A 72,089-nucleotide genomic window follows, 5' to 3' on the forward strand; every position below is an offset into this window, starting at 1 on the left:
CTCGGTGGAGTCCAGGAAGTGAACACGGTGTTGGAGTAATGCTTGCGCAGGTTGTCCCTAGTTTTCTCGCTCGCGCTTTGCCTCCTCTTCTCGCTCTCTTTTGCGAACAGGTTAGCCACCATATATGCTAGTCGCTTGCTGCAGCTCCACATATTTATCCTTGCCTTTTCCTATTAAGCTTAAATAGTCTTGATCGCGAGGGTGCCAGATTGCTGAGTCCCTGTGGCTCACAGATTACTATTAAACCAGATGCAGGGCCTGATGATTCCGCTCCAGGTGACGCGCTCGAGCTCAAGTGGGAGTTTGACGACGACTCTCAACGATGATCAGTAGTGGTGCCCTGTTGGGGACGATCGGGACCGTGTCGCATGTTGGGTTTTCTTTTATTTTTGCGCCGTAGTCGGGCCATGAGTGTTTGGATGATGTAATGTTATTTATGTACTTGATTGACGTGGTGAGTGTAAGCCAACTATGTTATCTCCCCTTTTATTATCTATATTACGTGGGATGTTGTGAAGATTGCCTAACTTTCGACATATGCCATCAATGCGATTATGCCTCTAAGTCTTGCCTCGACACATGGGAGATATAGTCGCATCGAGGGTGTTACATGTTGGTAATCAGAGCCTTCCCTGACCTTAGGAGCCCCATTGCTTGATCGTTTTTAGCGGCCGAGTTGTGTCTAGAAAAATGTTTTGAGTCATTTAGGAATTATATATCAGAGATTTTAGGAATTCTTTTTACTTCCCAGTCTCCTCTTCGCTCTGGTAAGGCATCCTGACGTAGAGTTTTGACTCTTCTCTTCTCAAATTTCACTAAAAAAAATTTAGGATCACGCGGGTATCTTGGAATCGTTCCGATGGTTTTATGACGAGAACATTGTCTTGGTGCCTCCTGTCAGGGGTTTTGTGGAAGTGTCCCGGGGAGTTGAGCTCTGAGGTGTTGTCATCATAATTTTATCGTTGCAGTTCTGGAATACCTGAGTTTAGTACGCCGACATCGAAAATCTCTTTTATGCAGTTCGTTGGTGAGATAACCTCGACGCCACCCAGTACTGGGGCGGGAGTTCGGGAGTATCGCCATAACTTGTATAACGTATGCTTTTCGAAGGTTGAGGTAGATGGTTTCCGAAGTTTTTCTCGGTTATGTGTTGAAGGATGGATACAGCTAGATGTAGGATTTGCTAGATTTGGGTGAGATATTATGCTTCCCCTGTATCCCCAACACCTGATTGCATAACCGGAAAGGTTCGGGACTTTCAGAGGTGGGAATTCTTGTAGCTCTAGTTCTTCTTCCACGGATAATTGGTTTGAGATTGGGATTTCTTACCAATTATTCGTTCTTGATCCGTACCTTGTTGATTTATTTCTCTACCTAAATTCTACGTGGCTTCTCAATTTATGGATATGTGACCATTTCAAGAGGAATGCATTCGTTCATTTTTGTTCGGATGTGAAGACTATATGCTGCAATTATCATTCCGTTGGATTCAGCTTCATTTATCTGTCTATGTGCTAACGGTGGTCAACCTCTTCAGGATGGCTCCCGCTAAGAGCACCAATCAGAATCAGAATCAAGATCCGCCACCACCTCCCCCTCCTCCGGAGGCATGGCAAGCTGTGATGGCCGCAACCAATGCAAACACATAGTTGATCATGCAAATTCTCCAAGAGCGCAATCAAGGCAACCAAGGGAACCAAGGCAACAATCAGAATCACTTTGCGGAACTCAACCAGTTCCTTGCTAATGGGCCAAAGACTTTCAGCAATTGTGTTGAGGCAACCGATGCTGACGATTGGCTCGTGGATCTGTGCAAGCATTTCGAGTGCAGTAACATTAGGCCTGAGGACTTTGTCAAGTTCGCTTCCTTCCAACTCAAAGACCAAGCTGCAGAATGGTTCCAGCAGTACAAGGATTCCAGAGGTGGACGTGCTATTACCTGGGATGAATTCCGTCAAGATTTCAAAGCTCATCATATTCCCCAGAGTGTGGTTGAAAGCAAGCGTGAGGAATTCTGCAACCTGAAGCAAGGCTCTTTGTCTCTCTATGACTACAACAAGTTGTTTTAGAAGCTCGCCCGCTTTGCCAAGCAGGACGTCCCTGATGAGAAGAGCATGATATACCAGTTCAGGGGTTGTCTCAGAGAAGAAATTCAGCTAGCTCTTGTTCTCTTTCAGCCCTTGAGGTACGATGAGTTCTACAACATGGCATTGAAGCAAGGGGCCGCTCAATTGAGGTGTGATGCTTCCAAGAAGCGAGTCAGAGATGCTACTCCTTCTTCCTCTACTCAAGTGGCCAAGCAGCAGAAGTATTGGCTTCCTCCTCCTCCCTTCCGTCAGCCGTATCAGCAGAAGAGCAAAGGTGGCAGTGGATCTTCCCAGCCACCCAACCCTGGCTTTCAGAACAAGAATTCGTCTCAAGCTCCAAGATCGAGTGCTCCGTATCACCATCCGCTTTCAGAGGTCACGTGCAACAAGTGCCAACAGAAGGGTCACTATGCCAACAAGTGCTTCAATCAGAGGCGTCTCCCTCCTCCTCCTCCTGTGAGATCGGCAAGTACAGCTGTGGTCAAGCATAACCCCAAGCACGCCAAGGTCAACTTGCTGAATGCATCCCAGGCAGAGGACTCATCAGATGTCATCATGGGTAACTTTCCAGTTAACTCTTTTCCCGCAAAAGTTCTTTTTGACACTGGTGCATCGCATTGTTGCATGTCAAGATCATTTGTTTCCAAGCATGACTTCGTTTCAAAAATGTTGGGTAAACCTATGGGAGTGGTTTCTCCGGCTAAGTCTATGAGGGCTACTTCAATAGTCCCGGATATTTCTATCATGATGGGTGATTTCAAGTTTCTGGCTTCCCCAATGGTTCTTGGTAACTCGGATATTAATCTTATTCTCGGGATGGATTGGCTTTCTAAGCACAAGGCTCAGCTTGATTGTGCAGCCAGGCAGATTCAATTGACTCATTCGTCTAAGGATGTAATTGTCTTTGCCGCGAATGACGATACCATCCGTCTGTTTTCTCTCAATGAGAAGGGTGAACTGGATGCTATCTCGCAGATTCCAGTCGTTTGCGAATATCAAGACGTCTTTCCAGAAGAGCTTCCAGGAATGCCTCCGCACCGGCCAGTTGAATTCGTAATTGATCTTGAGCCTGGCACGGAACCTGTGTGCAAGTGTCCTTACAAGCTCGGACCTGAAGAGTTGAAGGAGCTGAAGAAGCAACTCGATATTCAAGAGAGAATGGGTCTCATCCGGCCTAGTTCTTCTCCGTGGGGTTGTGGTGTTCTTTTTGTGAAGAAGAAGGATGGAACGGACCGACTATGTGTCGATTACCGTCCATTGAACAAGAAGACCATCAAGAACAAATATCCACTTCCCAACATCAATGAGCTGTTCGAACAACTCAAAGGTGCCCAAGTATTCTCCAAGCTTGATCTCCGTATGGGTTATCATCAGATTTGAATCCGTGAGCAAGATATTCCCAAGACGGCTTTCAGGACAAGCTATGGTTCATATGAATACACTGTCATGTATTTTGGCCTCGTCAACGCTCCTCCGACTCTCTCTCGCATGATGAATTTCATCTTCAACGCCTACACCAATGACTTTGTTTTGGTCTATCTCGACGACATTAAGGTTTTCTCGAAGAACAAGGAAGATCATGCCAAGCACTTGCGTTTGGTACTCGACAAGCTGAGGGAACATAAGTTCTACGCCAAGTTCTCCAAGTGCGAATTTTGGCTCGATGAGGTTCTTTATCTTGGTCATATCATCTCTGCCAAGGGCATTGCGGTGAATCCTGAGAAGGTGTCTGCAATTGTGAATTGGGAACCTCCTCAGAACGTGAAGCAACTCCGTAGCTTCCTCGGTCTCGCAAGCTATTGCCGAAGATTCGTTGAAAACTTTTCTAAGATCGCGAAGCCTCTCTCAAATCTTCTCCAGAAGCACGTCAAGTACGTTTGGTCTCCGGAGTGTGACATTGCTTTCAACACTTTGAAAGAGAAATTGGTCACTGCTCCATTTCTGACTCTGCCTGATGAATCCAAACCGTATGAGGTCATTTGTGATGCCTCTCTCCAAGGTCTTGGCGCAGTGTTCATGCAAGAGAAGAAAGTTGTTGCTTATACCTCTCGCCAATTGAAGCCCAATGAGAAGAACTACCCCACTCATGATCTCGAGTTGGCGGCAGTTGTGCACGCTCTTTTGACTTGGAGACATCTATTATTGGGAAGAAAAGTGGACATTTTCACTGATCACAAAAGTCTCAAGTACATCTTCACTCAGCCTAATCTCAACCTCAGGCAAACTTGATGGGTCGAAATGATTCAAGAGTATAATCCGAGTATTGAGTATACTCCAGGCAAGGCCAATGTGATTGCTGACGCATTGAGCAGGAAGGCTTACTGCAACAGTCTAATTCTCAAGCCTTATCAACCCGAGCTTTGTGAAGCTTTCCGCAAACTTAATCTGCAAGTTGTTCCTCAAGGTTTCCTCGCCAACCTTCAAGTCTCTCCTACCTTGGAAGACCAGATTCGCCAAGCTCAGCTTCTTGATGCTATGGTGAAAAAGGTGAAGATTGGGATTGCCAAGAGTCAACCCAAGTACATGTGCTACCGCCTTGATGACAAGGACACTCTCTTCTTCGAGGATCGTATTGTTGTACCCAAAGGTGACCTTCGTAAAGTGATCATGAACGAGGCTCACAATTCTCTCCTCTCCATCCACCCTCGGAGTACGAAGATGTATCAGGACCTCAAGAAGGCTTATTGGTGGACTCGAATGAAGCGCGAGATTGCTCAATTCATGAATGAGTGTGATGTCTGCAGAAGAGTGAAGGCAGAACACCAAAGGCCAGCTGGTCTCCTCCAACCTCTTGCCATTCCAGAATGGAAGTTCGACCACATTGAGATGGACTTCGTGACTGGGTTTCCAAAGTCCAAGCGTGGCAATGATGCTATATTCGTTGTCATCGACAAACTCACTAAAGTGGCTCAATTTCTGCCTATCAAAGAGTCAATCACTGCAGCTCAATTGGCGGAACTCTATACCTCTCGAATTGTCTCTCTACACGGTATTCCTCAAGTGATCTCTTCAGACCGTGGCAGCATCTTTACCTCCAAGTTTTGGGATTCTTTTCAGAAGGCCATGGGCACCAACATCCGCTTCAGCACAGATTTCCATCCTCAAACTAGCGGTCAAGTGGAGCGTGTCAACCAGATTCTTGAAGATATGCTCAGGGCTTGTGTGATCTCCTTCGGCATGAAGTGGGAGGATTGTCTTCCTTATGCTGAATTCTCCTACAACAACAGTTTTCAAGCAAGTTCGGGCAAGGCCCCATTTGAAATTATGTATGGCAGGAAGTGCCGTACCCCTCTCAACTGGTCTGAAACTGGTGAACGTCAGCTTCTCGGAAATGACTTAATCACAGAGGCAGAGGAAATGTGCAAAGTCATTCGAGATAACCTCAAAGCAGCCCAATCCCGCCAGAAGAGCTACTATGATAGTAAGCACCGTGATTTGGCTTTCGAGATCGGAGATCATGTTTACCTCCGCGTCTCTCCTATGAAAGGTACTCGTTGCTTCGGTATCAAAGGGAAGCTTGCCCCCAGATACGTGGGACCTTTCAAGATTGTCAGCAAGAGAGGCGATCTCGCCTATCAACTCGAGCTTCCTTCAAACTTTGCAAATGTTCATGATGTGTTCCATGTCTCTCAGCTCCGGAAGTTCTTCAAGACTCCTAACCGCACCGTCAACTTCAAGGACATTGAGCTCCAAGAAGATCTCTCTTATCATGAGTACCCCGTTGCTATTCTTGAAGAGACAGAACGCAAGACTCGCAACAAGTCAATCAAATTCCTCAAAGTCAAGTGGTCACATCATTCCGACCGTGAAGCTACCTGGGAACGCGAAGATCACCTCCGTTCTGAGTACCCGGCGTTCTTTCAGTCCAAGATCTCAGGACGAGATCCTTTCGTAGTGGTGGAGTGTTGTAACACCCCGGATGTAACTTACCCAATATGTACTCCAACTCTTGCCGTTTCCGGCGTTAAGTTATTTTATTTTTCTCGGGTTCGGGTCTTTGTCTTCATGTGTTGTTATCGTTGTCATGCATGTCATATCATGTCATCTTGTGCATTGCATTTGCATACATGTTCATATCATGCATTCGAGCTTTTTCCCCGTTGTCCGTTTTGCATTCCGGCGCTTCGTTCTCCTCCGGTGGTCATTTCTACTTTTCTTTCGTGTGTTGGGATTAAACATTTCTGTATTGGACCGAGACTTGCCAAGCGGCCTTGGTTTACTACCGGTAGACTGCCTGTCAAGTTTCGTATCATTTGGACTTCGTTTGATACTCCAACGGTTAACCGAGGGACCGAAAAGGCCTCGTGTGTGTTGCAGCCCAAAACCCCTCCAAGTTGGCCCAAAACCCACCAAAACCATCTCCATCATCTAGAGCTTTCGATCACGATCGCGTGGCCGAAAACCGCACCTCATTTGGACTCTCCTAGCTCCTCCTATGCCTATTTAAAGACCCCTCCGAAATTCTTCTTCTTCCTCCCCCCGAAACCCTAAAAAAACTCCTCGCGCCGCCGCCAGACACTTCCGCCCCGGGCGGACGAAGTCGCGCCGCCGCTCCGCACCATTGGCGTGATGCCACGTGTCACCGCCGCCCGTCCCACCGCGCGGCCTGGCGAGCCCGTCGCAGGCCCTCTCGGCCCGTTCCCTCCGCGCCGCCGAGCCGCCTCTCCCTCCGCCCGCGCCACCGCGCCTCATTGCCGGCGGACGCCGCCCCGCCCCGGCAAGCGCCGCCGCACCGGGCCGGCCACCGCCCGCGCCGGCAAGCGCTGCCGTCCCGCCGCCACCGGCCGGCTCCGCCTCCCTCCGGCCTCCTCTTCCACGCCTCAAGTCCCTCTCCGGCGATCTCCTCCGTCTCCGGCGAGCTCCAAGTACCCCGGCGTCCTCGACTTCCGTGCATGAACAGTAAATCCGGCGAGGTCCCGATCTGGATCTGAGATCCGAAATCTCGGGGTTGACTTTTTGCCCCGAAACCCTAATTTTTTTTGCTATGTTCATCGCATCGTAACTTTGCATCCGTAGCTACGTTTTGGGCATATAGCATATCAAAATGTTCGTCTCAGAGAGTACATCATTTTACTCCATTGCATCATTTTCATTTGAGTTCATCTTGATGCCCGAAATGCTGTTAGAAGTGGGCTACTGGAGATAATTGTCAGATCTGCTGCTCCATTTAGATATTTGTCATTTTTGTCATGATTATTGTGTGCATGATATGCCTTGGTTCTCTACATAGTTTTGTTAAGGGTTTTGCCATCTTTCCAGAGGTGCAACCCATGTATTTTTGTGATGTGTGTGGTGACTAGCACGAGTTTGCAAAGTGAGGCACTTGGTAATGCTGATTTTCAGGGACTTAGCAATTCCACTAAGTCCTTGAGCTGTTTATCTCATGTTGCCATATGTTCATGTTGTTTGCTAGTGATCTGTGCCTCTTTTGAGGATGATCAGTAAGGATGTTTTGTTAATATTGTAGTGCTCTATCCATCCATGTCTTTGTTTGCAATTATGGAGCAACTTGAGTCAATCGAGCTCTACTTTTGCTACTTCGTGAATCTGGGCAGATTGTCTACTTGTTAGCGATTTTGCCGAGGATGTTGTAGTTGATCCGTGCATGATATGCTATTGTTCTTGCCATGTCTAGCTTGAATTTTGTGTATTCTTGATGGATGTATGCTTAGCTTGTCATGACTTGCTCTGTAGTGAGTGCATCGAGCTCGTAAACATGCCTACTTGATACCTGTTTTCAGCATGTTACAATTTTCACTAAGGGACTGATTATGTTTTTTCCATGTTCACATGCTTGCAAATGTATTTTCTGATCCCTTTTGGCTCAAGGTCACTAAGGGACTTTTGTTAAGATCTTTGAGTAGCTCCATGCCATTCTTTACTTTGCCATGTTCAGGTCCTGTAGCATGTAGTTTTGTTGCTCCGAAGTGTGCTACCTGATCTGAAATTCCAGACAAGTGTTAATTTCACTAAGTCTGAAATCTGTTTACCATATGTATTTTTGTCATGCTTATTTGAACCTGTTAATGGATGAATTGGCCGTAGCTCAGTGCTAGACTTTTGTTAAGCATCATGAATGCATCCCTGCCATATATTTTGTTGTCATGTTTGGGTGCTGTAGCTTGTTCATCTCTTTGCATTTAGATGGCTACTTGCTGTAAATCGCAGAACGTGGTCATATTTGAATTGCTTGCCATTTCCAAACCGTAACTCCGATTCTGGTGTGCTTTATATCCTTTTCAAGCGATTTCATCTCATCTTTCCAGTGGCACACTTGGATTTCCAAGTTGAGGGCAGGTTCATGCTTTCCTTGTCAAATCTTGCATATGCATCCCGCATCGCATCCCGCATAGCATACCATCTTTGCATCATATTGTTTGAGCCTTGCACGTGGTTGATTGTGTTCCGGTTGCTTGTTTGTCTTGTTTGGGTGGATCCGGGACACGAGTTCGCTAACGAGGAGCCCGTTGAGTTTGCTTTCGAGGATCTAGTCAACTCTGACAACTTTGCAGGCAAGATGATCATACCCTCGAAATCACTACTATCTTTGCTATGCTAGATGCTCGCTCTTTTGCTATGCCAATGCTACAATGCCTACCACTTGCTTTCAAGCCTCCCAAATTGCCATGTCAAACCTCTAACCCACCATGTCCTAGCAAACCGTTGATTGGCTATGTTACCGCTTTGCTCAGCCCCTCTTATAGCGTTGCTAGTTGCAGGTGAAGATTGGAGACCGTTCCTTGTTGGAACATTATTTACTTGTTGGGATATCATTTTATTGCCATGTTATCTTAATGCATCTATATACTTGGTAAAGGGTGGAAGGCTCGGTCTCTCGCCTAGTGTTTTGTTCCACTCTTGCCGCCCTAGTTTCCGTCATATCGGTGTTATGTTCCCGGATTTTGCGTTCCTTACGCGGTTGGGTTATAATGGGAACCCCTTGACAGTCCTCCTTGAATAAAACTCCTCCAGCAATGCCCAACTTTGGTTTTACCATTTGCCACCTAGCCTTTTCCCTTGGGTTTCACGGACTCAAGGGTCATCTTATTTTAAACCCACTGGGCCAGTGCTCCTCTGAGCGTTGGTCCAACCTAGAGCACCGTGCGGGGCCGTCCCTTGGCAACTTGGGTTAAGTTGGCTCCCTTACGCTTAGCTTATCCGGTGTGCCCTGAGAACGAGATATGTGCAGCTCCTATCGAGATTTGTCGGCACAGTGGGTGGTGTTGCTAGACTTGTTTTACCATTGTCCGAGTTGTCTTGAAGAACCGGGATACCGAGTCTGATCGGAGCGTCTCGGGAGGAGGTCTATTCCTTCGTTGACTATGAGAGCTTGTCATGGGCTAAGTTGGGACTCCCCTGCAGGGATTTGAACTTTCAAAAGCCGTGCCCGCGGTTATGGGCAGATGGGAATTTGTTAATGTCCGGTTGTAGATAACTTGAACCTTAACTTAATTAAAATGAATCAACAGTGTGAGTTACCGTGATGGTCTCTTCTTGGCGGAGTCCGGGATGTGAACACGGTGTTGGAGTAATGCTTGCGCAGGTTGTCCTCTAGTTTTCTCGCTCGCGCTTTGCCTCCTCTTCTCGCTCTCTTTTGCGAACAGGTTAGCCACCATATATGCTAGTCGCTTGCTGCAGCTCCACATATTTATCCTTGCCTTTTCCTATTAAGCTTAAATAGTCTTGATCGCGAGGGTGCGAGATTGCTGCGTCCCTGTGGCTCACAGATTACTATTAAACCAGATGTAGGGCCTGATGATTCCGCTCCAGGTGACGCACTCGAGCTCAAGTGGGAGTTCGACGAGGACTCTTAACAATACTATGTTTCCTTTCCTGATGATCAGTAGTGGTTCCCTATTGGGGACGATCGGGACAGTGTCGCATGTTGGGTTGTCTTTTATTTTGGCGCCGTAGTCGGGCCATGAGTGTTTGGATGATGTAATGTTATTTATGTACTTGATTGACGTGGCGAGTATAAACCAACTATGTTATCTCCAATTTTATTATCTATATTACATGGTATGTTGTGAAGATTGCCTAACTTGCGACATATGCCGTCAATGCGATTATGCCTCTAAGTCGTGCCTCGACACGTGGGAGATATAGTCGCATCGAGGGTGTTACAAGAATTCTTTGTTGTGCTTTTGAAAGTATATATATATATAAATGATTTATATAGAATGTAATTCCAATTGAAAATGGATCCCGCCCAGAAGAAATAGAATACAAACGGGGTTCGAATTGAGTTGGCACGGTAAACATGCACTCTGCAAAATTTGAACGAAGCGGGGAAAGTCGCAGTAACCACCCAAAACCAAAATCTGCGAGATGGAAATCATTACTGCCTATCCCTGCCACGCAAAGCCTATATGCTGGATTTCTATAGGTTTCAATAGGGGTAGGTTTGTAATTTCACCCAAACGTGACGTAACCGCCTCTCACCCGGATTCATACACGGTGGGCGCCAAAACACAGTGTGTCCTCGGCCGAAATCGACTCCCTCCCCGATTTATATTCATACACGGTGGGCGCCAAAAACAAACTCTCGTCGGCAAATTATTCGGTGTATGCGAGATTACCGTCCTATCCCCAACCGACTAGTGTTGCTGTGATGTAGTAGAAATTTGAAACGGTGGCTAAGTTTGTAAATTTCCTAGCATTTGAGACAAGCACGCCCTGAATACATGGTTCCCCCTTCCTCTCTACCTCCCTTTTCCCCATTCGTACTCCGTGGGCGCCAAAACACCCTCTCCACCCCACCCTCCTCCGTCCACCGCCGTCCGCCACCACATCCACCGCCGTCCTTCTCCACCATGCCCGAGCTGATACCCCGATGCCGTCGTCCATTACAAGATATTGACCTCTCTCATCCACGGCTTCGGACCAGGATCCTTGCATCACGTCCTCTCGCTTCATCCCCGCCGTCGGCCACCTTGCCGGCACCGCTCCTACGACCGCCTCGTCTACCGCACGCCGCCACCACCGTCTACCCTCCTAGATCTGCTTCCACGCCGCCAACAGCCATCGCTACCGCAGCACCATCAAATTCTTAGCAGATGCGTACACGGCGCCGCACTAGAGGCGGTACTCTTTCATATCTGCTCAACTTATTTATCGCAGCAAGAAAATAGATCGCCACTTCTTTACTCTGATTTCTTGTCTTCGTTGCGAAGTTGCCTTTGTCCGGTTTGCACCTTTAGATCCACCATGGCACGCTCAACACCATACTCGCAATGCTTATGGTTTTCCCCTTTTATATTCCACACTAGTTAAATCACACTAGACTAAATTTCAAAATTGGGTCAGTCGATTTTTCAGAGCTCGCCGGAGTTCGCCGGTGCGAGCGAAGGGGCTCAGGTGGTTATCGGGCCTCGCTGAACGAAGAAAACTCGACGCAGGTGGGGGTTGGGGTGGGGTGGGTGTGGTGGAGGAACACAGGCAGTGGGGGCCAGTGGTCCGGTCGGAGGCCCATGCGGTGTTCTGTATGGGAAGAATCGGAGACGAGGAAGAAGAAGGGTTAGGAGACGTAGGATCTTCATCCAACCGCCTGAAATGGTCGAGAGACAGCTAGGAGTTGCATTCTTAATGCACTCTGGTTCATCATGTGTGGGCACTGCGCAACCAACATTTTATTATCCAAAATCTGCTTGCTCTTCTTTACCATGTTCCTCTTCCGTTCTTCTTTAATATGTACTCTCTCTGTTCCTAAATACATGTCACACCCTAGTTAGTTCAAGCATTAGAGTGTGCATCATGTTTAAATTCCTCTTAAATTTGAAATGGGGAAGACAGAACCCCCACCCCCCTGGAAAAAACTAGGGTTTACTAAAATTATTTTTCAATGAACCTGAAATGCCCTTCTAAAAAGTTCACTCTCTTTGTCTTGGGTTAGAACCTTTGGCAAAATTGGTGCACAATTTTCTAGGTCAATAGAAGGTCATTGAATTAAATCATAAGTATTTGACTTTGGGCATTTAAATGCTATAAAATAATTTAAATTCTCAAATAATTCTGGAAATAAATGTTTGCTGTTGGAAATATTCTAAACAGAGCCCACAATTATTTTCAGGATTTTTGGAAACGTTTTAGTATTTTTAATAAAGCCCAACAGTTGTAGTTAAATAGAAAAACAGAAACAAATCAAAAAAAGAGGGAGAGGGAAGCCCACCTGGGCCTTACCTGTGCTGGCCCAGCCCACCTGGCTCGGACCAGCCGACTGGCCTTGCCAGTCGTCGTCCTCCTCCCACCAGGAGGACGAGGAGCGCGTGGCCGGCGCCCGCGGCCACACGCCGGCCACCTCCTGCTTCTACCGACGCCCTGGAGACGTCCAGGGATGCCACGCCGACCCCCACGTCCCCCTCTCATCCTCCCTCACTCTCCCCCTCGTCTCCCTCACCCTCGCCCGCGATGGCCGAGCGCGATCCTCGCTGCCGTTCGCCGTAGACGTCACCAGAGCCACCCCCTCGCCCCTCCGACAAGCCCAATAGCTCCGCCTCATCGCCTTGGACCTCTCCGCTGACCCACGCGACTCCAAACGCCGCCGAACACCGTCTTCGCCATCGTATTCAACCTCGGGCACCCGAGCCGTCTCCGGTCGATTCGCCGCCGCCAGGACCTCCCCGAGCTCGCTGACCCCCTCTCCGACCCCGCTGTGAGCTCCTCTTCCTCTTCCCCTAGCTCCCGTGCTCGTTTGGCCTCTGTAGTCGCCACTTCCACCGCACCCGAAAGCTCCCCGCCACCGGCCATGGCACCGTCGTGGCTAGAGCCACAGTGGCTCGAAGCCAAGCTCACCGTTGTGCTCAGCGCAGCACCAGGAGCCCGTAGCCACCACTAGCTCCTTCTCCCGTGCACCGTATCGTCGAAGCCAACCCCGTCCGAACTCCGGCCGCCGCTGTCGAGCTCGCCGGCGTCGTTTCTGGCGTCCCCGTGTCCAACCACTTGCACCACTGGATGCGGCAGCTCCCCAGCTACGCGTAGCACGTCTCCACCGGCGATTTGGTCACTGGAGGACCAAATCCGAAGCGCTCCGCCGTCTCGGCCTCGCCGGCGACTCAACGCTGGCAGGATTAGCCCCGCTGACCAGGGGATTGACCCCAGTTTGACTCCATCTAAGACACTGACATGTGGGGCCGGCTTCTAACTAATTTAGATTAGTTTAAATTAGAGCTAATCACTTTGTTAGAGGTTAATGACGCCGTTAACTACCCCTCTCTCACTGACATGTGGGCCCAGAGCCTAACTAACCCAGTTTAGTGCTAACTAAACACTAACCAACTCTGTTAGTTAGCTGAGAGACTGACAGAAGGGGCCCACCAGTCAGGTTTGACCTGGGCTGGCGCCTTTGACCCGCTGACATCATAGTGACACAGTGCTGACGCATTAATTCAATTTCTGGATTTATTCTTTAATAGGAAATTCCAGAAAATAATGAAAACTTCTAAAAATCATAGAAAATCAACCATAGCTCCAAATGCAAAGATTTATATATGAAAAATGATCAGAAAAATTCAATCTATCCATCTGTAATGGTTTCATGCATGACAAAACAAGTTAACCTTGCTGTTTAAGCAGAATGAGGTAATGCACTAATAAAGCCATGTTTAATAAGCTAATAACTGAATCTTTGACCCAAATGAGTTCATCCCTTTCTGTTTTAGCTTGCATTAGGCCAAGACACCTTCATCTTGCCATGTCATAGCATGCATCATATTGTTGCGTATTGCCATGTGTTGATTATGTTTCGGTGTGTCTTTCGTGGTAGGTTCTGCCTCCGAGGATAACCCCGAGTATCCGTCTGAAGGGCAGTACCCTACTACCACTACAACAGGCAAGTAACCCATTGATCATTCCGATATAAAACCATGTTCTCGCTTCTGCTCTTGTTTACTGCATTAAGACAACGCGATTCAAACTGCTGTGTGTTACGGTAGTTGAACCCTTATCCTTTGCATGACCTGTCATTTCCAAAGTAACTAGATGAAACCCACTAGCATGTGTAGGAGTTGATTGAGCCATGTATGTGATTCCTACCTTGCTATGTCTGCTATGCTTAGAGTTGTGTCAGGTCTGGTTCATCTGGGTGATGGTCTAGAGTGATATGATATGTCGGTAATGTGAGGAATGTGTTGAACATGTTTTGGTAAAGGTATCGATGAGAGGCCATGTAGGAGTACATGGTGGGTTGTTTCATTGAGACCGTCCATAAGAACTGAGATCTGTATGCGTGATTTAAGATTCAGCTACTACCACACTCTGGGCCCTGAAATATGACCCCGCTCGACTTACTGACCCCTCTCGCCCTCTGTCCAGGAGTTGCAACTAGTTTCTGGTGTTTGTAGGATATGTGTTGGCGGCCATGCATAACGCTGACCCTAGGGGTGGGCTATGATGCGGTAGATACACCATGGCCGGGTATGCCGGGCGCCCGTTTGGCGTCTCGGGACCCTGTACACATCGTTTGGGGCCGTTGAGGACACCCCGGCCGGATTTCCTTGCGGATGGAACCTGAATAGGCGATAAACCTGGACTAGAGACTTGTGAGGTTAGTCAGGTCGTGGTCTACACCCACGTCGGTTTTCGCTTGAAGTCTGCCGAGCACATGTCGTGTGCAGACGCTAAGTGGTGGAAACATGTGTGACGAAGTACACCCCTTCAGGGTATAAAACTATTTGAATAGCCGCATCCGCGGTAAAGGACTACTTGGTTTCCTATACAGTTCATAGACAAGTTAATGGATACTACTAAAAGACTCAAGATAAGTGTGAGTACCGAGGATGGCCCTCTCGTAGGATGACGAGGGAGGATCCTCGGTGGAGTATTGTGTTGGTGAGTAGTGGACTCGTGTGCGAAAACTATTTAATGGTGGAGTTCCGTAGGATAGCTTAGCCAAGAGTCAAAGCTGGCTTGCTACAATAACCCCACCTCCTTCTTGAGAATAAGCATGTATAGTAGGTTCTGTTGTAAGACTTGCTGAGTACCCTTGTACTCATGTTTGCTTAATTACTATTTTCAGACGACAACACCGCCCCCTCCGATGGGTTCTACGTAGAACTTGACGTCGACGAGTGACTAGCCACCCAGGTGGTGATCCTGGCCATGGAGGGCCCTATGTAGATAGACAGGCTTCGAGAAGCCTTCTTTCTTTCTAGTGTCTGTAGTCAGACTAGTTGCTTCCGCATGTGCTTGTATGATTTTATGACTTGAGTGCCGGGTCATGTGACCCCTATCTGTATGAACATGTTATGTATGGCTCTCTAGAGCCTTTAAATAAAGTACTTAAGTTGTAGAGTTTTGTTGTGATGCCATGTTGTATGTACTCATATCGGGCATATTGTGTGTATGATTGAAATGCTTGGTATGAGTGGGATCCGACAATCTAGTTGTTTATCCTTGGTAGCCTTTCTTATGGGGAAATATAGTCTAGTGTTCCTTGAGCCATAGTAGTCCGCTACAGCCCGGTTCACCGGAGTCCTGCTAGCCCAGCACTACTGTTCAGGACACTTGACTGGCCGGCATGTGTTTCACTTCTTTCCTATGTCCGTCCCTTCGGGGAAATGTCACGCGGTGACTTTCGGAGTCCTGCCTAGCCTGCTACAGCCCGGGTTCCCCGGAGTCCTGTTAGCCCGGTGCTACAGCCCGGAATCACTCGCTGATGACCGACATGCTCGATGTGATTCATGTATGCCTGTCTCCATAGGTCTGTGCCGCTTTGGGTTCACGACTAGCCATGTCGGCCCGGGTTCTCTATCATATGGATGCTAGCGACACTATCATATATGTGAGCCAAAAGGCGCAAACGGTCCCGGGCCATGGTAAGGCGACACCTGTGGGATACCGTGCGTGAGGCCGCAAAGTGATATGAGGTGTTACCAGCTAGATCGATGTGGCTTGGAATCGGGGTCCTGACAGCGTTGGTATCAGAGCTGGACGGCCTGTAGGTTCGTTGAGCCAAGCTGGTCGATGTCGAGTCTAGAATTGCTTTAGTTATATGTAGGGGAATTGATTATGGGAGGGAACGTAAGGCTCTTTTACTCCTTTACCCTATGCCTCTGATCTGAGTCATTCTCTTCTCATTCAACGTGGGTTAAGGACTAGGCTCTCTTCTTCTATCAGGTTCACGTGTTACTAATCCGTAGTAGCTTATAGGATTGTTGTTATAAGCCCCAGTTCAGTTTCTACTATTTTAGTATGTTGCTAATTGGATCAGAACCTTGATATGATGTTGTTGAGTGGTATTGCGAACTGTTGTGGATGTCTCAAATCTTTTTCTGAGCATTTACAGCTATTATGTTGTCCAATTTTCCCTAGAAATTCTGATGTCTTTGCATTGTGGTCGTGCTTTCAGATGGCCAACCGTGTTCAAAACCAAGTGGTTTGCCTGACCTGGTGCCTCGACGTGCCCGGTCATACTGCTATGTTAGTCCGGGTAATGATCGAGACGAGTTACCGTTGGTATCCCGAATACACCGTCGAAGAGCAATTCCGAGACTTCAATCAAAGCCAATATTTCTGCACCGTCAGGATATTTCCTTCTTATCCTGGATCTACCGAGCCCCTTCACTATTCCTATGGACTCGGGGTTACTGTTGAGATGGTTGTGCAGGATGCTGCCTTCCATGATGACCATCATGCGAGTCCGGACTGGCCTGCTTCGGAACACCGACTTCCGTTACATGCCAGCTTCACTTCCGGGAGCGCAAGGGTATCTTCAGGCTATCTATGCTGACTCCACTTAGGAGGACTCATTAACTCGTACCACTGCCGAGATGCTCGAAGATAAGGACCGAGAGAATCGGGCCTTGAGGCTGGAGCTTTTCAATACCCGTGCTGATCATTGGGCTACATTGACTCGGTTTGCACCTGCGGTGCAAGCTGGATGTATGGATACAAGGGATTTGTATCCTGTGAGATCTGCTTTGCCGGACATGGTGGATTGGCGTGATGTGGGAGGCATCACCCCACCCCGTGGTCCTCGCGGGCCACCGTTTGTTGGTCCAAGACCTCATCCTAGCCCCTATGGTCCACAGGCTCCTCAGGACCGCCTGTTCCCGGATGGTCACGTTGAACTTCCAGGCTATGGAGGTGACTTCTATGAGGACTACTACGGAGCTGTCTGAGTTAGTAGTAGTACCACTAGTATTGTAGTAGTTGTATCTCCACTGTCCTGCGTGACTGGTGGAATATGACTTTGTGTGTAATCAATTCCGGAGGTGTAGACAAATAATGTATAGGAGCTTGGGATGCCTCCGATGAGATGTAACGTCTTTCATCATAGTTGTACTGTAGCCTGGGCTTGTACTAAACTATGTATGATGTGTATGACCATTGGTATATATATGGCAGTCTTATATTACCATGACATACGGATGAACATCTCTGCATTCCGTGTTATCCATTACATTCTGCACTTCCTTGCTAAGTTTGAGCCATCCTTATCTAAACCGTTGTCTTGTTTTCTCCTAGGATGGTGAACACCCGCAGCAACCCTGCTGCCTCGGAGCAGGGGGAAGCCAGTGCAGCTAGGAGTGAAAATCTGCCTCACCCGCCTTCTCTGGCCGAAGTGATGCTGGAGGTGGAAAGAAACAAGCGTGAGACAAACCGCCTGCTAGAGCGGATTGAGCAGAACACTGCACGCCATCCACGAAATGACTTGGTGTCAATCAATGACTTTATCAAGCTGTACCCACCAAAGTTTAACCATTCCGTCGAGCCCCTCGACGCGGATGACTGGCTTCGCAGCACCACCCACAAGCTACGTTCTGCCAACGTATCCGAAGCCGACAAGGTTACTTACGCTGCCTACCATCTCGAAGGCCCTGCTAGCCTCTGGTGGGAAAATTTTGAAGCTATGTGCCCGGTCGGCCAAATTACTACTTGGGCTGAATTCAGTGAGGCTTTCCGTGAGCATCACATTTCGGAAGGTCTCATGGATCGCAAGAGGGAGGAGTTCTGCAACTTCACCCAAGGAAGACTGACTGTGGATGCTTATAGTTGTGAATTTGGGAATCTGGCACGTTATGCCCCTGAAGAGGTATCTACTGACGCTAAGAAGAAGGCAAGGTTCCGCAAGGGACTTAGCCTTGAGCTTCGCCGCGATCTTCGTCTGCACGAGTGCACCTCCTTTCAGAAGTTGGTCAATAAAGCCATCAGTGCTGAGACAAGCCAGACTGATTATGACGCTTCACGCAAGCACTCCCGTGATTTTGGCTCTTCATCCGGCTTTGTAGCTCAGAAGCGCCGGGTGTGGATCCCAAGCACGGCACTGCCACCCAGGTTCATCCCGAGGCCATCCTTTGAGGCGCCTCGTCCTAACCAGCAATTTGCACCGCCCAAGCCCTATGGTGGCCCCGCTGCTAACGCTGCTCCACGCCCCAATATGCTGACATGCTTTAAGTGTGGAGAGCCAGGTCACTATAGTCGAGAGTGTCCCCAGAACAACAACCCCAATCAAACTGGAAAGTCCGTTGGCCGTGGTAAGCCCACGGGAAAAACATTCTACGCCAAGCCGGCCACCACTGCACGTGGCCATGTCAACTATGTTTCAGCCGAGGAGGCTCATGAGGATCCTAACGTCGTCCTTGGTACGCTCCTTGTTAACTGCCATCCGGCATCTGTTCTTTTCGATATTGGAGCATCTCATTCATTCATATCCGAGAACTATGCTCGATTGCATAACACGACATTCTGTGACATGCCCTCTACCATGGAAATTCAAACCCCTAGCTCTAGATGGCAAACTTCTAGAGTAAGCCATGGGAACGAAATTCTTGTCAATAGACTTGTCTTCCTTGCATCCTTAATAGCTCTCAAGTCCTCGGACATAAACATCATCTTGGGTACGGACTGGATGTCAGCTCATTATGCTAAGATCGATTGTGCCACTAGAACCGTTCAACTTACTCACCCATCGGGCAAGACAGTCAATGTCTTAACCCGAGTGGCCAAGCGCAAACTTTACGCCCTAAATGCCAACCCCCTTCCAGACCTTGAGGATGTTCCGGTAGTCCGAGACTTTCCGGATGTCTTTCCAGAAGAACTGCCAGGTGTTCCACCTGACAGGGATGTTGAGTTTGTGATAGACCTTGTTCCAGGAACCGTTCCAATTTCTAGAAGACCCTACAAGATGGCACCCTTAGAACTAGCCGAGCTTAAGAACCAACTCGATGAGTCCTTGAAAAAGGGTTTCATCCGTCCTAGTTCCTCTCCTTGGGCTTGCCCCGTCCTCTTCGTTAAGAAGAAGGATGGAACGGATCGAATGGTTGTGGATTACTGACCTGTCAACTTGGTCACCATCAAGAACAAATACCCGCTTCCCAGGATCAACGATCTGTATGATCAGCTCGTTGGATCCTAAGTCTTTTCCAAGATGGATTTGAGGCTGGGCTACCATCAAATCAAAATCAGAAACAGGGACATTCCCAAAACTGCCTTTGTTACTCGTTATGGCCAATACGAGTACACCGTCATGTCCTTCGGTTTAACAAATGCCCCATCTACCTTCTCTCGGTTAATGAACTCGGTCTTCATGGAGTACTTGGATAAATTCGTCGTAGTATACCTCGATGGCATACTCATCTGCTCCAAGAATGAAGAGGAACATGCCGAACATCTAAGGCTGGTATTGATGAAACTTTGAGAGCATCGCCTTTATGCCAAATTCTCCAAGTGTGAATTTTGGTTGCCAGAAGTGACCTATCTAGGCCATGTAATCTCTGGCAAGGGTATTGCTGTCAATCCCGAGCGAGTTCAAGCCATCCTTGATTGGACTCCACCTGAGACGGTTAAGCAAGTTCGGAGCTTCCTTGGCTTAGCGAGCTATTGCCGCCGCTTCGTCGAGAATTTCTCCAAGGTTGCTAAACCTCTAACTGAACTCCTCAAGAAAGATAAAAAGTTCGAGTGGACTCCACAGTGTGAGTTCAGCTTTCAGGAACTGAAAAGGCGCCTGACATCTGCTCCCGTACTGGTACCACCAGACTTCTCCAAGGACTTTATTATCTATTGCGATGCCTCGCGACAAGGACTAGGTTGCATACTCATGCAAGATCGTCAGGTAATTGCCTATGCTTCACGGCAATTACACCCACATGAGGAAAATTATCCCACACATGATCTAGAGCTTGCAGTTGTAGTCCATGCACTTAAAACTTGGCGACATTACCTTCTCGGTAATCGTTGCGAGATCTTCACCGATCACCAAAGTTTGAAATATATCTTCACCCAACCAGATTTGAATCTTAGGCAAAGACGTTGGGTTGAGTTGATCTCGGATTACGACTTAGGAATAACTTACACCCCGGGCAAAGCCAATGTCATGGCTGATGCGCTAAGCCGTAAGTCCTACTGTAACAACCTAATGTTACAACAAAGTCAACCACTTCTCCATGAGGAATTTCGTAAGCTTAATCTTCACGTTGTTCCTCGAGGATTCCTATCCACCCTTGTGGCGAAACCTACCCTTATGGATCAAATCATAGCTGCCCAGAAGCGTGATAAGGGCATATCCCGGATTAGGGAAAACATTGCTAGGGGAGTTGGTAAATGTTTTACCATGGATAAGCGGGGTGTTGTCTTCTTCGAGAACCGTTTGGTGGTTCCCAAGAAACAACATCTACGCCAGTTGATCCTTAAGGAAGCTCATGAATCCCCTCTCACCATTCATCCCGGTAGTACTAAAATGTATCAAGACCTACGCCAGAGGTTTTGGTGGACTAGGATGAAGAGAGAAATCGCTCAATACATTGCTAATTGCGACGTTTGTCGTCGTGTTAAAGCAAAGCATCAACGGCCTGCTGGCACCCTTCAACCTTTGGCTATTCCTGAATGGAAATGGGATAAAATCAGTATGGATTTCATCACTGGGTTTCCCATGACCAAGAGAGGGAATAATGCCATCTTCGTCGTAATCGACCGACTTTCCAAAGTAGCCCACTTTCTACCTGTTCGTGAGAGTATCACCGCTAGCCAGCTAGCCGAATTATACATCTCCCGAATAGTGTCTCTTCATGGTGTCCCATTGGAAATTAACTCAGACCGTGGGAGTCTCTTCACCTCTCGATTTTGGGAAAGTTTCCAAAATGCTATGGGAACTCGTCTCTCTTTTAGTACCGCCTTCCATCCTCAATCAAGTGGTCAAGTAGAATGAGTTAATCAAATTCTGGAAGATATGCTCCGAGCTTCTGTTATCTCGTTCGGAATGAGTTGGGAGAAATGCCTTCCATTCGCGGAGTTTGCTTATAACAATAGTTATCAAGCCAGCTTGGGCAAGGCTCCTTTCGAAGTTCTCTATGGACGAAAATGTCGAACGCCTCTTAACTGGTCAGAAACCGGGGAAAGACAACTCTTTGGCCCGGATATGATTCAGGAAGCAGAAGAGCATGTTCGCGTTATTCGTGAGAAATTGAAAACAGCCCAATCTCGTCAAAAGAGTCAATATGATCGTAAACATAAGCCTATGACTTATGAAGTCAACGAGAAGGCTTACCTTCGGGTTACTCCGTTAAAGGGAACCCATCGTTTCGGTATCAAAGGCAAATTGGCTCCTCGTTACATTGGACCCTTTCGCATTCTTGCCAAACGAGGAGAAGTTGCCTACCAATTGGAACTACCTTTGCATCTTTCCAGAGTTCACGATGTCTTCCACGTTACTCAACTCCGGCGTTGCTTCGCGGATCCCATCCGTGGAGTGGACCACGAAACGCTTGATCTACAAGATAACCTCTCCTATCGGGAATATCCCGTTCGTATCCTTGATCAAGCCGAGCGTACCACTCGACGTCATAATATCAAGTTTCTAAAGGTTCAATGGTCACACCATTCCGAGAAAGAAGCCACTTGGGAAAGGGAGGATCATCTTCGACTCGAGTACCCCACCTTCTTCCTGGAGGATCCTAAATCTCGGGACAAGATTCTTTTGAGTGGGGGTGAGTTGTCACACTCTAGTTAGTTCAAGCATTAGAGTGTGCATCATGTTTAAATTCCTCTTAAATTTGAAATGGGGAAGACAGAACCCCCAACCCCCCCCCCCCTGGAAACAACTAGGGTTTACTAAAATTATTTTTCAATGAACCTAAAATGCCCTTCTAAAAAGTTCACTCTCTTTGTCTTGGGTTAGAACCTCCGGCAAAATTGGTGCACAATTTTCTAGGTCAATAGAAGGACATTGAATTAAATCATAAGTATTTGACTTTGGGCATTTAAATGCTATAAAATAATTTAAATGCTCAAATAATTCTGGAAATAAATGTTTGCTGTTGGAAATATTCTAAACAGAGCCCACAATTATTTTCAGGATTTTTGGAAACGTTTTAGTATTTTTAATAAAGCCCAACAGTTGTAGTTAAATAGAAAAACAGAAACAAATCAAAAAAAAGAGAGAGGGGGAAGCCCACCTGGGCCTTACCTGTGCTGGCCCAGCCCACCTGGCTCGGACCAGCCGACTAGCCTTGCCAGTCGTCGTCCTCCTCCCGCCAGGAGGACGAGGAGCGCGTGGCCGGCGCCCGCGGCCACACGCCGGCCACCTCCTGCTTCTGCCGACGCCCTAGAGACGTCCAGGGATGCCACGCCGACCCCCACGTCCCCCTCTCATCCTCCCTCACTCTCCCCCTCGTCTCCCTCACCCTCTCCCGCGATGGCCGAGCGCGATCCTCGTCGCCGTTCGCCATAGACGTCACCAGAGCCATCCCCACGCCCCTTCGACAAGCCCAATAGCTCCGCCTCGTCGCCCTGGACCTCACCACTGACCCACGTGACTCCAAACGCCGCTGAATGCCGTCTTCGCCCTCGTCTTCAACCTCAGGCACCCGAGCCGTCTTCGGTTGATTCGCCGCCGCCAGGACCTCCCCGGGCTCGCTGACCCCCTCTCCGACCCCGCTGTGAGCTACTCTTCCTCTTCCCCTAGCTCCCGTGCTCGTTTGGCCTCTGTAGTCGCCACTTCCACCGCACCCGAAAGCTCCCCGCCGCCGGCCATGGCGCCGTTGTGGCTAGAGCCACAGTGGCTCAAAGCCAAGCTCACCGTTGTGCTCAGCGCAGCACCAGGAGCCCGTAGCCACCACCAGCTCCTTCTCTCGTGCACCGTAGCGTCGAAGCCAACCCCGTCCGAACTCCGACCGCCGCTGTCGAGCTCGCCGGCGTCGTTTCCGGCGTCCCCGTGTCCAACCACTTGCACCACTGGATGCGGCAGCTCCCCAGCTACGTGTAGCACGTCTCCACTGGCAATTTGGTCACCGGAGGACCAAATCCGAAGCTCTCCGCCGTCTCGGCCTCGCCGGCGACTCAACGCCGGCGGGATTAGCCCCGCTGACCAGGGGTTTGACCCTAGTTTGACTCCATCTGAGACACTAACATGCGGGCCGGCTTCTAACTAATTTAGATTAGTTTAAATTAGAGATAATCACTCTGTTAGAGGTTAATGACACCGTTAACTACCCCTCTCTCACTGACATGTGGGCCCAGAGCCTAACTAACCCAGTTTAGTGCTAACTAAACACTAACCAACTCTGTTAGTTAGCTGAGAGACTGACAGAAGGGGCCCACCAGTCAGGTTTGACCTGGGCTGGCGCCTTTGCCCCGCTGACATCACAGTGACACAGTGCTGACGCATTAATTCAATTTCTGGATTTATTCTTTATTAGGAAATTCCAGAAAATAATCAAAACGTCTAAAAATCATAGAAAATCAACCATAGCTCCAAATGCAAAGATTTATATATGAAAAATGATCAGAAAAATTCAATATATCCATCTGTAATGGTTTCATGCATGACGAAACAAGTTAACCTTGATGGTTAAGAAGAATGAGGTAATGCACTAATAAAGCCATGTTTAATAAGCTAATAACTGAATCTTTGACTCAAATGAGTTCATCCATTTCTGTTTTAGCTTGCATTAGGCCAAGACACCTTCATCTTGCCATGTCATAGCATGCATCATATTGTTGCATATTGCCATGTGTTGATTATGTTTTGGTGTGTCTTTCGTGGTAGGTTCTGCCTCCGAGGATAACCCCGAGTATCCGTCTGAAGGGCAGTACCCTACTACCACTACAACAGGCAGGCAACCCATTGATCATTCCGATACAAAACCATGTTCTCGCTTCTGCTCTTGTTTACTGCATTAAGACAACGCGATTCAAACTGCTGTGTGTTACGGTAGTTGAACCCTTATCCTTTGCATGAACTGTCATTGCCACAGTAACTAGATGAAACCCACTAGCATGTGTAGGAGTTGATTGAGCCATTTATGTGATTCCTACCTTGCTATGCCTGCTATGCTTAGAGTTGTGTCAGGTCTGGTTCATCTAGGTGATGCGCTAGAGTGATATGATATGTCGGTAATGTGAGGAATGTGTTGAACATGTTTTGGTAAAGGTATCGATGAGAGGCCATGTAGGAGTACATGGTGGGTTGTTTCATTGAGACCGTCCATAAGAACTGAGATCTGTATGCATGATTTAAGATTTAGCTACTACCACACATTGGGCCCTGAAATATGACCCCGCTCGACTTACTGACCCCTCTCGCCCACTGTCTAGGAGTTGCAACTAGTTTCTGGTGTTTGTAGGATATGTGTTAGTGGCCGTGCGTAGCGCTGACCCTAGGGGTGGGCTATGATGCGGTAGATACACCGTGGCCGGGTATGCCGGGCGCCCGTTTGGCGTCTCGGGACCCTGTACACATCGTTTGGCGCCGTTGAGGACACCCCGGCCGGATTTCCTTGCGGATGGAACCTGAATAGGCGATAAACCTGGACTAGAAACTTGTGAGGTTAGTCAGGTGGTGGTCTATCGGTTTTGGCTTGAAGTCTGCCGAGCACATGTCGTGTGCAGACGCTAAGTGGTGGAAACATGTGTGACGAAGTACACCCCTTCAGGGTATAAAACTATTCGAATAGCCACGTCCGTGGTAAAGGACTACTTGGTTGCCTATACAGTTCATAGACAAGTTAATGGATACTACTAAAAGACTCAAGATAAGTGTGAGTACCGAGGATGGCCCTCTCGTAGGATGACGAGGGAGGATCCTCTGTGGAGTATTGTGTTGGTGAGTAGTGGACTCGTGTGCGAAAACTATTTTACTGGTGGAGTTCCGTAGGATAGCTTAGCCAAGAGTCAAAGCTGGCTTGCTGCAATAACCCCACCACCTTCTTGAGAATAAGCATGTATAGTAGGTTCTGTTGTAAGACTTGCTGAGTACCCTTGTACTCATGTTTGCTTAATTACTGTTTCCAGATGACAACACCGCCCCCTCCAATGGGTTCTACGTAGACCTTGACGTCGACGAGTGACTAGCCACCCAGGTGGTGATCCTGGCCATGGAGGGCCCTATGTAGATAGACAGGCTTCAAGAAGCCTTCTTTCTTTCTAGTGTCTGTACTCAGACTAGTTGCTTCCGCATGTGCTTGTATGATTGTATGACTTGAGTGTCGGATCATGTGACCCCTATCTGTATGAACATGTTATGTATGGCTCTCTGGAGCCTTTAAATAAAGTACTTGAGTTGTAGAGTTTTGTTGTGATGCCATGTTGTATGTACTCATATCGGGCATACTGTGTGTATGATTGAAATGCTTGGTATGAGTGGGATCCGACAATCTAGTTGTTTATCCTTGGCAGCCTTTCTTATGGGGAAATGTAGTCTAGTGTTCCTCGAGCCATAGTAGTCCGCTACAGCCCGGTTCACCGGAGTCCCGCTAGCCCAGCACTATTGTTTAGGACACTTGACTGGCCTGCATGTGTTTCACTTCGTTCCTATGTCTGTCCCTTCGGTGAAATGTCACGCGGTGACTTCCGGAGTCCTTCCTAGCCTGCTACAGCCCGGGTTCCCCGAAGTCCTGTTAGCCCGGTGCTACAGCCCGGAATCACTCGCTGATGACCGACATGCTCTATGTGATTCATGTATGCCTGTCTCCATAGGTCTATGCCGCTTTGGGTTCATGACTAGCCATGTCGGCCCGGGTTCTCTGTCATATGGATGCTAGCGACACTATCATATACGTGAGCCAAAAGGCGCAAACGGTCCCGAGCCATGGTAAGGCGACACCCGTGGGATACCATGTGTGAGGCTGCAAAGTGATATGAGGTGTTACCGGCTAGATCGATGTGGCTTGGAATCGGGGTCCTGACAATACAAGTATTTGTATAGATTCCACCATGGACTACATATGGAGCAAAATGAGTGAGTCTACACTCTAAAATGTACCTGGATACATCTGTATGTGATCCATAGTGGAAATATCTACCAAGACTTATATTTCGGAACGGAGGGAGTATGATAGTAGTACAGTATGTTCCTTGTACTGAAGATGAGCAGGGACATTTGCAGTGTAGAGGTCTATACGGTCGGTTGTGATGGACACTTTGAGCCTCTTTGATTCGTAGGATCTTGTAAAGATAGGAATAGGATTTGTAGTGGCCTGCCCACTTGAATCCTATAAGAATAGCAAGGAAATGCGGGGAGCTGTGTCGCCTTTGAGAGTTACATTGATATTAACAGTACCGCACTTTCACTTGAAGAGAGTTGGTATCCGAAGCCTTTCTAGCCGTACCAGCAATACTAGCACATATATTCCAGCAAGTTCCACTTTGCTGATTTTACTCTGATGCTTAAGATTTTCCCGTTATATCTACACTATGATCTGTGTAGCTACTTTGTGTCGCACTAGCAGCAGTCCACTCTTGAAGCTAAACACTGCAATGACTTACAAAATTGGCACCAAGGCATTGGGGGCCATTCTGGATGCAATGAAACTCATACGCTCCCCACCTATTGATTCTTGTTCAGAATATCATCCTAATGACTATTCTAACGTCGAGGAGTCAAAGGCAGATGGCCTGTCCTATTCACCCATCAAGGTGCTTGTTCTAATTTGGGAATGTTTTATTGATTGCGGGTATATTGCATATGTTGTCTTGCATTTCTTCTACTTTGTTGCACCGCCATCTGCTTAGTTTACTCATCATATATGTCGAGATGCCATGCCCATCCATTATCAATACATATTCCATCTATCATCATACCATGTTTTTCCACTCAAATGTTGTTCTTATGCATCAGACAACAAAAAGGAAGAGGGTGATTGCCGAACCTGAAGGAGCACCAGCAAAGTCCTTGAAAAATGTAGTGGTGCCGGAGAAATCAGACAGCACCCCACTTATATTGGCTGTACAACCAGTGACACAAAAGGTAGGACCGACTCCAGCAGACTATACCCATACTTCACTGGCCACACCACTAGCCCCACCACACAGGACCTGCATTCCAGCAAAAGGTATACCGATTTCATTTGCCATAGCACTAGCCGTACCATAGAAAAATCGCACTCCAGCAAAAAGTACAACAAGTCCACTGGCCGAAGACCTATCCCAACTATAGAGACGGCCAATTCCTGCAGAGTGGAACCCAATTCCATTTATTCCCAGTTTAAAAGACAATGCTTTCAACGTTCTTAGGGACTACGTGCATATATTCCCATCATGGGAAGATTATTGTGAAGACAAACACCATTTTCACATCTTCATGTCCAACTTACGTGTAAGTGCTATTATTCATGGTTATTATTTTCCTATTTTCTGCTGATTGAACACATGAATGATTTACACTACATTGTTGTAACTAGGCGAGGGTCAATCTGGATAGTCATGACGAGCAAAGCTTGCTTGTGCTTTTCAAGGAAGCATTGCAGCAGTATCGGTGTTACCTGAGGAAATCACACTTTGATGGCAAGTCTATAACGAATTTCTGGTGAAGTCTCCTGTGCTAAATTTAGAAGACATTGAATGGAAAAACCTTTTTATGCACTGGTCTCATTCCCAGGATGAGGTACTATCTATGAAATCACATGACAATTTGAACTTCTACTTTTCCGCATGAGCCTTACGGATCTTTTTGGCAGGAAATCTGCTCGAAGAAGAATACCGGTTTGACAAGAACGACAGGATATCGCAAATATGCTGCCCACTGCTTTGCTCTTGTTAGTACCTGTTGTCCTGTATCATTGTACTTGCATACATACCTGGTTCATTATGTGACAGCAGTATGCATGATAGCTTGCTTATCAATTGTTCGCTCCAAATTATCTGATCTGTATGAATGGTTACATTAGTGTAGAATATATCCAATGCCAATGTTTTTTTAGCTCTGCATTGTTCTCATAAGTACATGTTGTCCTTTATCAGTGTACTTATAATGACATGTAGTTGTTCATGTACCATCACTCTACAGCTTATTTTCCTTTGCCCTCCATTTTCTTCACATCAGATCTATATTTACTCTTACCATAAGGTTGGTACTAAAGAAGTTTAGTTGTGCGTTGCTCTTGGCTGTACCTTTTGCCTATATCGCTGCACTTACATTTATAGCTACTTGGTTATGTAGCATCACTCTTCATGTTATCTTAAATATTCTCCATTTTTCGTATATTATCACATCTACATTTACTCTTAACAAAATGTAGAATAAAGGCAATGCTTTTGAAGAAGATTCTGTGGTAAACTTCTTGAATTTCCCCCCCCCCCATCAGCATTGACAAGGCCTTTATAGAGCCTGTCTTCACCAATAATGTAAGTTTGTCCATCTCAAGCCTTCAAACTTTGATGTATATATTTGGTTAGGCATGACTGCAACAGCTGTTTATTTTTGGTGTTTGCATCAAATTGCTTGTTTAAAGTTTATTATGTAGTTCATAAACAAAAGTTTGTCCTTTCTCAATTTAAGTTTTCAGTTGTACAACCAACTTCCTTCTTCAACCATGTAAATTAAACTATACAGAGCAAGTGATCTTCTTTTGCACTACATGTATGCTTCTGTTCTTCATCCGTAATCAAGTGGTGTGGTGAACCTACCCACCAAAGCACAATGTCATATTCTGCAATGTCTTAACTATGAACAATGTCATATCATTCTACTATTATTTAAACCGTCTCTTTATTTGCCAGTCTGAAATGGTATAAATGGACAGCACACTAATCATTGATACTTATGAGTTCTTGATCTGTAATCAAGTGGTGTCGTGAAGCTGCCAACTCCTTCACAATGTCATTTCCTGCCATGTCTTGACCTGAACAATACCATATTGTGTTAATGCAAATTTAAACTGTGTCACTTTATTCGTCAGTAAGAAATGTGATGAATTGTCAGCACTGATACTTTTATGTGCAAAACTTGTCGTCTGTCTGCTTGTTTATCTTTTAGAGTGAGGAAGATATAAGTGTTGAACAAGCACATTCTCATCATCTTGCTCAGCTGCTTGCGCTGCAGCTCCCCAGCAGGGCTAACCTTTCTTGAACTCTATTGAAGTGATGTCGGTTTTGTATATTATTTTGTCGGCGTGTTTATTTCCACTGGTGGCGATCTTTAATGCCCAGTGTATGTAATCTGCTGTCTGCTTGTGCTTTATTATCATAGTGGCGAACTTTGATGCCCAGTGGATGTAATATGCCATAATTTCTTTATTGTATATTATAGTTTTTTCTTATTCACGATGCTGCAGTTATTTTACTGTATATATATCCTGTCTTCGCAGTAAACCGGCCAAACCGTAAAATTACGGTACATAATTGGGCCGTCATGCAATCACGATGTAGGTTGGGCCTGAAACATGCCGATCAGCTCACGGGCCGGCAGCAGCCCGAAATGAACCCCGGCCCATGATTGTGCGAATCAAATCACGGGCTTTTAACAGGCCGAAAAATTGTCTCGGTCCTTGTTTGGCCCAATCAGATATCGGCTGCGAGCAGGCCGGATACAAACCGGGCCGTAGTTAGGCCCAACTATATGACGGGCTTTTAACAGGCTGAAATTAATATAGGGCCGAAATGTTAAATGGACCCTTAACAGGCCAAAACTAATATCAGGCCGAATTACTAAGTGGGCCTTTAGCAAGTGGGCCCAAAAGCATAGTGTCCAGTTGACAGGCCGAATCCGATATGGGTCATAATTTGGCCCAAAACCTCTTAAAGGGCCGGACCTGATCTGGGCCGTAATTTGGCCCAGAACGTGGTAGGCTTTTAACGGGCCGGATCTCATATGGGCCACTATTAGGCCCGGAGCGTGGCAGGCCATTAATAGACCGGATCAAATATGGGCCGAAATTTGGCCCAAAACATGGCAGCCAGTTAACGGGCCGGCCTACTAGGGTCCTCAAAATCTTGTGGGCCTATAGCTGGGTCGGCCCATTAATGTCGGCGAAATCTCGTGGGCCTTTAGCTGGGCCGGCCCATTATGATCTGCAAGAATTTTGTGGGCCTTTACCTGGGCCAGCCTATTATGGCACACGAAAATCTTGTGGGCCTTTACCTGGGCCGGCCCATTATGGCCCGCAAAATCTTGTGGGCCTTTAGCTGGGCCAACCCATTATGGCCCGCAAAATCTCGTGGGCCTTTAGCTGGGCCGGCCCATTATGGTCCGCAAAATCTTGTGGGCCTTTAGGTGGGCCGGCCAATTTAAACTTGTTGGGCCGTGCCACATGTTGACGTATCATAGGCGCATTCTGTCCAGTGAGTGGATGACATCTGTCCCGACGATGAGCCGACACGTGTTTCCTCTAGTCAATGATGATTTTACACGTGGAAAATCCCCATTGGTCAGGGCTGTTAACGGGTTATCGGATCCAAAACCCGACCCGATAGTTAACGGTGTTCCGTTACGGTGGATACCACGTGTCGGTTACCCTTAATAAAAGCACTTCTGTGACGCGCGATTTATCGTCATGGAAGTGGACACTTCCGTGATGATAATTTTGGTAATGTCATGGAACACTTCTACGACAGCACAGGTATGACTATCTTGATTCTGTCATAAATTTGTCATGGATGTACATGCATGACAAAAAAAGTGACCTACTGTGAAAAACACGTATCATCACGGAAGTGTATTTTTTGTAGTGCAAATGCTCACCATTAGTAGTAGTTCATTTCTTGGTTTCGATTTTTTATTCAGTTACTATGTTGCTGCCGCCAATATTCGTGTGTGGTTGTTTCTAGAGTAAAAAAAGGAGGTACTACTACTTACTGTGGGAAACGTGAAGTGATGGTTGCGTCATCCAAGCAACTTATTACTCTGGGAATATGGGCGTACTAGTGGATTCAAGGAAAAGAGAAATGATGGTTGCTTTGTCCGAGCAACTTACTGTGGCGAAGGTGGGGCTCTGTGATTTGACTGCTCACTGGTCATTAGTACTGCGATGCACTGACCAGGGTGAATCTTTCCCTGCAGTTCTGCACTCAATATTGCTGCATGGCAGGTGGAGCCGGATGAAGGATGTCCCACATGTCGGCGAAACAAATTTGATTTGTTTCTAGCATTGCAATCAATCCTTCAGGATTTGTTTATATGTACGCATAATTTTAATGAAATTGTATTGTGATGCAATGAAGGTTTCAACTTTGGTTCGCACAGGAAAAAAAGGTTTCAACTTAGGATTCATGTGTCCTCTTGCCTCAAGATTATCTCGTTACAACATTCCATCAAATACGAATGAAACTACAAGGGTTGCTAATGCATCTCAATGGTTCGCAAATCAGCGCCAATATTCACATCACAACTGAAGGCAAAGTTGTGAGAAGGTGTAAAAATAAAGAAAAATATACAATTGATCGATGATGTTTGTAGGTATGGCTCCATTTCCTGGGCACAATGTTTGCTTGGCAGCTAGTTTCACCCAGCTCTATAGCCAAAAAAGAGGTGTATGGAGGACACCACAATCCGGTCATTTTGTGCAAATCCACTAAAATCGAGCGGACCATCCCTGTTTGGAAAGATATCCAGTCAGTGTGATTATAATAATAGTGGAACTAGATGATGAAACATAACACACACACAAATAGAAGCCGATCGCCTCTGCGATCTCTCTTTAGCACAAACTACTTGTTGGAGAAGATTAGGCACGGAGTTGGATGAGGAGGATAGCAAAACTAATCTCCCTTTTTGTAGTCCCACAGAAATATAAAACATTGCCCGTGTGACATTTTGGCGGAACTGTGCAAAGCACTCTTATGAAAAAAGTGATTTGTGCAGTTCACCAAAAGGTTGCAATAGCAACGGGGTGAAAATGGATAGCCCTGTTTGCAAAAAGAGGTAGAAAGGAAACAATTACTGCCTAATAACACAAGTTGAAGACACATACGCCGACAAAAATGAATCATATTCCATGTAATAAGGGAATGATAACAGCACAGTGGTTTATCAAAAATGGTTTGAGGACGAGATTGCAAGATGGCAAGTACGCCAACCAAGATACGTTTTAAGCTAACAACTAAAGAAGATCCACATGCAGCAGCGTGGGAAGATGGGCAGTGGAGAAAGGCCGGAAGAAGCTGTGAAGGAAATATGCCCTAGAGGCAATAATAAAGTTGTTATTTATATTTCCTTATATCATGATAAATGTTTATTATTCATGCTAGAATTGTATTAACCCGAAACTTAGTACATGTGTGAATACATAGACAAAAAGAGTGTCCCTAGTATGCCTCTATTGACTAGCTCATTAATCAAAGATGGTTAAGTTTCCTAGCCATAGACATGTGTTGCCATTTTATGAACAAGATCACATCATTATAGAATGATGTGATGGACTAGACCCATCCTTGAGCTTAGCACTTTGATCGTATAGTTTATTGCTATTGCTTTCTTTATGACTTATACATATTCCTATGACTATGAGATTATGTAACTCCCGAATACCGGAGGAACACCTTGTGTGCTCTCAAACGTTACAACATAACTCGATGATTATAAAGATGCTCTACAGGTGTCTCTGATGATGTTTGTTGAGTTGGCATAGATCAAGATTAGGATTTGTCACTCCGATTGTCGGAGAGGTATCTCTGGGCCCTCTCGGTAAAGCACATCACTATGAGCCTTGCAAGCAATATGACTAATGAGTTAGTTGCGGGATGATGCATTACAGAACGAATAAAGAGACTTGCCGGTAACGAGATTGAACTAGGTATGATGATACCAATGATCAAATCTTGGCCAAGTAACATACCGATGACAAAGGGAACAACATATGTTGTGTGACGCCCTCGATTCCATCGTACACTAATCATACACGCAAATGTGTACGATCAAGATCAAGGACTCACGGGAAGATATCACAACACAACTCTAGACACAAATCAAAATAATACAAGCTTTATATTACAAGCCAGGGGCCTTGAGGGCTCGAATACATAAGCTTGAATACACAAGAGTTAGCGGAAGCAACAATATCTTAGTACAGACATAAGTTAAACAAGATTGCCTTAAGAAGGCTAGCACAAAATCAACAACAATTGATAAAAGGCAAGGCCTCCTGCCTGGGAGCCTCCTAACTACTCCAAGTCATCAGCGGCCGTCACGTAGTAGTAGGCACCCTCAGGGTAGCAGTAGTCTTCAGTGGTGTCGTCTGGCTCCTGGGATCCGTCATCTGGTCGCAACAATCGGGTATGGGGGAAAAGGAGGTAGCAAAGCAACCGCGAGTACTCATCCAAAGTACTCGCAAGACTTACATCATATCTAAACTAAGTATGCATCTGTATCAAAGGAAATGGGTTGTATCTATGGACTAAACTGCAGAATGCCAGAAGAGAAGGGGGAAAGCCTAGCCTATCGAAGACTAGCATGTTCTGGAATCCACCATCTTGCAACAACAGGAGGGAGTAGAGTAGCATAAAGTAAAGTAGTAGTAGTGTTATCAACCTCGGCCAGAGATCCTTTCTCGACTCCCTGCGAGAAAGCAATCCCAGAGCCATACTATCCAAGTGTCATCACATTCCAACTCTCATCATAATCCAGTTCTCATCACAAGTATCTTGTTCTAGTTGTATCGATCGGGATACAACTCCAAGTGTCCGTTACCATAGGACAGGCTATCGATTGATGTTTTCTTCCCTGCAGGGGTGCACCAACTTACCCACCACGCTCGATTCACTCCGGCCGGACACACTTTCCTAGGTCATGCCCGGCCTCGGCCAAACAATACGCCGCAACCCGACCTAGGCTTAATAGAGAGGCCAGCACGTCGGACTAAACCTATGCCCCCAGGGGTCATGGGCCATCTCCCCGGGAACTCCTGCATGTTGCGAACGCGACCGGTGAGCAGACTTGGCTACCTCCTTCAACAAGGCAGGAGCTTACGCAGTCCATCCCGGCGCGCGCCGCTTAGTCGCTGACGTCTATTAAGCTTCGGCTGATGCATACGACACAAAACGCCCATACTATGCCCATGTGATGGTTAGTGCTATCAGGCCAGAGGCCCCTCAGATCAAATATCCAAATTGTAGTGGATTAGGAACGCGCGGTAACAAGCAGAGACTCACGATCGATGTGACCCCGTCGCCCCGTCTCGAGTACTTGCGGCAAGGGCTAAGAATGCCCGGCCATGCCTCCTAAGTACCTCACGGGCACCTTCCAGGTCAACCCGACTCCACATCACTCGCTATTAAGCTCGCGCGGGTACCCCTCAAGGTCGACCCATCTTTAATAACATGGCTCAGTGTAAAGTCATAGTAACCATAGTAACTGTGTGTCTAACACCAAGGGGAAACCCGAGGAATCACCCCCGTTGCATTCCACTTGATGTTATGATCAAGGTGAATGTAAGAGGATCCACCCTCGAGGTTCACACTTGAGGGGTTGCACGACAGAGCCGTAACAGAAGTGGTTAAGGAGGAAATCACCCTCGATGATCACGACCGAATAGCTACACTACAGGGATCTCCTTAGGATTGATGTATGAGGTTCACCCTCGGCACTCGATAGTAACTCTATAGTGTCGTACAACTAGGGGGTGATGTGCGGTGTCGGGGCCTAGACGTCGATCACGTTGATCGAGTCATCGAACATAAAGCGAGGCAACTGGGACAAGGTGGGGGTCACTGATGGATCACTAACCAACCTATACTTAGCATTTAGGATAAGCAGGTAAGTATGAAAGCAGGTAACAAAAACAGGCTATGCATCAGAATAGGAGCAAACAATAACAGTAGCAAAATCTAATGCAAGCATGAGAGAATGGAATTGGTGATACCGGGATGATCAAAAGGGGGGGCTTGCCTGGTAGCTCTGGCAAGGAGGGGTCATCGTCGACGTAGTCGATCATAGGGGCATCAGCAGCGGTCTCGAGGTCTACCGGAGAAGAAGAGGGGGAAGAAACAGTAAATATAAAGAAAACATAGCATCACAAAGCATAATGTGGCAATATGTTGTGCCGGTTGTGACCTAACATATGGCTACCCGATATAGGAGAAGGGGGAAACATCCGGGAATGCTTTCCCGAAGTTGGCATTTTCGGACAGATGAAACAGAGGTGGAAAGTTGCATGTTTGCTATGCTAGGGATGTGTGGCGGACGAACGGATCACGTATTCGGATTCGTCTCATCGTTCTGAGCAACTTTCATGTAGAAAACATTTTCATCCGAGCTACGGATTATTTTATATGGCTTTTCAAAGTATTAAACATTTTCTGAATTTTCTGATTTAAAATAATTCGAAATTATTAAATAGCTAAAGTGCTATGGGTACCCAGAAGTGTACCAGCAACATGCACATGCAGCTGACAATGGGGTCCAGGGCGTGCTGAGTCAGCATGGTCAACAGTCAACTTTGACTGGGTTGACTGGTCAAAAGTGACAGTAGGGCCCGTTTGTCATTGTCTCTGTTTAACTACCAGACTATTAGTGTTAACATAACGGTTTTAATTAGGTTAATTAATTCACTAATTTAATTATTATTTAATGTTTTTGTTTTTCATTTTCGTTTTAAACAAAAGGGGCGTGGGGCCCCCTGGCAGTGGCCCATCGAGCCTAGCGGGTTAGCAGGCAGGAGGGCGATGGACGCATGGGCGAGCACTTGCCTGCAGGAGGTGCGGTGGGGCGAGGCCACCGGGCGCCATCAGCGGGCGGCCGCGGCGTGGCAGGCATCGAGGGGCCCCAGCGGAGGCATCCAGCAGGGCGGTGGAGGGAGCCGGACGCGAACGGTGACAAGCGGCTCAGGTGCGGGCGAGGTCGAGGTCCAGCAGCGCGGCGCACTGGTCGTGGCCGGAGCGCGCGCGCGGCCGCGGCAGAGGTAGGCGGACGCGGCAGCGGGGACGTCCGCGCGCAGGTGTAGCAGTGCAACAGCAGCAGGGCTGCACGGCGGAGGGAGAGCGGCGGCAGGGGGCGGCCAAGGCGCGGCCATGGCAGGAGCGCACGGGAGGCGTCGGGGCATGGCCCGGGACGTGCAAGGGAAGGTGGGTGCGCGAACTGGGCGCAGGGAGTGAGGCGACGGTGCGGGGCGAGGCCATGGTGAGCGTGGGCCTCGGTGTCCAGAGCAGGGGGAGGCGCGCTGGGCGCCGTGGTGCGCGCCGGCGCACGCGCGCGCGCGAGTGGCGGGCGGTAGCCATACAGGAGGATGGAAATGAGGATAGGAGGGGGGTTCCTCACATGGGAGCTGCAGGGGGGTGGCACTGTGCTCGAGGAGGAGGACAAGGAGGCGACGACGATGGTGGGCAGCTCCGGCGAAGTAGTGGCAGGACGAGGCGGCGACGGTGGGGTCGGGTGGGCCAGGGTCGTAGCCCAGATCTGGTCGGGGAGGTGGAGGAGACGAGGAAGCAGTCCAATGGGGGCGGTCGAGGATGGGGAGGTCGACATGGAGGGCGGTGGTGGCGGCTCCGGCGACGTGGTCCTAGGCGGCAGCGTCGGGGTCGATTCCCCCGATCCAATCGGGGGCAGAGGAGGGGGAGGTGGATCGTGGTGGGGAGAGAAGTGGGGGAGTGGGTGGTTAGTGTTTGATCAGTGGGGGGTTAGTAGGGGGCGGCTGGGCCGGCCTGGTTGGCCCGATGGCCAGCTGGGCCGAAGCCCACTGAGAGGGGGGTTTGCTTTTCTATTTTTTTAGCCTTTTCCCTTTTCTTATTTTCCTCTTCTGTTTTGTAAATAGTTGGAGCACAAAAATGGATGTTGTTAAGAATGAAACTTGGCACATAATTCATGCACCAAAATGTGGTGTTGCACAAAAAGTTTTAGAGCCAACAGAATTGTTCAAGCATTTTTTTGGAAATTGAAAAGGCCAATTAATATGATGTTGGACCACTAAATAATTTCCAGGGGCACTTTCAGAATCCAAAAGAGGTTGGTTCCAACATGATAAATACCCGGGGACTATTTGCCACACTTTGAACATTTTAGTTTTCAAGTTCGGCAAATTTGAATTTTTGACTTTAAATTTGAGTTTGAATATGAACAGTGATTTGGATCAAGTGAGGATTAGCAACAGTAACATGATAACATGGCACCATTAACAGGGGGTTACTGTAGCATGACACTAGGGGTGTTACATGTTGTTATGCGGTTTGACCGATAAAGATCTTCATAGAATATGTAGGAACCAATATGAGCATCCAGGTTCCGCTATTGCTTATTGCCTGGAGATGAGTTTCGGTCATGTCTACAAAGTTCTCGAACCTGTAGGGTCCGCACGCTTAACGTTTGATGACGATATGTATTATGAGTTATGTGATTTAATGTACCGAAGGTTGTTCGGAGTCCCGGATGTGATCACGGACATGACTAGGAGTCCCGAAATGGTCGAGACATAAATATTCATATATCGGAAGGCTACATTTGGACACCGGAATGGTTTGGGTCATTTCTGATAAGTTTCGGAGTACCGAGGGTTACTGGAACCCCCCCCCCAGAAGCTATTGGGCCTCATAGGCCTTAGTGGTGAAGGAGAGGGATGGCCAGGAGGTGGTGCCCCCCTTGCCCCAATCCGAATTTGACAAGGGGAGGGGCGGTGCCCCCCTCCTTCCTTTTCTCCTCTTCCTCCTCTTTCCCCACTTCTCCTACTTGGACTAGGAAAGGGGGAAACCTACTCCTATTAGGAGTAGGAATCCCTCCTTGGGCACGCCCCTTGAGGCCGGCCCTCCTCCTCCTCCCCTCCTTTATATACGGGGGAGGGGGTACCCCATAGACACACAAGTTGATCTTTAGCCGTGTGCGGTGCCCCCCTCCATAGTTTTCCACCTCGGTCAATTGTCGTAGTGCTTAGGTGAAGCCCTGCGTCGGTAACTTCATGATCACCATCAATACGCCATCGTGTTGACGGAACTCACCATCGTCCTCAGCTGGATCAAGAGTACGAGGGACGTCACCAAGATTAACGTGTGCAGATCGCGGAGGTGCCGTGCATTCGCTACTTGATCGGTTGGATTGCAAAGACGTTCGACTACATCAACCGCGTTACTAAACGCTTCCGCTTTCGGTCTACGAGGGTACGTAGACACACTCTCCCTCTCGTTGCTATGCATCTCCTAGATATAGATCTTGCGTGATGGTAGGAAATTTTTTGAAATACTGCGTTCCCCAACAAGCTGTACCTGAGGGTCGTCGGGATGTTACTAGGAGGGCGCCGGCGGCCGGGATCTACCCATACTGCCGCAACGAGCAAGTGGTGAAGGCCCTACCGTGCCTGAGCTTGGTTAGAGAGAACGACGGGTACCACAGATTGGGACCTGCTGCCTCAACGCCATCAAATGGAGAAATGATGCACATCCGCCCTTTGCATCGGCGGACGGGATGCGGCTGGATCACTAACCAACGATGAGAGAGAGAGAGGCCACTACCGCCTTGTGTGAGATGGTGTGACGAGAGACAAACCCCGACAGGCAGGCTCCGTTCTTTATAGTGGAGTGGATTTTTCCATTTTCCCCACGGCAATCGTTTTATATACTGTACGTGCCATTGAGGAATATATAACTTTATTTAATACTAACGCATCCAGTCGAAATTTGTTCAATCTAGGCGCGGTACCCGACCCTCCTTTGAGTAAACAACCGCTACACATGTGAAATTATCACATGGGCTGCCTTTTCGTATAGAAACGAACTCCATTGTGTACCCACGCGAGTGTGGCGCGAACGAGACGTGAGTATGTGCGTCCTCCGTGCACCTCTTCTTCAGGTGCAGGTACGTACGTGGGTGGGTGTGAGAGAGATGGTTTGTGCGAAGTAGAGGCAATGTGTCGATGATATCTCAAACAAAAAAATGTAACATATGCAATGTGTGTGAAACGGAGTCATGGACATGGGATATTGATAGAATCAAAAACAGTGATGAAGTGTGTGGCTGCGCGATCGATAAAGAGTGCCATCGAATTTGTGTTTGCCCACGTCAAAGATACAGGGCGGCTGCCCTACTAGATTTTGAGAGGGCAGAGGTGCAGTTTTTCTCTGTGGCATGGATACCTACCTACAACATTCGACTATCAGTGTGTGTGGGGGGAGGGGTGAGGGCGCAGAGACCGATCGACTAGTATATGTGGGCGGAAGGAGAGAGACCTAGCTATGTATTGAAGGAGATCGGTCGGCATCCATGGATATGTGTAGCAGAGGAATAAGGTTGGGAGAAAGACAAAGGTAGAGTGTCGAAGGGTTGGTGGTGGAGTGGCGTCTCACAAATGGTGGGAGAGGCCTGCTAGACAAACGGAGGGTACGAGTGCAATATCAATAAGAGAGGGCGGGGGATGTCTGTCTGTCTATGCATGTGCATGTGAGAGACGGGTCAGGAGATATGCAAGGATGATGAGGGGAGACGATATGGTTGTGGTAAGCATATGTAACTACATAGGAAGATCAACCGTCGTGTGTCCAAGAAAGGGAGAGACATAACTAGTGAGGTAAGTCTATCGGTGTGTGGGGAAAACGAATTATAATCGACCTGGCTATATGTAGGGAGATCGGTACGTATACATGCATGCTTGTGTTAGAAGAAAATAAGGTCCGGAGAGACAGACAGTGGGAGAGGGTTGTGGCTAGGAGGTGGTGTGAGAGGCCTACCATGTCGAGGGGGAGGAGTGTGCGAGTATGAGATTGATGAAAAGAGGGGCGGGAGTGTGCACCTGCGTGGAACCGTATTGGACATAGGGGGGCATGGACGGTGAGAAGAGAAGAGGGGAAGTATGTGTTTGTGGTAGGCACAGTTGGCTAGAGAGGTATATCGACCGGTGTGTTCCGGAAAGAAGGAGCCAGGGGGCCAACACACATCATGGGTGAACGATCTAAAGAGGAATAACGAACGTGCACGATGGTGGGGACGCTGAGCGAGGGTGAGAGGGGGCGGGCGTGTGCATGCATGATAGAAAGTTAGTGTTAGCTAGCTACAAAGAGAAGAGGATCGTGAAGGTGTAAAAGACGAACAGAGATGATAATTCATTATAAAAAAGTGGATACGAATACTTGAAGATATCATAATGTAGAACATTGATTATTATTTGGGCTAATGTGTGGCTTTTGCAGCTCAGGGCTAAATACTTGTTATAATGTAGGAGGCGGGGCACTATACTTTGTGTGATAAACACGGTGTACGTATGGAACATGGTTTAGATTATGAATATATAGTTAGTAAATCAAATGTACTATTATTGGGAATCAACATCAAGTGTATTCAAAAAATAGAATTCGAGTTCATATAGTACACATAGTTCATATCTATCTCTATAGTAATTATGTGGTGTGTTGTTAAGGTAATACACAAATGATGGTTGAAGTTGGCAACAATCATGATTGTAGATTCTTATTGAAATAGAGAAATGAATTCAAATTTAGTTCGAATTGCAGCAGTAGGTTACATGCATTATACAACCAGCAAAAAAATTAATTGGACATAGCATGGATTCATAGCTTTGAATAGCATTTGTATAGTAAAACGGGACAAGACTATCTCTTTGTGTGGTGTGAATAGTTTTATTTTTTTCATTTTTTTCGTTGAGGGAAGTGCGAATTAATTTAGTACGTACAAGTAGTACAATATTACACATTAGGCTTGTCCCTAAAATTAAACCCGCGCCTGTTATATCCCGAAAATACAGATATCGTGCTCCCAAAGTTGGCGCCTTCTCAACCCATGCCTTGCTATGCCGAAATTACAATGTGTGCGAAAACTCCCTACAGCTGCGAAATCCCGACACGCGAAATCACCCTTCTAACCCTGAGCTGAAAGGGCCGTTTGTTCAAATCGGTCGGGGTACTTTTGTGACACACCCTACATTTTGGACAAGCGCGTCCCTAAGTCATGGTTCCCCCTCCGATCGCCTCCTTTCTGACATTCGAAATCCTAGGCTGCCATAACCTCTTCGCTCCAGCCGCAAAACCCCACCCTCCTCCATGTGCCACCTCACCACTGCCCAGCCGGAACCTCTTCCCCAATGATGTCGTCCACCGCAACAGCTCGACGTCCCTCGTCCACCTCCCCAAATGAGGATCCATCGTCCATCTCGTCGTCCTGCCGGTTTAGCCGCCCCGTCCTCCACCTCCAAGGAGCTGCTCTAACGATTGCCTCGTCTATCGCGGCTGCTCCATCCCCACAGTGCTGCCTTAACCTGCTCCACCGGAACCGCAACATCCTTACCGACTCCTCGTATGAAGCCGAGACCTTCTCGGCGCCACCAAAGAGGTTGTACACTCATCGCATCGCACCTTCTCCTTAACTTGACCTCCCGATGCTGACGATGCTCCATCCTGGACCCCCATGGAGTATCTATCTCAAAGCCCGCGCCATGGGCGACATCTCCACAGCGGCTCTCCCCCAGTGCGAGGCCCCTTCAGTGGTGGCATCCATACCAGTCGGATCAGCTGCTGCTGCTCCGGCTCTCGCTCGCTCACTCATGCTGCTGCTGCTACTCTCCTCCTCGCTCGTGCTGCTGCTCTGCTCCGATTTAGCTACACTTCAGTCAACTGAATCAACTTTTGGGTCAGTCCATTATCAAGGGGTTGGGGGGGGCTCGCCGGAGTTAAGGAAGAACCACCCGCAGTAGGGAGGGGGGCTCGCCGGAGTTAAGGAAGAACCACCCGCAGTAGGGATGGGGGCTCGCCGGAGAGGTATCCCACTATCTATCTTAGGGTTCAGGGTGGGGCGTTGGTCGCAGGCGGTGGGGGGCGCGGTGGTGGGGCGGTGGCGTGGGGATCACTAGAGAAAAAGCTCGGTGTGGGGGTGGGGGCTAGAGGGCTGGCCGGGGTGGCGGCGGACCGGCGATGGGGAGTTGTTTCGGGGAGGCGGGGAGTTGTTTCAGGGCGGCGAGGCGGCGCGGGGGCCGGTGGTTCAGCCAGTGGTGGCTGGCGGCTCAGGGGGGTGCAGGTTGAATATGAACTATAGGCCCTCCCTAAACTACATGTCAAGTGCTTCTGCTACCATTGCGTTCAGTTTCAATAGTAACATTCAGATTCCATAGTAAATTTCAGTCAACAATTTTTACCTGATCTGTTGTAGTCAGGTGGTTTTTGCTGATATAAATTTTACATCTATCACTTTTTGGTAATGTATTTTACATCATCTATTGGAGATGCTATTAGAATCCCACTTGAGATTAACGATGTCTGTCTTGTGCTGCTTCAGCCTTGACGTTTTACGGCTCACCGGAGTTGCTCCAACGACAGAACGATCTGTCACAATAGAGCAGTGTCATGGACGCCGTCTACAGTTTCCTCAAATCTTCCTCCACACCTCCGACAGCCACCTCTGCCTCAACTTCTTCAGCGACCAACCCAATGATGCTGAGGTCAATACGTCTACAGCAAAGAGATTGTACACTTGTTGCATCACTTATTAATCTACATTCATGTTGATCCATTAGGGCTATTTTGGTTCAACGGAAAGACATAGCAATAGGAAATTTTCCTATGGCACTCTATTGTTCAATTATTCATGCATTTTGTTAAAAGAGATGGAGCAAAACATCCACCTGGACCTACTTTTCAAAATCCTATGCATGAAAACAAGACCATGTGCATTAGTGGCAGAATAACATTCTAACTGTACACACTTTCATATGGTTTCACTTCATTTTGGCCATGTTTCTTTGCTTTCCTCTGCTCTTCCAATTCCTGTGAACCAAACTCCCAAGTTGACAGAAATCATGTGTTTACAAATGCTCTATTTACCATGTGCATTCCTATCCTATTCCGGTGTTTTTCCTATCCCTGCGTTTTTAGAATCATGCAAGCCAAATCAGCCCTTACAGAATTACTTCAGTAAGAGGTAGGTGTCGAAGGAAACATTGTGTGCTTTGTCCTGCTCCTACGGCGACGTCGTACAACTCACAAAGTTCTCCTCGATGTTCTTGGAGATCTATTCGATGTAATTCTTTTTGCGGTGTGTTTCTCGAGATCCGGTGAATTGTGGGTTTATGGTCAAGTTTTTCTATGAACAATATTTGATTCTTCTCTGAATTCTTATATGCATGATTTGATATCTTTGCAGGTATCTTCGAATTATCAGTTTGGTTTGGGCTACTAGATTGATCTTTCTTACAATGGGAGTAGTGCTTAGCTTTGGGTTTAATCTTGCGGTGTTCGATCCCAGTGACAGAAAGGGAACCGACACGTATTGTATTGTTGCCATTGATGATAAAAATATGGGGTTTATATCATATTGCTTGAGTTTATCCCTCTACATCATGTCATCTTGCCTAATGCGTAACTCTTTTCTTATGAACTTAATACTCTAGATGCAGAATCGTTTCGGTCTACTTGACACGGACGTGGTGCCTATATCCATGCTCATGCCTAGATATCATCATAACTATGCGCTTTTCTATCAATTGCTCGGCAGTAATTTGTTCACCCACCGTAATATATGCTATCTTGAGAGAAGCCACTAGTGAAACCTATGGCCCCCGGGTCTACTTTACATTATATAAGTTTCGGATCTACAATTCTAGTTTACTATTTATTTTACAATCTTTATTTTCCAATCTATACAAGAAAAATACCAAAAATATTTATCTTATTATCTTTATCAGATCTCACTTTTGCAAGTGGCCGTGAAGGGATTGACAACCACTTTATCGTGTTGGTTGCGAGGTTCTTGTTTGTTTGTGCAGGTACTAAGCGACTTGCGTGTAGTCTCCTACTGGATTGATACCTTGGTTCTCAAAAACTGAGGGAAATACTTACGCTACTTTGCTACATCACCCTTTCCTCTTAAAGGGAAAACCAACACATGCTCAAGAGCTAGCAAGAAGGATTTCTAGCGCCGTTGCCGGGGAGATCTACACTCAAGTCAAGACATACCAAGTACCCATCACAAACTTCTATCCCTCGCATTACATTATTTGCCATTTGCCTCTTGTTTTCCTCTCCCCCACTGCACCCTTGCCATTTTATTTGCCTCATTTCCGTTCGGCCGTTTCCCGTTTGCCTTCTTTCGCTTGTCTCTTGTGTTATTGTGTGTTGGATTGATTGCTTGTCAAGATGGCTCAAGACAATACTAAATTATGTGAATTTACCAATACCAACAACAATGATTTTATTAGGACTCCGATTGCTCCTCTTACCGATGCTGAATCTTGTGAAATTAATACTGCTTTGTTGAAACTTGTCATGAAAGATCAATTTGCTAGCCTTCCTAGTGAAGATGCTGCTACCCATCTAAACAACTTTGTTGATTTATGTGATATGCAAAAGAAGAAAGATGTGGATAATGATATTGTTAAATTGAAGCTATTTCCATTTTCGCTTAGAGATCGTGCTAAGACTTGGTTCTCTTCTTTGCCTAAAAATTAGTATTGATTCATGGAATAAGTGCAAAGATGCTTTTATCTCTAAGTATTTTTCTCCCGCTAAAATCATCTCTCTTAGAAACGATATTATGAATTTTAAGCAACTTGATCATGAGCATGTTGCACAAGCTTGGGAGAGGATCAAATTAATGATACGTAATTGCCCTAAACATGGTTTGAATTTATGGATGATTATACAGAATTTTTATGCTGGATTGAATTTTACTTCTAGAAATCTTTTAGATTCGGCTGCGGGAGGCACTGGAAATCACTTTAGGAGACGCTACTAAACTCCTAGATAATATTATGGTTAATTATTCTCAATGGCACACCAAAAGATCTACTAGTAAAAAAGTTCATGTGATAGAAGAGATTAATGTTTTGAGTGGAAAGATGGATGAACTTATGAAGTTGGTTGCTAATAAGAGTGTTTCTTCTGATCCTAATGACCTGCCTTTGTCCACTTTGATTGAGAATAATAATGAATCTATGGATGTGAATTTTTTTGGTAGGAACAACTTTGGTAATAACGCGTATAGAGGAAACTTTAATTTTAGTCCGTTTCCTAGTAATTCCTCTAATAATTATGGTAATTCCTACAACAACTCTTAAGGAAATTTTAATAAGATGCCCTCTAATTTTGAGACTAGTGTTAAAGAATTTATGAATTCGCAAAAGAATTTCAATGCTTTGCTTGAAGGAAAATTGCTTAAGATTGATGAGTTGGCTAGGAACGTGGATAGAATTTCTCTTAATGTTGACTCTTTGAAACTTATATTTATTCCACCTAAGCATAATATCAATGAGTCTCTCAAATCCATGCGAATTTCCATTGATGAGTGCAAAGAAAGAACCGCTAGGATGCGTGCAAAAAAGATTGCTTTCTGAAAGCATGTTCTTCTAGTTTTCACGATAATAGTGATGAAAATATGAAATTGATTGATGCATCTCCAGTTAAATCTTTGTTTGCCAACATGAGTCTTGGTAAATATGCGACTGGAGATGAGTCAACTTTAGTTAGAAGGCATCCCAATGATTCGGAGTTTTTAGATCTTGATGCAAAAATTAATAAAAGTGGGATTGAAGAGGTCAAAACTTTACATAGCAATGAACCCACTATTTTGGATTTGAAGAAATTTAATTATGATAATTTCTCTTTGATAGATTGTATTTCCTTGTTGCAATCCGTGCTAAATTCTCCTCATGCTTATGATCAAAATAAAGCTTTTACCAAACACATCGTTGATGCTTTAATGCAATCCTATAAAGAAAAGCTTGAACTAGAAGTTTCTATCCCTAGAAAAATTTATGATGAGTGGGAACCTACTATTAAAATTAAGATTAAAGATTATTAATGCTATGCTTTATGTGATTTGGGTGCTAGTGTTTCCACAATTCCAAAAACTTTGTGTGATGTGCTAGGTTTCCGTGAATTTGATGGTTGTTCTTTAAATTTGCATCATGCGGATTACACCATTAAGGAACCTATTGGAAGAATTAATTATGTTCTTATTGTTGCAAATAGGAATTACGTCCCCATAGATTTCATCCTTCTTAATATATATTGCAATCCTACATGTCCCATTAATCTTGGTAGACCTTTCCTTAGAATGATTGGTGCAATTATTGACATGAAAGAAGGAAATATTAGATTGCAATTTCTGTTAAGGAAAGGCATGGAACACTTTCCTAGAAAGAAAATTAAATTACCTTATGAATACATTATGAGATCCACATATGGATTGCATACCAAAGATGACAATACCTAGATCTATTCTTGTTTTTATGCCTAGCTAGGGGCGTTAAATGATAGCGCTTGTTGGGAGGCAACCCAATATTATTTGTATTCCATACTTTTTGTTCCTATTTAGTAATAAATAAATCATCTATACTTTGTTATTATTGTGTTCTTTATGTTTTAATTAGTGTTTGTGCCAAGTAAAGCTTTTAGGATCTTCTTGGGTGATTGTTATTTGATCTTGTTGTAAAAAACAGATAGTGTGCTCTCACGAGAATAATTTACATTTTTTACCAGAGAGAGATAAAATACCAATTCCAACTGCAGTACATCAATATACAAATTAGTTAGGACGTCCTAATTTCTCAGGATTTTTGGAGTTACAGAAGTATTCGAAACCTAGAGATTGCTATAGACTGTTTTGTTTTTGACAGATTCTGTTTTTCTTGTGTTGTTTGCTTATTTTGATGAATCTATGGCTAGTATTGGTGGGTATGAAGCATAGATAAGTTGGAATACAGTAGGTTTAACACCAATATAAATAAATAATGAGTTCATCACAGTACCTTAAAGTGGTGGTTTGTTTTCTTATACTAACGAAGCTCATGAGATTTTCTGTTGAGTTTTGTGTTGTGAAGTTTTCAAGTTTTTTGGTAAATATTTGATGGATTTTGGAATAAGGAGTGGCAAGAGCCTAATCTTGGGGAGGCCCTGGAAGGCATCATCTCTTTCGTCTTCGTCTATCGGTAACTTTACTTGAGGCTATATTTTCATTCACCACATGACATGTGTTTTGCTTGGAGTGTCTTGTATGATTTGAGTCTTTGCTTTTTAGTTTACCACAATCATCCTTGTTGTACACACCCTTTTGGAGAGACACACATGAATCGGACTTTATTAGAATACTCTATGTGCTTCACTTATATCTTTTGGGCTAGATAATTTTTCTCTAGTGCTTCACTTATATCTTTTTAGAGCACGGTGGTGGTTTTATTTTATAGAAATTATTGATCTCTCATGCTTCACTTATATTATTTTGAGAGTCTTTTAGAATAGCATGGTAATTTGCTTTGGTTAAGAAATTAGTCCTAATATGATAGGTATCCAAGATGGGTGTAATTTGCTTTGGTTTTGAGATATGAAGATGGTAATATTAGAGTCATGATAGTTGAGTAGTTGTGAATTTGAGAGATACTTGTGTTAAGGTTTGTGATTCCTGTAGCATGCATGTATGGTGAAATGTTATCTGATGAAGTCGGAGCATGATTTATTTATTGATTGTCTTTCTTATGAGTGGCGGTCAGGGATGAGCGATGGTCTTTTCCTACCAATCTATCCCCCTACGAGCATGCGCGTAGTACTTTGTTTCGATAACTATTAGATTTTGCAATAAGTATGTGAGGAAAGGATGATGTTGAGTCCATGGATTATACGCACTCTCACCCTTCCACCATTGCTAGCCTCTCTAGTACCGCGCAACTTTTGCCGGTACCATAAACCCACCATATACCTTCCTCAAAATAGCCACCATACCTACCTATTATGGCATTTCCATAGTCATTCCAATATATGTTGCCATGCAACTCTCCACCGTTTCGTTTATTATGACACGCTTCATCATTGTCATATTGCTTTGCATGATCATGTAGTTGACATCGTAGTGGCAAAGCCACTGTTCATAATTTCATACATGTCACTCTTGATTCATTGCACATCCAGGTACACCGCTGAGGCATTCACATAGAGTCATATTTTGTTCTAAGTATCGAGTTGTAATTCTTGAGTTGTAAGTAAATTAAAGTGTGATGATCTTCATTATTAGAGCATTGTCCCATGTGAGGAAAGGATGATGGAGATTATGATTCCCCCACAAGTCGGGATGAGTTTCCGGACGAAAAAAAAGAGGCCATAAAAAAGAGAAAAAAGGACCAAATAAAAAATGAGAGAAAAGAGAGAAGGGGCAATGCTACTATGCTTTTTCCACACTTTTGCTTCAAAGTAGCACCATGATCTTCATGATAGAGAGTCTCCTATTTTGTCACTTTCAGATACTAGTGGGAATTTTTCATTATAGAACTTGCCTTGTATATTCAAATGATGGGCTTCCTCAAAATGCCCTAGGTCTTCGTGAGCAAGCGAGTTGGATGCACACCCAATTAATTTATTTTGTTGAGCTTTCATACACTTATAGCTCTAGTGCATCCGTTGCATGGCAATCCCTACTCACTCACATTGATATCTATTGATGGGCATCTCCATAGCCCGTTGATATGCCTAGTTGATGTGAGCCTATCTTCTCCTTTTTGTCTTCTCCACAACCACCATTCTATTCCACCTATAGTGTTATGTCCATGGCTCACGCTCATGCATTGCGTGAAGATTGAAAAAGTTTGAGAACATCAAAAATATGAAACAGTTGATTGGCTTGTCATCATGGTTGTGCATGATTTAAATATTTTGTATGATGAAGATAGAGCATAGCTAGACTATATGGTTTTGTAGGGATAGCTTTCTTTGGCCATGTTATTTTGAGAAGACATAATTGATTGGTTAGTATGCTTGAAGTATTATTATTCTTATGTCAATATTAAACTTTTGTCTTGAATCTTTCGGATCTGAATATTCATGCGAAAATAAAGAAAATTACATTGAAAATTATGCTAGGTATCATTCCACATCAAAAAATTTGTTTTTATCATTTACCTACTCAAGGACGAGCAGGAATTAAGCTTGGGGATGTTGATACGTCTCCAACGTATCTATAATTTTTTATTGTTCCATTCTATTATATTATCTGTTTTGGATGTTTAATGGGCTTTAAAATGCACTTTTATATTATTTTTTGGGACTAACCTACTAACCGGAGGCCCTGTGCCAGTTGCTGTTTTTTGTCTATGTGAGTGTTTCGCAGTAAAGGAATATCAAACGGAATGAAACCTTCGCAAGGATCTTTTTTGGTACAAACACAATCCAGGAGACTTCGAGTGGAGGTCAAGGAAGGAACGAGGCGGCCACGAGGTAGGGCGGCACGCCCAGGGGGCAGGCGCCCCCCACCCTCATCGGCCCCTCGTAGCTCCACCGACCTACTTCCTTCGCCTATATATACTCTTATATCTTGAAAACATCCAGGAGAGCCACGAAACCACTTTTCCACCGCCGCAACCTTCTCTACTAGTGAGATCCCATCTGGGGACCTTTTCCGGTGATCTGTCGGAGGGGGATTCGATCACGGAGGGCTTTTACATCAACACCATAGCCTCTCCGGTGATCTGTGAGTAGTTTACCATAGACCTTCGGGTCCATACTTATTAGCTAGATGGCTTCTTCTCTCTCTTTGGTTCTCAATACAAAGTTCTCCTTGATGTTCTTGGAGATCTATTCGATGTAATTCTTTTTGCGGTGTGTTTGTCGAGATCTGATGAATTGTGGGTTTATGATCAAGTTTATCTATGAACAATATTTGATTCTTCTCTGAATTCTTATATGCATGATTTGATATCTTTGCAAGTCTCTTCGAATTATCAGTTTGGTTTGGCCTACTAGATTGATCTTTCTTGCAATGGGAGAAGTGCTTAGCTTTGGGTTCCATCTTGCGGTGCTCGATCCCAATGATAGAAAGGGAACCGAAACGTATTGTATTGTTTCCATCGAGGATAAAATGATGGGGTTTATATCATATTGCTTGAGTTTATCCCTCTACATCATGTCATCTTGCCTAATGTTTATATCATATTACTCTAGATGCATGCTGCATAGCGGTCGATGTGTGGAGTAATAGTAGTAGATGCAGAATCGTTTCAATCTACTTGACACGGACGTGATGCCTATATTCATGATCATGCCTAGATATCATCATAACTATGCACTTTTCTATCAATTGCTCGGCAGTAATATGTTCACCCACCGTAAGATATGCTATCTTGAATGAAGCCACTAGTGAAACCTATGGCCCCCGGGTCTACTTTACATTATATAAGTTTCCGATCTATAATTCTAGTTTACTATTTATTTTGCAATCTTTAGTTTCCAATCTATACAACAAACATACCAAAAATATTTATCTTATTATCTTTATCAAATCTCACTTTTGCAAGCGGCCGTGAAGGGATTGACAACCCCTTTATCGCATTGGTTGCGAGGTTCTTGTTTTTTTGTGCAGGTACTAGGCGACTTGCGTGTAGTATCCTACTGGATTGATACCTTGGTTTTCAAAAACGAAGGGAAATACTTACGCTACTTTGCTGCATCACCCTTTCCTCTTCAAGGGAAAACCAACACATGCTCAAGAGGTAGCAGCTCTACCTTGGCATGATGATGTTAGTCATATCATGCATATGTTGCCTTGCAGTGCCTACTTTTGACATCATATATGTCATCTGCATAGTTTAGACATGTTCTGTAATGCCACCTGTTACTTTCTATATCATATATGGGAATTATGCAGTCTCATGTCTTTTAGCCAGCCATAATATATGTGAAATGTGCAATGCCATCCTGTTTAACCAGGCATCTATTATTTGAATGATATCTTGCCCATCATTTTTTCATTACATTTCCATTTGTCGACAATGTTTTTATATTAAACTATTCTTCTTGTGAATCAGCCATTTTGGTGGCAGATGGAAAAATCTAGAGTGAAAACAAGGCCTTCAGAGCAGACAATGGTAACTATCGAAGCAGATCTCTTGTTGGGTCCCGATCGCTCCTCAGAGATGGACTTAGAGATAGATGACCAGTCCTATTCCCCCACCGAGGTGTATGCTCTAACTTGGCATGGTTATACTGCCCATATCATGCATATGGTGTATTGCATTGCATAGTTTAGACATCATATACACAATATTCAACACCATGTTCTTAGTTCAGACATCATATCGAATGCCCACTGTTTAGCATATAAATCACATATGTGAATTAAATCATGCGATCCTGATTACTTAGATAACATGTATGTGAATTATATCATGTGATCCTGTTTAGTTATTCATCATATCTTTGAATTATGTTATGCTATGCTATCCAGTTTAGATAGACATGTGAAAGTATGTCATGCTATCCGTTTTAGTTAAACAATATACATGTCAACTATTTCATGCCCTCTTTTTTCGACACTATCTATTGCATTTGTCTCTCATACAATGTCTGTACATTCAACTATGTTTCCTGTTTATCAGCCATTTGAATTGGATAGGGTGATGCCAGTATCTAGTGGAGTAAAAACACAGTCTTCAAATAAAACAGTGCTACCTCTTGGTGGAGATAGCACCCCGGTTTTACATGCACGAGAACCACCCCTACCAAACATAACCCAGACTCTCGTAGATTGTACCCCTACTGCGATGGACAGAGAACTAGCTTCACCCAATCTAACCCCAACCCCACAAGATAGTAGCCTAGTTCCTGTTGACGCATCACCATCTCCACTAGAGCTCCCAAACAAGAGCAGTTAGTAAGGCAGCTCTAGTGCCCAAAGGACCAGTACTACCATGGCGAACCCCAACTCCACCAGTTAGCATGCCTATTCCTGTGGAGGAAGCACAACCAGCCAGTCACAGTTTAGCATCTATTGCATTTGATGTTGTTAAATCCTATGTGCGTATCTTCCCATCAAGGAAATATTATACTGAAGATGAAGGAAAATGCTAGTTGCAGGTGTTTGTCTCGGAGTTATGTGTAAGTACTATTATTCATGGCAATTACTTTCCTTTGTCCCATACATTCTACCTCCATGATGGTTATAATATAGCAAATTTCCCCATTTTTCTCTATAGAGAAGGACCGATTTGGAAACTCAGGATGAGGTAACCTGTACTAATACATCTGCTATCTTCAAGAATGCTTGGTGGCAGTATCGGAATTACCTGAAGAAAACGTACTTCACTTGCAAAGAAACTCATCAACTTCCCTTACGTTCTCCTGAGACACATTTACGGGACGATGACTGGGAACGCCTTGTTCTGTACTGGTCCTGAACCAAGAATGTGGTAAGTTCTATGAGCTCATTTTCTATTTTTAAATACTATATTCTTGCATCTTACTGTACTCTATTCATTTAGAACAAGTGCTTAAACCTGAAGAACAACTATTCTAATTTAAGATTCCATTGCTATCGTGCATACTGCTTTGCTCTTGTATCACTCTCTTTACTCATACAAACTTAATTTTAAATTAAAGGATCCAATAGAAACTCCAATGGCACAATAGGTATGTTCACGCATGTTTGTTTAACAAGTTTGCTTTTATCAATAGCTCTGTTGATTTCAATTTCAATTGTGTATACAGTTGACTTGTCATATGATGCACATTACTAGCAACACAATAGATCCAATAGTGTTGTTGTACATGTAGACCCATGGTACCCATCTGAAATCTTATTGTGCCGTGTAGTTTCCCACACTTTGTATTCTTTCACTACTGCTTTGTCTTGAACTGATATGACTTGAACTGTATCTCTATTTTGAATTGGCAAGACAATGTAGTGACCATAGGACATAGATATATGTTTGTTTGATGCCTTTATTATGTACTACTTGGCAATAGAAGACTTTGTAGTTTAATCCTGTCCACCTTACTAATGAACTGGTTCACCGAAATGAGTTTCATATACTAGTACATGCTAAACATGTTATGTGTCTGCTTGTTTCTTCTTTTAGAATGCTGACAGAATATTGGGGAAGAGAGCCTTATTAAGCAATGGTAAAGGAAGTAATGTAGGTAAGGTTCAGGATAGTGAGACATCCTTGTTGGTATCCAACAAAGCTAATAAAACAACTAAGGAAGACTATCTTGAAGACAATGAGACAACCACAAAGTCCTGTCTTGGTGTAATGTTCAAGTTACTAACCACTACCACTTGCACAAGCTATACAAACTCACTGTCCGAATCAGTTCAGTTTCTTGAGTCTCAACTACAAGCTGAAAGATATCGATCAGCTGCTTTGCGACAAGAAGCGGAAGGACTGCAGAAGTCCCTGGAGCATTCAGATGCATACTTTCTGGTGCAACAACAAGTGTCGGAGGATTTTAGCGCTAAATAGGACAAAGCTAATAATATTGCTAAGCTTATTGCCAGCATGCTGGATACCTAGGATAACGTTTCCTGAGCTCTTCTGAAGTTGTTTTAGTTATGGACTTGTTTTGCTGCCGTGTTCATTTGCACTGGTGACCAATTTAGACGGCCAGTGTATGCAATATGCTTCTTTGTTCCCTATATTTGCACTGGTGGTGGACTTTGATGCCCAGTGGATGTAATATGTGTAATAGCCGTAATAACCTAGTGTTAGTTCCTTGCTTATTTATTTCCTTATGTTCTTGTTTAGTTGTTTGCTTGTAGTCATTGTATTTCTTTTTGCGCATTTTTCTAGTGGCCACAATAACCATGGCAACACAAGGACTGTTTGTGACCATGGTCCTACTACCTGTGTAGTGACCATGGCCCTCCACGGGCAGTATGATCCATATGCCTTCCACGGGCCGTAGGATCCCTGGGCCTTCTACGGGCCGTAGGTTCCACGGGCCTTCTATGGGTCCTAGGATCCATGGGCCTTCTACGGGCCATACGATCCATGGGCCTTCTACGGGCTATAAGATCCATCAGCCTTCTATGGGATGTATGGTATATGGGCCTTCTACGGGTCATATAATCGTTTGGCTAAACATGGGTTGTACTATTCGTGGACCAATGACGGACCACAAAATGGGTCGTAAACAAGCTAGAGTGGAAATTGTCTGTTTTATGGCCCGACCATAATGGGCCGTTAATAGGCCGTAATTGATGATGCTACGAAAACAACCCAATGTGTTAATGGGCCACTGGCAGGCTGACTGTAACCACGAGCTGAATTTGGCCCACAAGATGAACAGGCCAGTAATGGACCGTAAGTAATCGAATTCTAGAAATGAGCCCAAGAATAAATGGGCCCTTAGAAGGCCTAAAGTTAACACGGGTTGGAAACGGCCCAATGGAATAATGGGCCGTCAATGGGTATAAAGCGGTGCACTATTCATCGCAGGCCAGTTTCACAAGGCGCCGTCAATGGGCCAAGAGTTACAAAGGGCCTCATATGGGCCGAAAGACATCATGGGCCATACATGGGCCGAAAGTTACAACGGGCTGGAATCATATTGGACGGTCCAGATGAAGCTATTGGGCTTAATTCCAATAGGCCGTAACGGGCCATGAGTTAGCGGGTCGTAAATGGGCTATATACGAACAAGCCGTTAATAGGTTTTCCGTGGCCTGGACCGTTACCTTTTGACCAAGTCAAATGAGTCAGACTTTTCACCGGAATGGGCCTCTATCAGGCCGTGCCATGTGTCGACGTATCATAGGCACCTCCTGTCCAATGAGTGGATGACATCTGTCCCAGGTGTGAGCCAACATGTGTTTCCTCCGACCAATGAGAATTTTACATGTTGAAAATCCCCATTGGTCCGGGCTGTTAACGGATTATCAGATTCAAAACCGGACCCGATAGCTTAACGGTGACCCGTTATGGTGGATGCCACATGTCGGTCACCCTTGACGAAAGCACTTCCATGATGCGCCATTTATCATCATGGAAATGGACACTCCCGTGATGATAATTTTGGTAATGTCATGGAACACTTCTACGACAACACATGTATGACTATCTTGATTCTGTCATAAAATCTTCATGGATGTACATGCATGACAGAAAATGTGACCTAATATGACAAACACATATCATCACAGAAGTGTAATTTTTTTGTAGTGCTAGTTACTGTAGAAGCAGGCCACAAGTGCTCAATGTGCACTTAGCCATTTCCCTTTTTTGTTTCGTTTATTTTGTTTTCTATTTTCCGTATTGTATTTCCTTTTCTGTTTTGCACTTTGTACAATTAGCAATTGAATTTATTTTAGTATGGGCTTTAGCACATAATTACTAGGCTATTCATTGAGCTAGCACAAACAGTTCCCAATTATTTTGAAATGTTTAAATATATTTTTATTTCAATATGGCCAAATTTAATGCTACTGATTATGTTTTAAATAGGTTAGGGGCATTTAAATATTTCAAAAGATGTTGGTTTCTACTTGACAATTTCTTATTGATTAATTACAACCCAGCAAACATTTTTGTTGGACAGTTTGAAGAAATAAAAATTTGATTTGCGATTTAAATTTGAATAGACTTTGATTTTTGACAAGTGGCAATTTTCATAGTAATCATGATGACCTGGCCGCCATTAGGGGGAGATTATTGTGGCATGATTCTCGGGGTATTACAATACCATAGGATTTTTATAAGTAGTTCTATAAGCCCATAGTGCATCATCAAGTTTCTTAGACCAATTCTTCTTGGATCTATTAACAGTCTTTTGCAAGATCAATTTTATTTCTTGGTTACTTAATTCTACTTGACCACTAGACCGAGGATGATAAGGAGATGCAATTCTATGGTTAACATCATACTTAGCAAGCAATTTAAGGAAAGCACCATGAATAAAGTGTGAACCACCATCAGCCATTAAATATCTAGGGACTCCAAACCTCGGAAAAATAACTTCTTTAAGCATTTTAATAGAAGTGTTGAGGTCGGCACTACTAGTTGGAATAGCTTCTACCAACTTAGTAATGTAATCAACAGCAACCAAAATATGTGTATACCCATTAGAGGACGGAAACGGGCCCATATAATCAAATCCCCAAACATCAAATGGTTCAATAACAAGTGAATAATTCATAGGCATTTCCTGACGTCTATTTATATTACCAATTCTTTGACCTTCATCACAAGACAATACAAACTTACGAGCATCTTTGAAGATAGTAGGCCAATAAAAACCAAATTGTAGTACCTTATGTGCAGTTCTATCTCTAGCATGGTGTCCTCCATAAGCCTCGGAGTGACACTTGCGTAGGATCTATTCCTGTTCATGCACAGGTACACAACGTCTAACAACACCATCTACTCCTTCTTTATAAAGGTGTGGGTCATCCCAGAAGCAATGTCTTAAATCATAGAAAAACTTTTTCTTTTACTCGTATGTAGAACTAGGTATTATAAATTTAGCAACAATATAATTAGCATAGTCCGCATACCATGGAATACTACGAGTAGCATTTATAACAACTAATTGTTCATCAGGAAAACTATCATCAATATGTAGTGGGTCATCAAGGATATTTTCTATCCTAGACAAGTTATCTGCCATGGGGTTCTCAGCTCCTTTCCTATCAGTAATATGTAAATCAAATTATGGTAGCAAAAGAACAAACGTAATGAGTCTAGCTTGTAACACCCCGGATGTAACTTTCCCAATTTGTACTCCAACTCTTGTCGTTTCCGCAGTTAAGTTATATTTATTTCCTCGGGTTCGGGTTTCATCTCCGTGTGTTGTTGTCGTTGTCATGCATCTCATATCATGTCATCATGTGCATTGCATTTGCATACGTGTTCGTCTCATGCATTCAAGCATTTTCCCCGTTGTCCGTTTTGCATTCCGGCGTTTCGTTCTCCTCCGGTGGTCATTTCTAGCTTTCTTTCGTGTGTGGGGTTTAAACATTTCTGGATTGGACCGAGACATTCCAAGCGGCCTTGGTTTACTACCGGTAGACCGCCTGTCAAGTTTCGTATCATTTGGACTTCGTTTGATACTCCAACGATTAACCGAGGGACCGAAAAGGCCTCGTGTGTGTTGCAGCCCAACACCCCTCCAATTTGGCCCAAAACCCACCTAACTCTGCTCCATGTTCTAGAGCATTCGATCACGATCGCGTGGCCGAAAACAGCACCTCATTTGGACTCTCCTAGCTCCCTCTATGCCTATAAATAGGTCCTCCTCCGAAATCCCGGGTCACCCCTCGTCCCTAACCCTAAATCCCAGATCCGCCGCCGCCGGACACTTTCGCCACCGACGGACACGTCCGGTCCGCCCCGCCGCCGACACGTGGCACCACGCCACTCGCCACCTCCTCCACCTTCCACGCCGGCCCGGAGGGCCCGCGCTCGGCCCTCCCGGCCCGGGCCGCCACCCGCCGCCGCCCGGGGCTCCCGCCGCCCGCGCGCCGCCCAGGAGCCGCACTGCCGCCCACCTTGCCTCCTCGCGCCGCCTCCCCGCCACCGCAGGCCGCCGCCATGCGCCACCGCCGCTGCCATCGACGCCGGCAGCCGCCTCGCGCCACGCCCCGCGCGCTCCCCGCCGCCGCCGCCGCCAGGTCCGGCCACCGCCGGCGCCGCCTCCTCCCTCCTCCGCCGGATCCGGCCCCGGCCTCGCCTCCCCTCTTCTCCCGGCCGAAGAACCCACCTCGCCGGCGACCTCGAGCTCGCGACGGCGAACCTCGGGCCGCGTGCCCCCGAAACCCTAGATCTGGGAGGTTGCATTTTCTCTAAGTCCCAGATATTTTTAGTCCATGTGCACATGTTCGTACCTCCATAACTTTGCATCCGTAGCTCCGATTCATGCATATAGCATATCAAAATGTTCATCTCAGAGAGTACATCATTTCATTACATTGCATCATTTTCATTTGAGTTCATCTTGATGCCCGAAATGCTGTTAGAAGAGGGCTACTTAAGTTAATTGTCAGATCTGCTACTCCATTTAGCACTTTTGTCATTTTTGCCACGATTTTTGTGTGCATGATATGCCCATGAGTTCTACATGTGTTTTGTTAAGGGTTTTGTCATCTCTCCAGACGTGCAACCCATGTATTTTTAGGATGTGTGTGGTGACTTGTGCAAGCTTGCAAAGTGGTGCACTTGCTAAGTCTGTTTTCAGGGACTTAGTGATTTCACAAAGTCCTGGAGCTGTTTATCTCATGATGCCTTATGTTCATGTTGTTTCCTAGTGATCTGTGCCTCTTTTGAGGATGATCAGTAAGGATGTTTTGTTAGTATTGTAGTGATATATCCATCCATGTATTTGTTTGCAATTATGGAGCACCCTAGCTTGAGTCAATCGAGCTCTACTATTGCTACTTTGTGAATCTGGGCAGATTGTCAACTTGTTTGCAGTTTTGTCGGTGATGTTGTAGTTGATCCGTGCATGCTATGCCATTGTTCTTTCCATGTCTAGCTTGCATTTTGTGCCTTCTTGATGGGTGTGTGCTTGTATTGCCATGACTTGCACCGTAGTGAGTGCATCGAGCTCGTAAACATGCCTACTTGAGTTATATTTCAGCATGTGTCAGTTTTTCACTAAGTCTGAAAACTGATTATGTTTTTGCTATGTTCACATGCTTGCAATTGTATTTTCTGATCCCTTTTGGCTCAAGGTCACTAAGGGACTTTTGTTAAGCTCCGTGAGTAGCTCCATGCCATGCTTTACTTTGCCATGTTCATATCCTGTAGCATGTAGTTTTGTTGCTCCGAAAAGGGCTACCTGATCTGAAATTCCAGACAAGTGTTAATTTCACTAAGTCCGAGAACTGTTTGTCATATGCATTTTTGCCATGCTTGTTTGAACCTGTTAATGGATGAATCGGCCGTAGCTCAGTGCTAGACTTTTGTTAAGCATCTTGGATGCATCCCTTCCATGTATTTTGTTGTCTTCTTTGGGTGCTGTAGCATGCTCATCTCATTGCATTTAGATGCCTACTTGCTGTAAATCGCAGACCGGTGTCATTTTTGAATCGCTTTCCATTTCCAAACCGTAACTCCGATTTCGGCATTCTTTATATCGTTTTCAAGCTATTTCATCTCATCTTTCCAGTGGCACACTTGGTTTTCCATGTTGAGGCCAGGTTCATGCAATTCCTGTCATATCTTGCATTTTGCATCCCGCATAGCATATCATATTTGCATTGTGTTGTTTGAGTTTGCACGTGGTTGATTGTATCCTTGTTGCTTGTTTGTCTTGTTTGGGTAGAGCCGGGAGACGAGTTTGCTAAGGAGGAGCCCGTTGAGTTTGCTTTTGAGGATCCAGTCAACTCTGACAACTGTGCAGGCAAGATGATCATACCCTCGAAATCACTACTATCTTTGCTATGCTAGTTTGCTCGCTCTTTTGCTATGCCAATGCTACGATGCCTACCATTTGCTTGCAAGCCTCCCAATTGCCATGTCAAACCTCTAACCCACCATTGTCCTAGAAAACCATTGTTTGGCTATGTTACCGCTTTGCTCAGCCCCTCTTATAGCGTTGCTAGTTGCAGGTGAAGATTGAAGGCCGTTCCTTGTTGGAACATTTATTTACTTGTTGGGATATCATTATATTATCTTGTTATCTTAATGCATCTATATACTTGGTAAAGGGTGGAAGGCTCGGCCTCTCGCCTAGTGTTTTGTTCCACTCTTGCCGCCCTAGTTTCCGTCATATCGGTGTTATGTTCCCAGATTTTGCGTTCCTTACACGGTTGGGTTATAATGGGAACCCCTTGATAGTTCGCCTTGATTAAAGCTTTTCCAGCAATGCCCAACCTTGGTTTTACCATTCGCCACCTAGCCTCTTTTTCCCTTGGGTTACCAAAGCCCAAGGGTCATCTTATTTTTAACCCCCCCCCCCCGGGCCAGTGCTCCCTCTGAGTGTTGGTCCGAACTGAGCTGCCTGCGGGGCCACCTCAAGGAAACTTGAGGGTTGGTTTTACTCGTAGCTAGTCTCATCTGAGTGTGCCCTGAGAACGAGATATGTGTAGCTCCTATCGGGATTTGTCGGGACATTCGGGCGGTGTTGCTGGTCTTGTTTTAACCTGTCGAAGTGTCTTGAATTACCGAGATACCGAGTCTGGTCGGAACGTCTTGGGAGCAGGTCTATTCCTTCGTTGACCGTGAGAGCTTGTCATGGGCTAAGTTGGGACTCCCCTACAGGGATTGAACTTTCGAAAGCCGTGCCCGCGGTTATGGGCAGATGGGAATTTGTTAATGTCCGGTTGTAGATAACTTGAACCTTAACTTAATTAAAATGAATCAACTGAGTGTGTTACCGTGATGGCCTCTTCTCGGTGGAGTCCGGGAAGTGGACACGGTGTTGGAGTAATGTTTGCGCAGGTTGCTCTCTAGTTTCACGCTCGCGCTTTGCCTCCTCTTCTCGCTCTCTTTTACGAATAAGTTAGCCACCATACTTGCTAGTCGCTTGCTGCAGCTCCATATATTTACCTTGCCATACCTTTAAGCTTAAATAGTCTTGATCGCGAGGGTGCGAGATTGCTGAGTCCCTGTGGCTCACAGATTACTATTACACCAGATGCAGGGCCAGATGTTTCCGCTCTAGGAGACGCGTATGAGCTCAAGTGGGAGTTCGATGAAGACTCTCAACGTTACTATGTTTCCTTTCCCGATGATCAGTAGTTGTGCCCAGTTGGGGGTGAATGGGACGATTGTCGCTTGTTGGGTTCTCTTTTATTTTGGCATCGTAGTCGGGCCATGAGTGTTTGGATGATGTAATGTTATTTATGTACTTGTTTGATGTGGCGAGTGTAAGCCAACTATGTTATCTCCCCTTTATTATTTATATTACATGGGATGTTGTGAAGATTGCCTAACTTGCGACATATGCCTTCAATGCGATTATGTCTCTAAGTCGCGTCTCGACACGTGGGAGCTATAGTCGCATCAAGGATGTTACAAGTTGGTAATCAGAGCCTTCCCCGACCTTAGGAGCCCCATTGCTTGATCGTTTTTAGCGGCCGAGTTGTGTCTAGAAAAATGTTTCATGTCTTTTAGGAATTATATATCGGAGAGATTAGGAATTCTTTTTTACTTCCCAGTCTCCTCATCGCTCTGGTAAGGCATCCTGACATAGATTTTTGACTCTTCTCTTCTCAAATTTCACTGAATTTTTTTTTAGGATCACGCGGGTATCTTGGAATCGTTCCGATGGTTTTATGATGAGAATATTGTCTTGGTGCCTCCTGTCAGGGGTTTAGTGGAAGTGTCCCGGGGAGTTGAGCTCTGAGGTGTTGTCATCATAATTTTATCGTTGCAGTTCTGGAATACCTGAGTCTAGTACGCCGACATCGAAAATCTCTTTTATGCAGTTCGTTGGTGAGATAACCTCGACGCCACCCAGTACTGGGGCGGGAGTTCGGGAGTATCGCCATAACTTGTATAACGGATGCTTTTCGAAGGTTGAGGTAGATGGTTTCCGAAGGTTTCTTGGTTATGTGTTGAAGGATGGATACAACTGGATGTAGGATTTGCTAGTTTGGGTGAGATATTATGCTTCCCCTGTATCCCCAACACCTGATTGCATAACCGGAAAGGTTCTGGAGTTTCATAGGTGGGAATTCTAGTAGCTCTAGTTCTTCTTCCACGGATATTGGTTTGAGATTGGGATTTCATACCGATTATTCGTTCTTGATCCGTACCTTGCTGATTTATTTCTCTACCTTAATTCTACGTGGCTTCTCAATTTATGGATATGTGACCATTTCAAGAGGAATGCATTCGTTCATTTTGTTCGGATGTGAATACTATATGTTGCAATTTTCATTCCGTTGGATTCAGCTCCAATATTTCTCTATCATTGTGCTAATGGTGGGCAACCTCTTCAGGATGGCTCCTCCAACGCGCACGACTCCGAATCCTGATCTGCCACCACCTCCACCTCCTCTAGAGGCATGGCAAGCTGTGATGGCCGCAACCAATGCAAACACACAGTTGATCATGCAAATTCTTCAAGAGCGCAATCAAGGCAACCAAGGGAATCAAGGCAGCAATCAGAGTCACTTTGCTACACTCAACCAGTTCCTTGCTAACGGGCTAAAGACTTTCAGCAATTGTGTTGAGGCAACCGATGCTGACGATTGGCTTGTGGATCTGTGCAAGCATTTTGAGTGCAGTAACGTCAGGCCTGAGGACTTTGTCAAGTTCGCTTCCTTCCAACTCAAAGATCAAGCTGCAGAATGGTTCCAGCAGTACAAGGATTCCAGAGGTGGACGTGTTATCACCTGGGATGATTTCCATCGAGATTTCCGAGCTCATCATATCCCTCAAGGCATGGTTGAAAGCAAGCGTGAGGAATTCCGCAATCTGAAGCAAGGCTCTTTGTCTGTCTATGACTACAACAAGTTGTTCCAGAAGCTCACCCGCTTTGCCAAGCAGGACGTCCCTGATGAGAAGAGCATGATATACCAGTTCAGGGGTGGTCTCAGAGAAGATATCCAGCTTGCTCTTGTTCTCTTTGAGCCCTTGAGGTACGATGAGTTCTACAACATGGCACTGAAGCAAGAGGCTGCTCAGTTGAGGTGTGATGCTTCCAAGAAGCGAGTCAGAGATGTTACTCCTTCTTCCTCTACTCAAGTGGCCAAGCAGCAGAAGTATTGGCTTCCTCCTCCTCCGTACCGTTAGCCGTATCAGCAGAAGAGTAAAGCTGGCAGTGGTTCTTCCCACCCACCCAACCCTGGCTTTCATAACAAGACTTCGTCTCAAGCTCCAAGATCGAGTGCTCCGTATCACCATCCGCTTTCAGAGGTCACGTGCAACAAGTGCCAACAGAAGGGTCACTATGCCAACAAGTGTTTCAACCAGAGGCGTCTTCCTCCTCCTCCTGTCAGATCGGCAAGTACAGCAGTGGTCAAGCATAACCCTAAGCACGCCAAGGTCAACTTGATGAATGCAGCTCAGGCAGAGGACTTGTCAGATGTGATCATGGGTAACCTTCCTGTTAATGATATTCCCGCAAAAGTACTTTTTGACTCTGGTGCATCGCATTCCTTCATGTCATTCCCATTTGCATCGGAGAACAATTTTAGTACTAAGGCTTTACCTAGAGCTATGCAAGTCGTCTCTCCGGCTAAGCGTCTGAGTTCTAGTTTGATGGTTCCGGATATTTCTATCTTGATGGGTGATTTCAAGTTTCTGGCTTCTCCAATGGTTCTTGGTAACTCGGATATTGATCTTATTCTCGGGATGGATTGGCTTTCTAAGCACAAGGCTCAGCTTGATTGTGCAGCCAGGCAGATTCGATTGACTCATTCATCTGAGGATGTAATTGTCTTTGCCGCTCAGGATAGTACCATCCGACTATTTTCTCTCAATGAGAGGGGTGAATTGGATGCCATCTCTCAAATTCCTGTCGTTTGCGAATATCAAGACGTCTTTCCAGAAGAGCTTCCAGGAATGCCTCCGCACCGGCCAGTTGAATTCGTTATTGATCTTGAGCCTGGCATAGAACCTGTGTGCAAACGTCCTTACAAGCTCGGACCTGAAGAGTTGAAGGAGCTGAAGAAGCAACTCGATATTCAAGAGAAAATGGGTCTCATCCGGCCTAGTTCTTCTCCGTGGGGTTGTGGTGTTCTTTTTGTGAAGAAGAAGGATGGAACGGACCGACTTTGTGTTGATTACCGTCCAGTGAACAAGAAGACCATCAAGAACAAATACCCACTTCCAACATCAATGAGCTGTTCGAACAACTCAAAGGTGCACAAGTATTCTCCAAGCTTGATCTCCGTATGGGTTATCACCAGATTCGCATTCGTGAAGAAGATATTCCCAAGACAGCATTCAGAACAAGCTTTGGTTCATATGAATACACTGTCATGTCTTTTGGTCTCGCCAACGCTCCTCCGACATTCTCTCGCATGATGAACTTCATCTTCAATGCCTACACCAATGACTTCGTTTTGGTCTATCTCGACGACATTCTGGTTTTCTCCAAGAACAAGGAAGATCATGCCAAGCACTTGTGTTTGGTTCTTGATAAGCTCAGAGAACATCAGTTCTACGCCAAGTTCTCCAAGTGTGAATTTTGGCTTGATGAGGTTCTTTATCTTGGTCATATCATCTCTGCCAAGGGCATTGCCGTGAATCCTGAGAAGGTGTCTGCAATTGTGAATTGGGAACCTCCTCAGAACGTGAAGCAACTCCGCAGTTTTCTCGGTCTCGCAAGCTATTGCCGAAGATTTGTTGAAAACTTTTCTAAGATCGTGAAGCCTCTCTCAAATCTTCTCCAGAAGCACGTCAAGTACGTTTGGTCTCCGGAGTGTGATATTGCTTTCAACACTTTGAAAGAGAAATTGATCACCGCTCCAGTTCTGACTCCACCTGATGAATCCAAGCCGTACGAGGTCTTTTGTGATGCTTCTCTCCAAGGTCTTGGCGTAGTATTGATGCAAGAGAAGAAAGTTGTTGCTTATACATCTCGCCAGTTGAAGCCTAATGAGAAGAACTACCCCACTCATGATCTTGAGTTGGCGGCAGTTGTGCATGCTCTTTTGACTTGGAGACATCTTCTATTGGGAAGAAAAGTGGACATTTTCACTGATCACAAGAGTCTCAAGTACATCTTCACTCAGCCTAATCTCAACCTCAGGCAAACTCGATGGATCGAAATGATTCAAGAGTATAATACGAGTATCGAGTATACTCCAGGCAAGGCCAATGTGATTGCTGACGCTTTGAGCAGCAAAGCTTACTGCAACAGTCTGATTCTCAAGCCTTATCAACCCGAGCTTTGTGAAGCTTTCCGCAAACTTAATCTGCAAGTTGTTCCTCTAGGTTTCCTCGCCAACCTTCAAGTCTCTCCTACCTTGGAAGACCAGATTCGCCAAGCCCAGCTTCTTGATGCTATTGTGAAAAAGGTGAAGATTGGGATTGCCAAGAGTCAGTCCAAGTACAAGTGCTACCGCCTTGATGACAAGGACACTCTCTTCTTCGAGGATCGTATTGTTGTACCCAAAGGTGACCTCCGTAAAGTGATCTTGAACGAGGCTCACAATTCTCTCCTCTCCATCCACCCTGGGAGCACGAAGATGTATCAGGACCTCAAGCAAGCTTATTGGTGGACTCGAATGAAGCGCGAGATCACTCAATTCGTGAATGAATGTGATGTCTGCAGAAGAGTAAAGGTAGAACACCAAAGGCCAGCTGGTCTCCTCCAACCTCTTGCCATTCCAGAATGGAAGTTTGACCACACTGAAATGGACTTCGTGACTGGGTTTCCGAAGTCCAAGCGTGGCAATGATGCTATATTCGTTGTCATCGACAAACTCACTAAAGTGGCTCACTTTCTGCCTATCAAAGAGTCGATCACTGCAGCTCAATTGGCGGAACTCTATACTTCTCGTATTGTCTCTCTGCACGGTATTCCACAAGTGATCTCTTCAGACCGTGGCAGCATCTTTACCTCGAAGTTTTGGGATTCTTTCCAGAAGGCCATGGGCACCAACATCCGCTTCAGCACAGCTTTCCATCCTCAAACTAGCGGTCAAGTCAAGCATGTCAACCAGATTCTTGAAGATATGCTCAGGGCTTGTGTGATCTCCTTCGGTATGAAATGGGAGGATTGTCTTCCTTATGCTGAATTCTCCTACAACAACAGTTTTCAAGCAAGTTCGGGCAAGGCCCCATTTGAAATCCTATATGGCAGGAAGTGCCGTACCCCTCTCAACTGGTCTGAAACCGGTGAACGTCAGCTTTTGGGTAATGACTTAATCACAGAAGCAGAAGAAATGTGCAAAGTCATTCGTGATAACCTCAAAGCAGCCCAATCCCGTCAGAAGAGCTACTATGATAGTAAGCACCGCGATTTGGCTTTCGAGATCGGAGATCATGTTTACCTCCGTGTCTCTCCTATGAAAGGTACTCGTCGCTTCGGTATCAAAGGGAAGCTTGCCCCTAGATACGTGGGACCTTTCAAGATTGTCAGCAAGAGAGGCGACCTCGCCTATCAACTCGAGCTTCCTTCAAACTTTGCAAATGTTCATGACGTGTTCCATGTCTCTCAGCTTCGAAAGTGCTTCAAGACTCCTGACCGCACCGTCAACTTCAAGGACATTGAGCTCCAAAAAGATCTCTCTTATCGTGAGCACCCAGTTGCTATTCTTGAAGAGACGGAATGCAAGACTCGCAACAAGTCGATCAAATTTCTCAAAGTCAAGTGGTCACACCATTCCGACCGTGAAGCTACCTGGGAGCGCGAGGATCACTTCCGTTCTGAGTACCCGGCGTTCTTTCAGTCCTAGATCTCGGGACGAGATCCTTTCGTAGTGGTGGAGTGTTGTAACACCCCAGATGTAACTTTCCCAATTTGTACTCCAACTCTTGCCGTTTCCGCCGTTAAGTTATATTTATTTCCTCGGGTTCGGGTTTCGTCTCCGTGTGTTGTTGTCATTGTCATGCATCTCATATCATGTCATCATGTGCATTGCATTTGCATACATGTTTGTCTCATGCATTCGAGCATTTTCCCCATTGTCCGTTTTGCATTCCGGCGTTTCGTTCTCCTCCGGTGGTCATTTCTAGCTTTCTTTCGTGTGTGGGGTTTAAACATTTCCGGATTGGACCAAGACTTGCCAAGCGGCCTTGGTTTACTACCGGTAGATGCCTGTCAAGTTTCGTATCATTTGGACTTCGTTTGATACTCCAACGGTTAACCGAGGGACCGAAAAGGCCTCGTGTGTGTTGCAGCCCAACACCCCTCCAATTTGGCCCAAAACCCACCTAACTCTACTCCATGTTCTAGAGCGTTCGATCACGATCGCGTGGCCGAAAACCGCACCTCATTTGGACTCTCCTAGCTCCCTCTATGCCTATAAATAGGTCCTCCTCCGAAATCCCGGGTCTCCCCTCGTCCCTAACCCTAAATCCCAGATCCGCCGCCGCCGGACACTTTCGCCACCGACGGACACATCCGGTCCGCCCCGCCGCCGCCACGTGACACCACGCCACTTGCCGCCACCTCCACCTTCCGCGCCGGCCCGGAGGGCCCGCGCTCGGCCCTCCCGGCCCGGGCCGCTACCCGCCGCCGCCCGGGGCTCCCGCCGCCCGCGCGCCGCCCAGGAGCCGCACTGCCGCCCACCTCGCCTCCTCGCGCCGCCTCCCCGCCACCGGAGGCCGCCGCCATGCGCCATCGACACCGGCAGCCGCCTCGCGCCGCGCCCCGCGCGCTCCCCGCCGCCGCCGCCGCCAGGTCCGGCCACCGCCGGCGCCGCCTCCTCCCTCCTCCGCCGGATCCGGCCCCGGCCTCGCCTCCCCTCTTCTCCCGGCCGACGAACCCACCTCGCCGGCGACCTCGAGCTCGCGCCGGCGAACCTCGGGCCGTGTGCCCCCGAAACCCTAGATCTGGGAGGTTGCATTTTCTCTAAGTCCCAGATATTTTCAGTCCATGTGCACATGTTCGTAGCTCCTTAACTTTGCATCCGTAGCTCCGATTCATGCATATAGCATATCAAAATGTTCATCTCAGAGAGTACATCATTCCATTACATTGCATTATTTTCATTTGAGTTCATCTTGATGCCTGAAATGCTGTTAGAAGAGGGCTACTTGAGTTAATTGTCAGATCTGCTACTCCGTTTAGCACTTTTGTCATTTTTGCCATGATTTTTGTGTGCATGATATGCCCATGAGTTCTACATGTGTTTTGTTAAGTGTTTTGTCATCTCTCCAGAGGTGCAACCCATGTATTTTTAGGATGTGTGTGGTGCCTTGTGCAAGCTTGCAAAGTGGTGCACTTGCTAAGTCTGTTTTCAGGGACTTAGTGATTTCACAAAGTCCTGGAGTTGTTTATCTCATGATGCCTTATGTTCATGTTGTTTCCTAGTGATCTGTGCCTCTTTTGAGGATGATCAGTAAGGATGTTTTGTTAGTATTGTAGTGATATATCCATCCATGTATTTGTTTGCAATTATGGAGCACCCTAGCTTGAGTCAATCGAGCTCTACTATTGCTACTTTGTGAATCTGGGCAGATTGTCAACTTGTTTGCAGTTTTGCCGGTGATGTTGTAGTTGATCCGTGCATGCTATGCCATTGATCCATGCATGCTATGTCAACTTGTTTGCAGTTTTGCCGGTGATGTTGCATTTAGATGCCTACTTGCTGTAAATCGCAGACCGGTGTCATTTTTGAATCGCTTGCCATTTCCAAACCGTAACTCCGATTCCAGCGTTCTTTATATCGTTTTCAAGCGATTTCATCTCATCTTTCCAGTGGAACACTTGGTTTTCCAAGTTGAGGCCAGGTTCATGCAAATCCTGTCATATCTTGCATTTTGCATCCCGCATAGCATATCATATTTGCATTGTGTTGTTTGAGTTTGCACGTGGTTGATTGTATCCTTGTTGCTTGTTTGTCTTGTTTGGGTAGAGCTGAGAGACGAGTTTGCTAAGGAGGAGCCCGTTGAGTTTGCTTTTGAGGATCCAGTCAACTCTGACAACTGTGTAGGCAAGATGATCATACCCTCGAAATCACTACTATCTTTGCTATGCTAGTTTGCTCGCTCTTTTTCTATGCCAATGCTACGATGCCTACCATTTGCTTGCAAGCCTCCCAATTGCCATGTCAAACCTCTAACCCACCATTGTCCTCGCAAACCGTTGTTTGGCTATGTTACCGCTTTGCTCAGCCCCTCTTATAGCGTTGCTAGTTGCAGGTGAAGATTGAAGGCCGTTCCTTGTTGGAACATTTATTTACTTGTTGGGATATCATTATATTATCTTGTTATCTTAATGCATCTATATACTTGGTAAAGGGTGGAAGGCTCGGCCTCTCGCCTAGTGTTTTGTTCCACTCTTGCCGCCCTAGTTTCCGTCATATCGGTGTTATGTTCCCGGATTTTGCGTTCCTTACGCGGTTGGGTTATAATGGGAACCCCTTGATAGTTCGCCTTGTTTAAAGCTTTTCCAGCAATGCCCAACCTTGGTTTTACCATTCGCCACCTAGCCTCTTTTTCCATTGGGTTATCGGAGCCCAAGGGTCATCTTATTTTTAACACCCCCCCCCCCCCCCGGGCCAGTGCTCCCTCTGAGTGTTGGTCCAAACTGAGCTGCCTGCGGGGCCACCTCAGGGAAACTTGAGGGTTGGTTTTACTCGTAGCTAGTCTCATCTGAGTGTGCCCTGAGAACGAGATATGTGCAGCTCCTATCGGGATTTTTGGCACATTCGGGCGGTCTTGCTGGTCTTGTTTTAACCTGTCGAAGTGTCTTGAATTACCGAGATACCGAGTCTGATCGGAACGTCTTGGGAGGAGGTCTATTCCTTCGTTGACCGTGAGAGATTGTCATGGGCTAAGTTGGGACTCCCCTACAGGGATTGAACTTTCGAAAGCCATGCCCGCGGTTATGGGCAGATGGGAATTTGTTAATGTCCGGTTGTAGATAACTTGAACCTTAACTTAATTAAAATGAATCAACTGAGTGGGTTACCATGATGGCCTCTTCTCGGTTTAGTCCGGGAAGTGGACACGGTGTTGTAGTAATGTTTGCGCAGGTTGCTCTCTAGTTTCACCCTCACGCTTTGCCTCCTCTTCTTGCTCTCTTTTGCGAATAAGTTAGCCACCATACTTGCTAGTCGCTTGCTGCAGCTCCATATATTTACCTTGCCATACCTTTAAGCTTAAATAGTCTTGATCGCGAGGGTGCGAGATTGCTGAGTCCCTGTGGCTCACAGATTACTATTACACTAGATGCAGGGCCAGATGTTTCCGCTCCAGGAGACGCGTATGAGCTCAAGTGGGAGTTCGACGAAGACTCTCAACGTTACTATGTTTCCTTTCCCGATGATCAGTAGTGGTGCCCAGTTGGGGGTGAACGGGACCGTTGTTGCTTGTTGGGTTCTCTTTTATTTTGGCGCCGTAGTCGGGCCATGAGTGTTTGGATGATGTAATGTTATTTATGTACTTGTTTGACGTGGCGAGTGTAAGCCAACTATGTTATCTCCCCTTTATTATTTATATTACATGGGATGTTGTGAAGATTGCCTAACTTGCGACATATGCCTTCAATGCGATTATGTCTCTAAGTCGCGCCTCGACACGTGGGAGCTATAGTCGCATCTAGGGTGTTACATAGGTTTAGCATATTTCTTTTCCGTGAGGTATTTAACAGCAGCATGATTGGTTTGAACAATAACTTTGGAATCAACAATATAAGATCTGAATTTATTACAAGCAAACAAAACTGCTAAAAATTTTCAGTAGCAGTGTAATTTCTTTGAGCACTGTCTAGAGTTTTAGTAGTATAATGGATAACATTTAATTTCTTAACAACTCTTTGTCCTAGAACAGCCCCAACAACATGCACTAGCATCACACATAATTTCAAAGGTAGGTTCCAATCAGGTATTTGAACAATAGGTGCAGAGATTAAGGATTTCTTAAGTATTTAAAATGCTTCTACACAATCATCATAAAAAACAAAAGGGACATCATTTTCCAAAAGATTAGTGAGGGGCCCAGAAATTTTAGATAAGTCTTTAATAAGTCTCCTATATAAACCAGCATGACCAAGGAATTTTCTTATACCTTTGATATCTTTAGGACAAGGCATTTTTTCAATGGCATCAACTTTAGCTTTATGACCTTCAGTACCTCTTTCGTAGATTTTAAGCCCCAAGAAAACGCCTTCATTAACCATAAAGTGGCACTTTTCCTAGATCAAGACAAGATTAGTTTCTTCACATCTCTGCAAAACACGGTCAAGGTTGCTTAAGCAATCATCAAAAGAAGTTCCGTATACGTAGAAATCATCCATGAAAACCTCAACAATCTTTTGGCAGAAGTGAGAGAATATAGCAGTCATACATCTTTGAAAGGTAGCAGGTGCATGGCATAAACCAAAAGGCATACGCCTATAAGAAAATGTACCAAAATGGCAAGTAAAAGTAGTTTTTTGTTGATACTCTTGTGACAGAGGTATTTGGGAAAAACTAGAGTATCCATCTAGAAAGTAGAAATGTGTATGTGTTGAAAGTCTTTTTAGCATTTGATCAATAAATGGTAGAGGATAATGATCTTTCCTACTAGCATGTAATAATTCTGTAACATGTAATAATTCTTTGTGGAATCAATTCATTTTTATCATTAGGAACAACAGTGATACCTCCCTTCTTAAGGACACAATGAACATGACTTACCCATCTACTATCAACAACATGATAAATTATACCTGCTTCTAGAAGCTTTAGTATTTCATTTCTTACTAGTTCCTTCATCTTAGGATTCAATCATCGCTGGTGATCAACAAGTGGTTTAGCATCAGGCTCCATATTAATTTTATGCTGACATAGAGTGGGACTAATGCCGTTAAGATCATCAAGAGTATATCCAATAGCGGAACGGTGCTTCCTTAGAGTTTTCAAGAATCTCTTTTTTCATGCTCTGAAAGGTTAGCACTAATAATATATGGATATATCTTATTTTCATCAAGATAAGTATATTTCAAAGTATCAGGTAATTGTCTAAGATTGAACACAAGATCACTCTTTGGTGAAAGAGGATCTCTAAGAGTCTCGTCAGGCAAATTTTGTTTCAAAACAGGCATTTGTTTAGAGAATATTTCATCTATTTCATTTCTTTCATTCATAAACATATAATTTTCATGGTTTAGCAAATATTATTCTGAAGGATTAGTAGCAAGACCAATAATTTCATCTTTACTAGGCAATTCTTTATCACGAGGTTGTCTACAGAATTTGGAGAAACGAAACTCATGAGACACATCACCAAAATTAACATTGACCATTTCTTTCTCACAATCTATCTTAGCATTAATGGTGTTCAAGAAAGGTCTACCAAATATAATGGGACAAAAATCATCTTGTGGGGAACCTAGAACAAGAAAATAAGTAGGGTATTTTATTTTTCCACACAAGACTTCAACATCTCTAACAATCCCAAGTGGTGTGATAGTATCTCTATTAGCAAGCTTAATAGTAACATCAATATCTTCTATTTCAGCAGGTGCAATATCATTCATAATTTCTTGATATAAAGTAAAGGGATTGCACTCACACTAGCACCCAAATCACATAAGACATGATAGAAATGATCTCCTATTTTACCATAGACAACAGGCATGCCAACACCAGGTCTATGTTTATCTTTTGCATTGGGTTTAGCAATTCTAGAAGCTTCATCA

Source organism: Triticum urartu, chromosome 2, assembly GCF_003073215.2.
Source record: "Triticum urartu cultivar G1812 chromosome 2, Tu2.1, whole genome shotgun sequence".
NCBI lineage: Eukaryota > Viridiplantae > Streptophyta > Magnoliopsida > Poales > Poaceae > Triticum > Triticum urartu.